This window comes from Bos taurus, chromosome 17, assembly GCF_002263795.3.
Source record: "Bos taurus isolate L1 Dominette 01449 registration number 42190680 breed Hereford chromosome 17, ARS-UCD2.0, whole genome shotgun sequence".
NCBI lineage: Eukaryota > Metazoa > Chordata > Mammalia > Artiodactyla > Bovidae > Bos > Bos taurus.
This window is the reverse complement of record NC_037344.1, coordinates 43342947-43403894: the sequence shown is the minus strand read 5'-3', so window position 1 is coordinate 43403894 and position 60948 is coordinate 43342947. Positions and strand designations below refer to the sequence as shown.

Genomic DNA, 60948 nt, shown 5'->3' with positions numbered 1-60948 from the left:
TGTTTTTTAACAAGCTCATTCTCTTATACATTCTAACACTATGCAAATGTGTTCTTGGAATAGAATAGTTAAATCTTCGGGTTTTTAAACTTTGCCTCTCATCGATTTATTTACTGCTTGTTATTTTGGATATGAAAGCAGAACTTAGCAAGTCAAATACTGTTGGCAGAATACTCAGGTCTATAGCAAACAAACTGCCCCAAACATAAATCCACGCTACAGTCTGCCAAAGTTCAGCTTCTGTACCAACTGAAACAGAAGTCCCACTAGGAGATGCAAAGGGGCTGATTGGCTGGGGCAGGGTGGGCAGGGTACATAAAAGGCAGCTGTGGACATCTGGGGAGGTCAGCCTCATCATCCAGCTACAGTTAGAGCTCTGGGCTGCCCTGACAGTGTATCTTCATCATGAGTGGGTGCCCCTTTTTAGGAAAGAGCTTTGGGTGAGTATTTACCTCTATCCTGAGTATGGTTAAGCTCTTAGGAAGGTCAGATAGGAAAAGTAATTTCAGAATTTCAAGAGCAAAGGTGAAAACTGTCAGCCTTCTTCCACTGTTTAATCATCTACTTTGAAAAGTTAGGAATAAGAGAATTCTCGTCGCTCCTGTTATTCGGTACTGTGCTTTCTCAAGCTCTATTTTTTCCCCTTTTACTTCTTTCACCTGAAGATATGCTTTTAAACCACTCTCTGCACAAGGCAGTGAAGAAGACAAATCACAGGCCGGTGTGAACAGAGCCAGTAAAGGAGGACTTATCTATGGGAACTACCTGCAAGTAAGTGGCAGGGTCCTTACAAGAATTATCTTTCATTTTTGGGCCTTAAACTCAGTTACATGACATTTTCATGTTTGGGGATTGTTTTGTGTTTGTTTTTGCAGTTGGGCTTCCCTGGTAGCTCAGCTGGTAAAGAATCTGCCTGCAATGCAGTAGACCCTGGTTGGTAGCTCAGCTGGTAAAGAATCTGCCTGCAATGCAGTAGACCCTGGTTCGATTCCTGAGTCAGGCAGATCCCCTAGAGAAGGGATAGGCTCCCCACTCCAGTATTCTTGGGCTTCCCTGGTGGCTCAGCTGGTTAAGAATCTGCCTGCAATGTGGGAGACCTGGGTTTGATCCCTCTGTTGGGAAGAGCCCCTGGAGAAGGGAACGACTACCCACTCCAGTATTCTTGCTTGGAGAATTTCATGGACCGTATAGTCCATGGGGTCGTAAAGATTCTCAGTCACCCAATAGTTTTATGGATCTAAAGATATCTCTTTTTATACAAATGTATGCTTTTTTGAGCATATATTTTTATTAGAAAATTCTAAGACTTGTATGTAAAGATTCACCTGCCCAACAAACGTACAATAATGGCAGAGAAAGCATAGATAACTGGCTGGCATTGCACGACCTGTTCACGTGAGACCTGATTACTAGATCCCAGCCTAGAATTGCAAATGTAGCCAGACAATTTCTCTTTTAAATTCTTTATTGTAAAGTGGAAATGTTGAAGGCATATGTTTAGATGAAAGAAGGGTGTTAAAAAGAGGTATTTGAACATTATTTTATCTTTTTTTTTTTGCCACTTGGCATGTGGGAACTTAGTTCCCTGACCAGGGGTTGAACCCTCACCTCTTGCAGGGGAAGCATGGAGTCCCAACCCTGGACCACTAGGGAAATTGCTGGAGATTATTTTTAAGATGTGAAATGATTAGAATCCTTGATGACTTTGTTGATGGGTTTCTAAGGATGAGCTGATAGGCAATGTTAAGACCTTCTTAGAACTGACTCTTTAGGAGAATAAAAGAACAGCAGACACATAGTAGGCTAAGCAAGTTATAGAGCTTTTATGGCACTGGCTTCAAGAGATGGAAGGGATGTGATTTCTCAGTGAGGGTAATAGTATGTATTAGTAAAAATTCCTGGGCTTCCCCAGTGGCACAGTGATAAAGAATCCACCTGCCAATGCAGGAGACTCTAGAGACTCAGGTTCGAACCCTGGGTTGGAAAGATCCTTTGGAGGAGGGCATGGGAAACCACTCCAGTATTCTTGCCTGGAGAATCCCACGGACAGAGGAGCCTGGTGGGCTACAGTCCATTTGGTGGCAAAGAGTCAGACATGACAGCACACACACATACACAGATATAATTTCTTCTGAAAAGAATAAAACTCATAAATTCAACTCACTCCTTGTGAAGAGACATTAATTGTTTAAAAGAAAGTAGATTGGTTCCTGAGTATTTGGGAGTATTCCTGAGTATTTTTTTTTTTATAGTATCATATTCTATTTATTAAAGTTGGTAAAAATCAAGTTTTGCAATTTCAATATCAGTCTTTTTGTAATCTTTTTTTCCAGTTTTACTGAGATATAATTGACATATAACTTCACATAAGTTTAAGGTGCCCACATGTTGATTTGATTACACTTACATATGGCATAGTGATTACTAACAGAGCATTAACTAATGCCTGCATCATGTCACATAATCACCTTTCTTGTTTGTTTGTTTTTTTTTTTTTGTGGTAAGAACACTTAAGATCTAGTATATGGTGCATTGTCATTAACTACAATCACTATGGTGTACATTAGATCCTAACTGTAACTTATTCATCATGTAAATAGAAGTTTCTACAAAATCAGTTTTTCTATTTTTTTTGTTTGAAGTTGGAAAAAGTTTTGAATGCACAGGAGCTTCAAAGTGAAATGAAAGGAAATAAAATCCACGATGAACATCTTTTTATCATAACTCATCAAGGTAAGTCACACACAGGGTTGAACAGTAACTATTCATAGTAGTTTCCCATTAGTAATGGGGAGAGTTACAATGCTTTTAACTGTAGAATGGTGAAAGAGTAAAGGATCACATTTGCTAGGGTGCTTGCAAAGACTTTGCTATCAGATAAATTATCATAGGTCCTCCTTCTGGGATTTACTACAGTCTTCTTTCTGTTACCTCACTACTTATCAGGTAGGACTTTGTCCTTAATCCAAAGAGACTTTTTATCTCTTGGAATTCACAAAGAATCTGAAAGTTAAGATGTCACTACTTGTCAACTCAGAGCTATTTTCAAGAAATAGATCACTCACATTTACTGTAACTGTACATGTCCTACAGAAATTTGGTACTAAACAGGAATATAAATTTTATCTAAAATGTGTATTCATTCTCTCCAGACTTCTAACTTCTGGGTAGTGGTTTTTTAACGTAGGAGTCCATGACTTTGGAAGTTGAGGAAGTCTCAGAACTCTTTGACTTGTGTGAAAGATTTCACAAATATGTGTCTTACAGAAGTCTGTTACCCCAAAACATTCAGATTTACTCTAAATCCTTTGTATCTAATACTGTCCTCTGGTTGATCATGGCTCCATCTCTCATGCTGATCAGCGCTGCATTTCTAGATGTTTCTTTGTCTTATCCATTCTTTCTGTCTTTCAAATGATTGTTTTCTTCACTGACTGGCTAATATAACCAACTCCTTTGAGGAAAAAAAAAAAAAGGAAAATAATTGGCTTAATGTGTTACTTCTTCTGTTTTTTATGGTGACATTCTGTTGGTGGCTTATACCAAGACAAAATCAATGAGGGCAGAATGACAGCAGGTGAGCATACATCTAGAATCAGAAATCTATTTCGAATCCCATCTCTACCATTAAAGATGATGCAACCTCAGTCTGGTTTCTGGACTAGTAATTCTCTTCATTTCCCCATCTGTACAATGGGAAGAATGATTACATCTTCTCATTCACAGAGCTCCTGTGAGGATGACATGAGATAAGGTGTGTTACACATTTAGTTCAAGGTACAGCATGCAGTGAGCTCATAGTAAATGGTAGCTTGCATCATTTGATGGAGAAACTTTCCTTCCATTAGAACACAAGGTAAGCAGGTCATGGGACCTGCTACCCAGAGTTAAACTTGAAAAATTGATAAATAAACTGATCAAAAAATATTTGATTTGCTCTTTTTGTCTAAAGATGGAAATTAGATTTCTAAAGTCTCCTTAGCTCTAATTTAAAGGTATAATTTTATTCCTTTCATTAGTACAGAAGCACAGCCTTTGTCCAAACAGAATGCATGAGCAATCATTAAAATGATTCATTTCCATGTTCCCCTAATGACTACATTTGCTATTTAATTTATCTATTTATAAAATAATCACCCAGTGTTTATCTTATCTCAAACATTATGCCAGGAGCTGAGGGAAACTGATGAATATGACAGAGTTTCAGCCTGTTCATAACTTGTCCTCCCTGTAAAGTCTGCGGCTAAGTCGTTTCAGTCGTGTCTGACTCTGTGCGACCCCATAGACGGCAGCCCACCAGGCTCCCCCATCCCTGGGATTCTCCAGGCAAGAACACTGGAGTGGGTTGCCATTTCTTTCTCCAAAGCATGAAAGTGAAAAGTGAAAGGGAAGTCGCTCAGTCGTATCTGACTCTTAGTGACCCCATGGACGGCGGCCTACCAGGCTCCCCCGTCCATGGGATTTTTCAAGCAAGAGTACTGGAGTGGGGTGCCATTGCCTTCTCCACTGTAAAGTCTAAATCTCTAGAAACAAACATGTCATCATACTCATTAGGTTGCGCGCATGATGCTTAGTCGCTCAGTGGCGTCCAACTTTTGCAACCTTATGGACTGTAGCCCACCAGGCTCCTCTGTCCATGAGATTATCCAGGCAAGAATACTGGAATGGGTAGCCAGTTCCTTCTCCACAGAAACTTCCCGACCCAGGGATCGAACCCTTATTGCAGGGATCAAACTTCTGTATTGTAGGCAGATTCTTTTCTGTCTGAGCCACCAGGGAAGCCCATTCATTACGTTAATGAATTATTAATATCTCACTTTATAGATATTCAGTATTACTTCTGCTTCTCCACACACCTCCAGCTTCCACATGGGAAGATAAGATTATTTGCTGTATCCCAAAAAGACATTTACAGTATTTAGTTGAAAGAAATCAGTTCAAAAATAACATAAAGCATATAGATAACATACCTGACATATTAAAACATTCATTAAAAGGAGGCTATTTTAACTTGATCACTAATACTTGTTTGTTAGCATAGCATAGGGCTATGTTGGCATTTATAGACTTTTAAGTTACATTTTTATTTCTCTTTCAATGTGTTAGCCTTGTCTTTCATATAATTATGGTCAAAAGGCTCCCGACTGATGATGATCTTCTCCTTGCAGCTTATGAACTCTGGTTTAAGCAGATCCTGTGGGAATTAGATTCTGTTCGTGAGATCTTTCAGAATGGCCATGTGAGTTGCTATGTCACAGTATTCCTTTCATACTTTTCTTTGAGAGTGTAGAAAATATTATTAATGGGAAAAGTTTAACACCAAATGGTGGAATTAGTATTTAAGGGGGAAAAAAGTTTCTAGTGTAGAGAGTTTGGTCATGTTCTTCCAGCGTAATTATCACCATGCCCTTGCTTTAAGATGCCTTTCAAATTTTATTTTCAAGTCCTTTGTTTAGAAATCAATTTTTTCCCCTGCAAAAAGTTGTTACAAATGACAGTGGATTGCCAGGACAGCTAATGTAGATTCTTTAATCAATAGCTACCAGAATTGTATTTCTAATGAATGTTTGCTATGAGAAGATAGGAGCAATGATGAAGGAGGTGACACAGGAGGAGAGGTGGAGATGGGGAAAGAGAATAGACAAGACGAAGAGGATGAGCCAGAAGAGGATGAGGAGGAACAGAGTGGGAGGAGGAAGAGTCAGAATCCTGGTGATGTTCCCTCAGTCTCCCTCCCAGCCCACTTCTTGCACACATACCTTCCTTCATCCTTGGAGGACACAGGACACAGCCTTGTGTTCTCCAGCTCAGAGCCCGTGTGCCAAGGGGGCTGGGAAGGAGAGAACATCCATTCTCTGTGAACATCATCCCCATCCATTTCCATGGCAACTCCTGCCCTTGAGACAGAACAGAGGAACCCAAGTGTCTGCTTAATTCTTACCCACAAGTTTCCACGTTCTCCTAAACTTTATTCCTCAGAGCAAAACTAAGAGAGACATTTGCTTTGAAATCAGTGGGAGTTGTGTTCCAGAATTTACTTAAATTGTCCTTCCATAGAATTTTTCTAGTTTTAAAGAAAAAAAAAAAAAAGATTTGAATGTTGCAGACACTTCTTGCAAACAATTCAGAGTTGCCATTAGTTTAGAATCTACCTAAGGCACATTTTAATGCAAATGTTCCTCTTTAAAGTAGAGATAACATCCACAGGAGTGCATTGTTTAGTGTCTCCCAGAATTGAGGATTGATTACTCAGTGTCTTGTCTCCTAACACCCAGGTGAGGGATGAGAGGAACATGCTGAAGGTGATCACCCGAATGCACCGAGTGGTGGTGATCCTCAAACTCTTGGTCCAGCAGTTTTCCGTCCTGGAGACCATGACAGCCTTGGACTTCAATGACTTCAGGTGCGCGCGCGGCTTTGCCAGCATACAGGGGTTACCCTTCCCTTCTGATGGGCTGGAGAGAACGTGCCTGCTGTTTTGCGTGGCGTTAAGGAGTCAGTCTTGCTGACAGTCTGTCACTGTGAGCACTTGGGAGCCGTCATCCCGAAGCATTTGAGTAGCTATTGAAAATATTTCATCTCTTCCTTTCACATATGAACATAACAGGATCCATTAAATTCAATTCATCATGTGTACCCTAGTTTTATCCCAAAAGGATTTTAGACAGCTTAGCAAAATGGCTTAAAAGGCTGATATAATACACATTCTAAATTTAAATGATTAAAAACCAAAAATACAAGAGAAATAGGAATGATATGTAAAGAAGCATGTAACCAAAACTGACAGTATAAATTATGGATTGAACTATAAATTTTATTTTTTATGTGTTTTAAATTTTTATTTTATATTAGACTACAGTTAATTAACAATGTTGTGTTAGTTTCAGGTGTTCAGCAAAGTGATTCAGTTATACATGTACATGTATCTATTCTTTTTCAGATTCTTTTCCCACTTAGGTTATTATGGAATGTTTAGCAGTCAAACTATAAATTTTATAAGAAAACCTTTTCATAACTAAGATTTGAGAAGAAATTTTAAGAGCATGGGGTGCAGAAGCAGTATCCTCTACATGGTTGGTAATCAAATGAAAAGAAGTAGAATTCCTTTTTAGTATATACTTAACAAATTGAAGTCTTAGTACCAGTTATAGGGAGAACATTTATAGGGATGTGAGGGTTGTGCCTGGTGGGAGTAATCACATTTTGTGATGCCCTCTTTTGTGCTAGGCAACATTCCATTCATTTCACTTGTGGAGTCTCACAGTGCTGAACTTTGAGAATTGAACTTTAAGGAGAAACTGAAGAAAATTTACAAAGGAACTTTTAGCACTATTGAATAAGAAGTATTGCTCAATGTTCATCTGTCTTTACCTTAGGAAAAAACTTAGTATACACACATGCATGTACATCTATGCATGTGTATATATAAGCACACATGTGAACGCACATACACAGATATAAACACACATTGGTACACTATGACCCTTCACAAACTATACAAACATCGGCCTGCAGAGACGATGATGGCTAGGAGCTCGTTGTCCTGATTGGATCAAGTCCAAGTCATGGGTTCAGCCCTGGGCTGTTGTGTGTCTGTGCCTGGTGACACCTGCAGAGTCACATGACCACCGCCTCCCCCCTCCCCAAGAAGGCAGTGTTACAGTGATTTACAATGTGCACCTTCCCCTGCTCTTCTCTCCCGGGACCTGTTCTCAAAGAGAGTACTTATCCCCGGCGTCCGGCTTCCAGAGTCTGCAGTTCCGCCTGTTAGAAAACAAGATAGGGGTTCTGCAGAGCTTGAGGGTCCCTTACAACAGAAGACACTACCGCGACAACTTCAGAGGGAAAGACAACGAGCTTCTGCTGAAGTCCGAGCAAGAAAGGACGCTTCTGCAGCTGGTTGAGGTGCGTGCGCAGACGTAACGTTTCGCTCAGCACGTGTAGTTCACTGAGCTTCTGCGAGATCCGGACTTCAAAACTCCTGTCGAAATTGGGTTGCATTTGTTGTAAATAAGAGAAGAATGAACTTATAAAAATACTTCAACTGGTAAATTCCACTAATTAAAATATTAAGAACTCTCTTGAGAACTTCAGAGATATTTCTATAGTCAATGATATGTTAACATTTAATAACCTCTATATCTTATTAAAACAACCCTTTTAAACATTGCTGCTAAGCAACTAGCATTGGGTTAGCTGATTTTTAAACTGGGTATGGTTATTTATTTAATGAGCTTTACTTTAAAATATTCCATAATTGAAAAGTTCCACAAGTTGAGTATGTTTCTTAATTAAACTACATCACTAAGGTTCATCACTAAAGTTCTGTCCTTCAGGATTTCCCCCAGTCATATCTAGTTCTCTGTGGGTCTGTACATGGTCCTGAGGAATTATTAGTTTCTGCGCAAGAAAATTATTAAATAGGATTGTACAGTCTTGACTTCTTGGACAAAGGCTTTTACTTTGCAAATTAAACTTTTATTTTAGCAAATTATGCTCTGCTCACTAATCCCCTGGGCATTATAAATACAGATTTAGGTTAATAAATATTAATGCCACTTAATGGCTATAGAAAAAGAATCACAAAGTTAAATTCAAAACCAAGAATAAGCTATATGAGAGCTCATAGAGATGCATGGACTCGTTTTTATTTCTAGATTAAAAATCCTGTGGAATCTGGAAATAATTGAGTAGCTAGCTGATTTCAATGTTGCTAAGTACACAGTGTTCTTGCATTTAGATCAAATCAAATTATATATGATATGATTCCTTCAGCTCCTAAGACATAAACTATTTTGAGAATAAACCAGTATACCTCATTAAAACAACATATACATATGTTCATAGATCTATAGAACAAAACTGGAATATCTGTAATAATTTAATAGAAAGTAAATTTTTAATATGATTGCCTTCTAGATTAGGAGAAAAAAACACTGCTGTTTTATAAATGAAGAAATTGAAGGGGAGAGGGGATATAGCTCAGTGGTAGAGCATTTGACTGCAGATATTGAAAGGAAAGAGAAACGTTTACATACAAAAAGATTAATGATATACTGACATTTTCCTCAAAACCAGGAAAATTTTATATTTCAAGTTCACAAATGTTTGTTACAAAACATTTGACATATTTTAAATTTTACAATGTATTCACTTGAAAAATATTTACTTCAGGCATGGCTGGAAAGAACCCCAGGTTTAGAGCCGCATGGATTTAACTTCTGGGGAAAGCTTGAAAAGAACATTGTCAAAGGTTTGGAAGAAGAATTCACAAAGATTCAGGTATTTGTGAAACCATAAGTAAACATAAGTTTACTATAGGAGAAGTTTTGGGAATTTTATTTTAATTTTATTTTCTCTTAGTCTTTCATTTTCCTTATATTCTTTTTCTTTTACACGTGCATCTGCTTGGAATATATTACACAAGTGATTTAATTTTATTGATGCATAATAAAAAATAAGTGAAGGAGTTTATTGTAGGCAAGATTTTGAGGAGATGAGACTAATAGAGATTTTTCATTTTTATTGAAAGTTTCATGTTATGATTGCTTCTAGACAGAAGTGGGCTCACAAAGGACCAGTCAACCAATACATTAAGTCACGTAACTTCCCCTTCACTCATGTATGCTGAGTTCCTCCTATTGGCTGAGTTCTTCCTCAGACCATGGCAAACTTCCCTCAGTTAAAACAATACTGTTGATTCCTCAGTTTCTCTCATGTTATGGGCCTTCATCCTTTCTTCATGACCAAATTTTTGGAAGAGTTGTTTCAATTCTACATCTTGAGAGGCTATGTGCACCGTGCAGTGTTGTCACAGTCACGGGTCAAATTCCCCTTCCCTTCTTGGTGACCCTGTAACATACCCTTCTGCTACCTGGTTCATTTGCTTCCCTCCCTTCATGGGCAAAATGTAAAATATGAGTATTTACCTCATAGAGATATTGTGAACGTTACATTGGATTCATATTTGCAGGGTATTTAGAACAGCAGTGAGTGTAATTATTTCTTTTTCTCCATCTAATTCTCACCGTGGTTCAGTCTGCCTTCCTGTTGTTCACAAGTGACCCCCGTATGTAAATCCAATGGCCGTTTTATCTTCATTTTATTTCATTTCCTACTGGCTTTAATACTAATCACTACCTACACTTTCTTGAACATTCTCCCCACCCAACCCCGCTCCGCCATGGTTTTGGTATCAACATTTTGTTCTCACCTAGCTTTCTGACCCTTACTTCTCCAGCTCTTTCATGGGTTCATGTTTCTTTCTGAAACCAGTAACTGATGGAGATTCACAATGCATGGGCTCAGGTCCCTTGTATCCTCTTTTTCCTCTTCCACCAGGTGAACTCATTTATACCTGCTGCTGCAGCATCTGCTTAGACACCAGTAATTCTCAACTGTTTATCTCTAGCTTATTTGGCTCTTTGAATTTCATAATCCATTCTCCTTTCCCAGATAACTCTTTCCCAGTCTTCAGGTCTTGTTTCAAGGAAAACTTCAGCAGGAGGGTCTTTATTGAACTCTCTGCTACTATAAGTTGTGATGGTATGACATTGCTCCTTTATTTCACTGCCCGTGGTTGCAATTATTTAAAATTCTTTTTCAAAAAATTGAGGTATAGTTGTCTTACAATGTTGTATTAGTTTCTGCTATAAAACAAAGTGAATCAGCCATATGTATACATACATGCCCTCTGTCTTGAGACTCCAACCTCTCCATCCCAACCCTCTAAGTCATCACAGAGCACCAATCTGAGCTCCCTGTGCTATACAGCAGCTGCCCACTAGCTATCTATTTTATAGTAGTATATATATAGGGCTTCCCAGGTGACACAGTGGTGAAGAATCCACCTGCCACTGCAGGAGATGCAAGAGCAGTGGGTTTGATCCCTGGGTCAGGAAGATTCCCTGGAGGAGAAAATGGCAACCCACTCCAGTATTCTTGCCTGGAAAATCCCATGGACAGAGGCTACAGTCCATGGGGTCACAAAAGAGTCAGACATGACTGAGTGACTGAACACAAACATGCATAGTGTATATATAATCCCAATCTCCCAATTTATCTCACTCTTTTGCCCTCTGTTTCCAACCCTCCATGTCCACACATTTGTTCTCTACATATTCATCTCTATTCCTGCCCTGCACTGTTTATAACAGCAAAGATCTGGCAACAACCTAAATGTCTATCAACAGAAGAATGGATGAAGATGCGGTACATTTATAAAATAGAGTATTACTCAGCCATAAAAAATGAACGCAATTAGGTCATTTGTAGAGAAGTGGATGCACCTAGAGCCTGTCATACAGAGTGAAGTAAGTCAGAAAGAGGAAAAATAAAGTATGTTGATGCATATATGTGGAGAAATGGTTCAGATGAACCTAGTTGTATGGTTGTAATTTAACAAGTTTTCAGTGTTTTAGTCCCACCAGATAGAGATCAGGGGACTCGGTTTTTGCTCACAATTTTTTCTCTATCACTAGCCTGACATTTACTGAATAAATGAATAGTCCATTGGCCATAGAAGGCACACACATTCTGACCACATGATATGCTTGATCTGGTAAATGGAAGTCAGCTGGAGTAACTGATTTTTGCTCCAAGTAATTGAATTCTAAGTAGAGCATGTGTTGAAGGCAGGAAAATGCAAATTTCCTTAAACAAATCAATAAATATCAAGTGAATAAAAATATAACAGTGAAAAATATCTAAGGAATTGTATTTATAGAATATTGCTCTGAAGATAGAATTTCAGTAGAATTAGTAGTTTCTCTGACTAGGAATTCTTAACTTTTCCTAACTGGAATTAATTTACTCCCTGTATTAAATAATTGTCTAAAATTAGACATTATTGACCCCTCATAGTCACTCCAGTTTTGCCCGAATTCATTTATCATGACATTTATGAAAAGAGTATTTGAGTTTAACAAATCATTTAAACTTAAACAAAAGGGTAGAACCAGTGGGCATGAGGCTTCCCTAATTTTCCAAGCTTATAGTCTTAGATGATACACTGCATATCCTGGGGGACACCTTTTCTGCACCTGGGCTAGTCTATTTCTCACAAGCAGTATTTTCTAAAATAAGAATTTATTTTCTTTTGGGAATATTAATGCAGCTTTTCTCCCAAAGGCTAAGGAAGAGTCAGAGGAAAAGGAGGAACAAATGGCTGAATTTCAGAAGCAGAAAGAGGTATTACTGTCCTTATTTGATGAGAAACGTCATGAGCATCTCCTTAGTAAAGGTAGGCATTTCTATTCAGAGGATCCTTTCCCTGGAACATAAGACTGTGAGCTCAAAATACCAAACCCTACTTCGGGGGGATAAAATGGACATTGATATTTCCATTCATAGAAGTAAGGAATTTTAAAATTTATCTTGCAAGTTATCTTTATCAATTTTTTCTTTTTTTGAAAGTGAAAAATATATTTAACTAACTTTATAATTCTATAATTTAGTTGCATTATTTTCAAAGAGATATTCATAAATGATACAGGAACTAAATATTTAGAGGGGAAAAGCTCACGTCCTTTTGTCTGTGGCTGTTTATTGCATGATTTCTGTCTATTTAAAAGTTTTGAGAATTTAAAGTGTGTGTGTATATACATGTATGTATTATTTTGTTTTTTAAAATCTAATACTAAAATAATGTTTTAAATGATAGTTTTCCAAATTCAAGTTAAGGGATTAAATATTTAACTAACATTCACATTATTTTCTAAAAACATGAACAATTACTTAAGGTGATGATGCCAAATTAACATGAGTGCCTTAAATTACCTATTAAATTAAAACTTGTTCCATGTCTTGCAGGAGAAAGACGGCTATCGTACAAAGCACTTCAGGGGGCCTTGATGATATATTTTTACAGGTAAAAACAAATCAAAAGAAGAGAATTTGAAGCAAAAAATTGAGGAGTAGATATAGATAATGTATCAAGTATAAAGCTTATACATTGCTTTAAAAACTAATTAGTTTAAAAACTAATCATAGTTTTTAAAAAGTCATTTAGATTTGGGGGAAAGCTTAGAAAATAATTGTGAAGTTTCATGAGGTTTTTCTTTATTTTAAATAGTAAGAGTCCAATGTTATCCCTGTCACGGGTTAAACACAGACACACACACGCACACACACACGCACACACACACGCACACACGCACACACGCACACACACACACACAAATTAATCAAATATCCTTTTCATTAAATTCTGTGACATTGTGTCCTAAGGACCCGAAGTTGAATCTGTCTCAGAATCTTAGCCATGAAATAGGTTCTGTCATTTAACGACATTGTTATTCCTGTTTTATAAAATGAAAAACAATGAAGTAGAAGCACCATATAAATTGCTGTGCTCTTTGCTCTGCAATTTCAAGTCTAATTGTTGTCACCGCCCACCATGTCTGAGGCCCATCTGTGTTTCATAAATTGAATGTGTCAGAGCAAAAGATGCCCCGCTGGTATAAAGCAAAAAAAAAAAAAATCTATGTTTACTGCGTGTCTTACTTGAATTCATTTAGTTTTTTAATCCTCTTTCACCTATTTTTCAGAATAGCAGCAGCATAAAAAACAGTTTTGACTGTTTTCCTCAATTCTTAGTGAATATATGCCATTCAAGCTTATGTATCCTCTGCAGAAAATACACCGAGTTGACGAAAACTGAAAAATATATATATAAGTAAAATTACATAGATATAAATTAAAAAATATATAAATATACATATATAATTTTATTTTGTGTATATATTTATTTAATATATATTTATTATGTATATATGTATTAGAGGAAACTTTAACAGGCAGTCTTTGTTTTCACAGTTTAATATCCTTGCCTGGAAGAAGTAGCTGGCTATTATTGGCTAGAAAACCTTAGATGTTGTCTGTGTCTGACTTTTATGAGAATGGGGGTGAGGTGTGACTCTGGTTATTTTATGTACTTCAAGAAATGTTCTAGAATCTTTAAACACACACTGAAAGATGAATTGTGTTATCCCCTAAGCCTGGGAGAGTTATCTAAGCTGTCACAGCTCCCCAGAGGCAAAGGGGATGTTGGTTTGGGGCCCAAGAGATTGTAGAGTATGTGTTCTTTCTGACACACTGGACTTGGCTGGACATGTTTATGGTCCAGATGATGATGGTGGTTTTGTTCCCTAGGGAAGAGCCCAGATTCCAGGTCCCTTTCCAGCTGCTGACTTTCCTCATGGATGTGGACTCACTCATGACCAAGTGGAGATGTAAGCCCTTCCCCCCAACCTGACCCACAACCCTGCTCCCCTTCAAGCCCCCAATACCCCTCTGCCCTCCATTTGTGTGTGTGTGTGTGCTGGGGGGGATGGGCTAGTTTGTGAAAAAACAGCTCAGAAATTTCTCTGAGGGCCACCCACCCAGTGCACATGGCAGGCAGTTTTCAGGGCTCATATGTCCTCTGGGGGCCCAGGAAAATGTTGTGTTTGATCAGCAGGAAGAAAAGTGGTCACTCAGTCGTGTCTGACTCTTTGCGATCCCATGGACTATAGTCTACCAGGTTCCTCAGTCCATGGAATTTTCAAGAGGACTGGAGTGGGTTGCCATTCCTTCTCCAGGGGATCTTCCCAACCCAGGGATCGAACCCGGGTCTCCTGCATTGCAGGCAGACGCTTTACCGTCTGAGCCACCAGGAATCATCAGAAGGAAAAAGTAAACTTTAGGTCAAAGAAAATGTTTTAATTTATAATAGTAATGTATTCATCTTTGTGTCAATACAACTTGAAAATATAACGTCAGTAGTTTTGTTTTAATGGAGGAAGGGCCCCACGAAGGCGGTAGGAACAAGGGCTCATAAAAGTCACAGTGTGCCCACACCCCCCGCCCTGGCATCCAAGAGCTAATCCTAGGGAAGAATGGATGCACCGCGCAGCCTGGACCAGGCGGAGCACCAGGCAACCTCCCCTTGTGCCGCATAGGCTCACAGGCGAACCTCGCATATGGAATGATAAAGGGGAGCCTTTTTTCAGAGGCAATAATCGTTCCGACCCCTCTGCCTCAGCGCCCTGGAGCTAATGTGTGTGTTCACCTAGATAACCACGTGTGCCTGGTGCACAGGATGCTCGGCAGCAAGGCGGGCACTGGCGGGTCCTCTGGGTACCAGTACCTGCGCTCCACCGTGAGGTAAGCCGGCGTCACCTTCACCTCCGCGGGGCCACCAGCACCTGTTTGTCCACGGAGATGTGCTTTATCTAGGCAAGTCACTTACACTTGCTCCTGTCTGAACTGCTGGCAACACATTTATCCTTAAATTAAGGAATTCCTACAGGAGCTTTTGGAGATCATTGCAAACATCCTTATTTCTGGAAGGTCATCAGTTGGATCCTGGGATGAGATTGGACGCGGTACCAATATTTGCATCACCTGTGAGGGAGGGAACCAAGTTAACCCAAGGAGAAGTGTTTTCAACTCAGGGTACAGCAAAGTGACCCAGAAATTCTCTGTAATTCACCTATTTTCATCCCTAATCTTACCACCTGATTGACTAAATTATAAAATGCACAGTTTCAGTTTTCATTATTTTTATACATCTTCATTTTCCCAAGAATAAAAGTTAGATTGAATGATTCTAAAAATTTATTAGTTTGAATTTTTATAATCATTACACACTTTCTCCTTTCCTGGAAATAAATTCTGTGAGCATGAAACCATAAATGATCACAGAAAATGAGCACACCCATCAGTGGCGATGGGAATAGTGAACGCAAACCACCTTCCTAGTGTGTCACTTTCTCATTAAATCATCACAAAAGCCTGGTGAGAGGAAGGGATTGTGGTTTTTATTTGATGAAGTTGGAAACCAAAACACTAAGCTTTGGACAGCTTGACCAAGGTCACATGAGTTGCAAATGACAGCAAAATATGAACCCAAATTTGATTTTAAAGACAAATGTTCTTCTGCAGGTGAAATGCAAGTGAAAATAGTTGGCTAACAAACACAAAAGCAATTTTAAAGTGAAAACCACTCTTATAGACATTTATTATATAATCTAAGATGGTGTTTCAATATATCAATACACTCATGTCTGTTACTTGGCAGCTACTTTACAGGTGGGAAATATTTTCCAATGAACAACTGGGAATTTTATTTGCTTTCAATTCATTATTTTGCATCCCACCCTTTAAAAATCAGAAATAGGAACACATCTTTATCTTCATGAAAGTAGCATGACAGTAATAACTCTAGGTTTTGTTCTGGCCCAGTCTGGTCTGGATCGCTGAAACATGTAATATTGTTTTATGGACATAAATTTTGGATATGGAATAAAAATGAAGCAATCTTAATACTAACACTACTTGATATATACAACACGTAACATATATAATATGATAGAATATAGAAATTTATTTATGGCAAAATATCATTATTTGAAACTTTAAAAAATCTTTTGTATCAATAATTCTAAAACATCTGTATATATGTGTTTTTCCAGTGACAGGTACAAAGTATTTGTAGATTTATTTAATCTCTCAACATATCTGGTTCCCCGACACTGGATTCCGAAGATGAACCCAGTCATTCATAAGTTCCTTTACACGGCTGAATACTGTGACAGCTCTTACTTCAGCAGTGATGAATCAGATTAAAATCATCTGCAAAAATCTATGAATTTGCTTTCTCAGTCTGCATTTAAAATTTTTTCTATGAATTTTCATGACTATACAGAGTCCTAATGTAATATATGTACTTACATATATATACATATATAGCATATATTAAACATATAGTACTGTAGCACTGATTCAAACCTAGAAATAATTTTATCACCTCATGTTTGTGATAACAGACTAAACATTAAGATAAGAAATTCAGTTAAATTATAACATTGTACATAGTGTATTTTCCTGTTAAAAACAATGTCCTAGTACTTATCTTAATGTAGCCATGTAATGCAATGGTTATCTCATTTCAAACATTGTAAGCTTGTAAACTTCAGCTGTTTCAAATATTTTATGGAATAAAATGTGTCATTCTGTACAAAGAGGTGTTCAGTCAAACATTTTGCAAGTATTAAGATTGTTTGTTGACATATATTGTTTTGGAAACATTGATTGCATCTGTTAGGACTCTTGGTGACCAAGGACAGAAATCTATCTGAAACTTAACGGGGTTCACTGGGCAGTTACTCCAGGAGATCCTGTATGTGACAAAAGCTTGGGAAGCTTGGAGCCCCCAGGGATGGATGTGGGCCCTGGAGACCTCAGTTCTTGGCACCTGGGGGAACCCTGTCTCATCTCTCTTTCTCAGTAGGGGTTGGCCTTGCTCTTCCCTGTTGTGGACCAGTTCTGTCCTCAGGCTGCATCCATGCTTCAGCACCTCTAGACTCTCAGAGGGAAAAGTGCTCTTCCCAGCCCCAAGGCTCATGGTCTGGGAGGCAGAGCACACCCTAAGGCATGGCAGAATTGAGGTGACCATAGGTATTCTTTCCAGAAGACAGGAGACACATAAACTAAGAAATGACCAAGTTCATTTGTCATGAAAAGTGTGAGACCCAGAGTTTAGATCAGACAGGAGTTCCTTTCTTCTCTTTCTAGCATGGCCTGGCAATACTTAGTGGAATGTCTATTATGAAAATATTATAAAAAATTTTGGGATGTAGAATAACCTTGACCTCGGGTGATCGTCTCTGTAAGAAGCAGGTTCTTGGTGGAACTGAACTATTCTTTGGTCTCAATTGCAACTTTTTCTTATAAGAATCATACTGCCTAGTTTATCTCTAAATTACATATAATTGCTTTTGCCTATATGTGTGTGTGTATACATATGTAGTACCTGATGGTGGTTAAGCTGAAAAATCCAAAGACAAATAGCATGGTGGCCGGTGGTAGTCCCTTAAGTTTGACAGTAAATGCATCTATTAATTACCTATTTTGATATAACAAGGTTAATCCCTAGTTTCCTATCTGTTTAATGGGGATAAAGTTTACAATTTTTGCTTTTTCTCATGAAGTAATGAAGAAATATGTTAGTGGATGTTCTGTCACCAAGATGCCTTGGAAGTTTGAAATAAATGTTATTTGTCAAGACTTATTCTTTTAATAAGTAATCTTATTTAATTATTTTTATCTTGTTTCTTGGTGTGCTAGGTTATACAGCTGTAAGGGTTTTTTTCAAATGATGTATCACTAATTCTTATGTAAATGTCAAAACCACTTATGTACCATGTGTGTGTACTCAGTCGTGTCCGACTCTGTGCGACACCACAGACTGAACCCCGCCAGCCTCCTCTGTTCACGGAATTTTCCAGGCAAGGACACTGGAGTAGGTTGCCATTTCCTACTCCAAAACCACTTATAATGCCCCATTTAAACTTGCTTCTAGTGTCTACAATGCACTTTTAATAATTCTTAAATAAATCATGAAATCAAGGCTGCCCAATTTAGTATTCACTCTGAGATCCCAGTGAAATCACATCCAGGAACATCTTGATGTTTTTCATTATGACTTCTACTAAATACATGACGATTTCATTGCTCTGCTCTTGGCCTCACTGGGTGAATGCCCAGCAGCTTGTCAGAGCTGGACCACAGCATACACCCACGTGGAATAGCAACTGGTGAGGCTGAGAAGCCAGTGAAAGAGTTAAAGCTTAGGCAGGCAGTCCAAGACCCTTTAAGGAGGAGGTGAACAGTCTTGCTCATGTTGTCCTTAAGCCTTGTGCAACAATGTATCTTGCCTGAGCTACATGTTTAGGTCTGGAACTAAGATCACACAGCACAGTGTCTTACTCATGGAAATGCTTTTCTTAGGCTCTATGTTAATGATTATAATTGTAACAGATCTTGCCTGGGAACCTGTTTCTCAAGACTTGTACCCCTGGTTGCACAGCAACAGTGTATCTTGCCTGGAGGCACTGCAGGGAACCCTTCTCCCTGGCTAATCTTGTGCCTAAATTATCTCAGGATGTATGCCTTGGCAAAGGGTCTGGTGAACTCTTGCAACCTTGAGGTATTCTTTTTATGTATTCTCAGCAACCCACTCCAGTGTTCTTGCCTGGAGAATCCCAGGGACGGGGGAGCCTTGGTGGCTACTGTCTAGGGGATCACACAGAGTCCGACACGACTGAAGTGACTTAGCAGCAGCAGCAGCAGGTAGTTGAAAAGTATATAAGGTCCCGCTTAAACCAGTGAGGCAGGTACTCTCCTGCCCCCTTCCATTGCCTCTTGCTGGAAGCTTGCTTTATCCCAGTTCAGTTCAGTCACTCAGTTGTGTCCGACTCTTGGCGACCCCATGAATCGCAGCATGCCAGGCCTCCCTGTCCACCACCAACTCCCGGAGTTCACTCAGACTCACAAAATCTACACAAAGCTCTGAGTGACTGAGACTGTCTTTGGTTCCAGAGTTAAATCTTCTCCATCGTAGACCACGAATCCAGCAGCACCATTTACTGTGAGCTATCAACAGGAAGTGGCTTCTTTGGGAAATCTCTTTTAAAAGAGTTGATGTGTGATCTTTAGGCATGAAGAGACCCTTAAAAGGCTAAAATGGGGGCAGGTGGGGGATAGTGGTGGTGGTGAAATAACATGATTGTGGTGTCTTTTAGAACTGTCAACCCAGGAACACAGAGTAGATGGATTAGCATCCCGTCCACCACAAACAACTGGGGGACTGATGAAACAGTTTCCCATCCTCAGGTGATTCCTGGTCTGGGGACCACACGTGAGAAGCCTTGGATTAAAGGACACGGACTTAGTGGGTCAACTCCTGGGCAGTGGGGGTGAGAGATGCTGAAGAATATGCACTGAGGGAAGGATGGAGAGAGGAGATGGAGAAGTGGCAGGTGATCAGGTGATGGATCAGGTACAGCCGAACTGGTAGAACACTCAAGATTTCCCTCAATTTCATTGATTCGGTCAATATATAATGCTCATGATGTTACCAAAAACAGAGACTCTAAGAGGTGTGGGGAGTTTTTTTGTGTGTGTGTGTGTTTTTTTTTTTCTCGAAGGAGGGACAGGAGATGGTTTGCAGACATTGCAGTTAAGGTGTCTATGTGCATGCATGCTAAATCACTCCAGTCATGGCTGACTCTTTGCAACCCCATGGAGTATAGCCCACCAGGCTCCTCTGTACATGGGATTCTCCAGGCAAGAATAGTGGAGTGGGTTGCCATGGCCTCCTCCAGGGGATCTTCCTGACCTAGGGATTGAACCCATGTCTTTATGTCTCCTCCATTGACAGGAGGGTTCTTTACCACTAGCACCATCTGGGAAGCCCAACATGTCTATAGAGAAAATTAAAAAATCAATATATGGATTCAGAGCTGAGGAAAGTCCTGTGTGAATATAAAACACATTAACACTGTGTTCACAAAATCTAAGTCATACACAAGGACAGAGTCTTCTTAACTCAGAGTCAAATATAGGTTGTTTCATTATTAATTTTATAAAAATCCACAAGAGCTGAAAAGAATGCATCATTCAGTAATTAAAACTATCATTTGTAAAAGAGTATCAGAAAATCATTTACATTTTACAAGAATTAGTACATCATCACAAACTAGGACAATCAAGACATATTCCTTTCTGGTACATTACAATATTAATCAAATAAAATATCAATTTTCATTCTGAAGCATTTCTAAACCTGAGTCAACACATATTCATTTGAAATTGCTTCTGGCTGGTGTAAGGAAAAGAAATAGTGTCCTGTTGTGGATTTTCTTTTTCTAATAAGGAGACTGATAAAGGCCAACCATGAGAGAAAAAAAGAGGATGTCTCAATTGTTTTCAGTGGTTGTTGCTACCTTTACAATTTGCTTCTATTGAGCTTGGAAAGTGACCGTGAATCTTAGAGAGGAAATGCTTAAATATGTAGTATTTGATGCAGCTGTATTAACTCCTATGATACGATTGTACTTATATTCAGTCAGAAGAGCAGCTTCATGCTCTGAGGTTCTCATACAGCCACACTGACTTAGCAAGAGAGGAGATGACCTCAAGAACCAGGGACGAGCTGAAAGCCCAAAGGATGCACAGAGAAGTGGCTAGGATGGGAGTCTGCGAAAAACAAGCAGAAAACTGGAAAAACACGGGCTGGGGAAGTCACATTTTGGCTAATACAGTCTCAAATTACTGAGACTGAATTTTGAAAGGAGTGGTGCCTCCACACGACAAAGGAGCAGACAGGTGAGGTACTGACATGGACAAAGCCTTAGAGACAACTGGAGTCAAATGAATGGTTATAAAATAGAAATAGAAGGTAAAAAATGGGACTTCTTTAGCCAGGGAAGCCAGACCATGAGGAAGATTTAAAGTTTCACAGTTGAGAGTAAGAGAAAATGTGAGAAAATATAGGCAGGCCCACTGCTCCTCAATCCAGGGAGAACCAAGGAGGAAATCAAATGTGCTGGAGGGACGTCCCTGGTGGTCCTGTGGTTGAGACTTGGTGTTCCCAAAGCAGGGGCTTCAGGTTTGACCCCTGGTGCCAGAGCTACGGTTCTGCATGCCATGAGGCCAAAAAACCAAAACATAAAACAGAAATAATATTGTAACAAACTCAATGAAGACTTTAAAAATGGTCCACATTAAAAAAAAAATGCACTGAAATCCTACTGATAGTGAAAATTCACAAATAACAATTTGTCTCTCATGCAAGGTTACTTGAGGTTTTCCCATTACATGGTTGCCATATGGGTTACTTAGTTTCAATCAATTGTTTGTCTTAAAAAGTGATTGTCTTTTCAGTTCTTTCTACATGACCTCTGCACAGGTCAAGGGGTGAGCACCATTTTGGGGGGTAAAGCAACTGGCATTTCACAACTCTTATGAAATTCCCTCTGGGAGGCTGGGAACACCCATGTGACAGGCACACGCAGTTCTAGTTGGGCTGTTCTTGTGTGTAGGGGCAGCTGAGGCCGGTGACTGTATCCCAGAAAGGAAAAGGACTGTTTATCCTCTCTTTAATCCTGTTTGAAATATGTCATTAAAAATAAACAAACAACAAATAGAAACAACAATCAAACAAAACCAGATAATAGCTGCTTCAGAATGAAGAGACCTAAAACACTTCCTAATCTGACCTTCCTCCCAGGAGGAAACTGTTCCCAGTCTGCCTCCCAGGCCTTCGTGCTGGTCTTCTTCCTTCTGGCGTGGGCACTTCACCTCTCTCTAAGAGAATTTTCATAGCTTAGTTTCAACATGACCAGGTCCTAGAACCTGTCTTTGTGGGAAGTTGCAAAAGCATAATGATGAAACGCCAAGAATGAAGTGTCAGATCTCATTATGAACCTTCAGTTTCGTATTCGACTCTCAATCTGGCAAACATGTTACACGAATACAGCCGAAACAGAATCTGCAATACCTAAGAAAAAAAGGAAATCATTGGTACTACTCTATTTTTTCTTTACATGTTGTTTTTTTAACTAACATGAATGAGTTTATTATGCACCACTATGATTTAACCCTTCATCACTAATTTTTTAAATTTATTTTTAATTGAAGGATAATTGCTATACAATATTGTGCTGGTTTCTTCCACACATCAACATGAATCAGTATAGGTCTACATATGTCGCTTCCCTCTTGACCATTCCTCCCACCTCCCACTGCTCTGGGTTTTTACAGAGTCCCGGTTTGAGTTCCCTGATGATACAGCAAATTCCCATTGACTATCTATTTTACATATGGTAGTGTATATCTTTCCATGCCACTCTCTCCATTTAAAAAATATGCAACGCTCCACTAATTCGCATGTCATCCTTGCACAGGGGCCATGCTAGTTTTCTCTGTATCGTTCCAATTTTAGTAAATGTGCTGCTCACACTACATGTCTTTTAAATATTAAAACAGTTTTGATTTGGGTTCAGAAAGTTAATATCTACCAAGAAAACAGCTTACTGGTTCTAGTTATCTGTCCATATAAACATGGCAACCTCAAAAGTAGATATCAGCAGAGATTCTTAATGTTTTTATTTCAAGAAACTATTACAAAAACTCAAAACAACTTATTAACTGAACAGATGAATGTATCTGAAATATGGAATGCACTCTATATACTTTAGAGGCAATACAATAATTTATAGGATTATTTTAAATATAACTTAAAACCTTTAAATTCTAAGACTTGAACTTTAACAAAATTTCAATCACTCACAAGTGTGCTATGCTTCCTTAGTATGAAAGAGCACAGATCACAATGCCATGGTGGAAGCGATGAAACATCCTATTTAAAGACTGGATTTGTCTGTGATTAGCTGTGTCTCTAAATTTCTTGGGGCCACAGAATTGCTACCTGCCTTCGTGGTTGTTCATGAGAGTAATGTGATCATATCAGGGATTTAACTTTCAGGAAATACTTTCGGAAAGGATATAATGACTAACCAGGCAGGGTGTGCAGACTTAATTGGGGAACAGAAAGAAATGATTCCAACCACCCTTTGTAGCTGGGGGCTGGGAGAAGTGGGGGCAGGGAACAGAGTCGTGATTGAGGTGAAGATGAACCAGTGTTTGAATCATGTTCCTGCAACTCTCCTTCTAGAACTTTAACAGCAGCCACCCCTCAGCCCTGATGCAGGCACGGCACTCCACAGTCAGAGATAAACTGGAGGTGGCAAGGGTTCAGGAACCACATCAGCCTTCTACCTGCAAAGCCCCTCAGGGATGCTGAAAGGAGAGGCGTGGGCTGGGGTCTGGTGCTCGGGCTGCAACACTCCAGTTACCAGTTAGTGGAACAATGGAGATGTTGTGACTAGGTTGAATCAACATATAAGCTCTCAGGGACTTCCCTGGTGGTCCAGTGGTTAAGAATATGCCCTTGCAATGCAGAGGGTTTTGGTTCAATCCCTGGTTGGGGAGCCAAGATCCCATAGGCTGTGGAGCAACTGAGCATGCATGTCTCAACTACTGAGCCAGTCTGCTCTGGAGCCCGTGCTCTGCAAGTGGAGAAGCCACCCCGTGCTACAGCAAGACAAAGCCCGCAGGCTGAATAGAAGACCCAGCACAGCCAAAGTAACATACATATATATATATATCTACACATATATATATAAAAGAAGAAGCAAAAAATATATATGCTCTCAAAATTTTCCATAACTCTCTCTCTTTTTTTTTAAACTCAGAATTTATTGTAAGAACTTCAGTAAACTGTTCCTCAGCTAAAAACTCTATTTGGTCCTATTCAAGAGGATTGGCTTAAATTAGCATATTTGTTTCATTGCTCTAATTTCTTTGTGGAAATACTGCATTTTGAACTAGAGAACTGTGCTCCAGCTACGGGCAATAGACCACTGTTTCATATTTGAACCACTTCAGTAGCAATGCCAAATCAATTATAAAAACATCTAAAAATGACTCATCATTTTATCATAAATACCACAGCCTGGGGCATACCACAACTTTTAAAAAGTTGTATATTTGTTAGAACTAATGAGAAATTAAATAACTGCTCTCATACATAATATAGTTTGGATCAACTCAATTCAGAAAACTTGCTGATTTTCCAGATCAAAAGTTTTAGAATAGGGTTTGAATATAGATTTTTAGAATACATTTAAAATACTTAAATAGCTACTTTAATTTGTTGTTCTTTAACAAAAATGTTATTATTCAACAAAAGAGTGTGTCTGGTATTTTCTTAAGCCTCTCAATTCCAGGGAACAGAATTTTTTGCTAGAATTTTATAGGTGGCAAGAGGTATATTAAATCTGAAACAACACTAATGCTCAGATTTTCACTCAGTTTGATACAAAGAAAAAGTGATTCTTGATGATCCTAAGGTAGGCATTATAATACATTAAATAATGGACAGTCATATAGTTATAAAAGGCGAATTTGGAAATTTTTGGAGAAGTTCAGCTTCTTAAGTGGGTTTTTGGAAGTAGTTAACTTTGGTAAATTATTGCTATATCTTATAATGTTCTGCTCATTACATTGGTTTTTACTACAGTCCCTCTTAAAAATGAATATGTGCAGTAGTGTCTTGTTTAAAAAAATACTATTTTATTTTTATCAATTAGTTGAAGGATGACCATTATTACTTTAACAGTGGTTTGAAAACCCTGGATGCACACATTATAATTTTAATCTATTCAGTCTCTTTCTTGACATTGAGCCAGGAATTTTCAATATCAGTTCAAGACTCACCACAAACATTTCCTCCCATTTTCACACGGACATAGCCATCGATGCCCCATGAAGTTCCCCAGGAGTTCCGTACAATCCAGTATGGGATACTTCCTACAAAATATAAATCAGACCCTGGAGAACATAGCTGTGGTGAAAGAATGTTCATTTAAAGCTCAGGTGGCACAGTAGTAAAGAAGCTGCTTGCCAATGCAGGAAATGTAGGAGAAGTGGGTTCGATCCCTGAATAAGGAAGATCCCCTGGAGAAGGAAATGGCAACCCACTCCAGTATTCTTGCCTGGGAAATCTCATGCACAGAGGAGCCTGGTGGGCTATAGTCCATGGGGTCTCAAAGAGTCAGACATGACTGAACACTTCCTGAAAAGTAGAGTGGTTTTAAGAAAACAAATAAACAAACAAAAACTAACCAAATGCTAACAAACTAGCCAAGTAAACTGGGCTGTACGAGTGTCACACTGCAATCAATGGAAAAGGGGTTTGAATTCATTTTGCTTGTTACATTTACTGCATAAAATGAAAACACACATATATACACATTTCCAAGCAATTTGAAAAAAGGAAAGGAAAAGAACTGTTAGATTAGTATGATGAAGTAATAAGTACTTCTCTTTTCCTAGGAATTATCCTAAACACTGCAGATGGAGAATGTCCAATATTTAGATCAAGAATTTAGTGTCAGTTTAACATGGCATCTACCAAAAATTGACCAGGGGATCTGCAGGGCATGTATACCTGGAAGTTTAGGGCAAAGTTGTAAAGCTCATGAGAACTTAGATGTAAGAGGACCAAGGTTCAGCATTTTAAAGGATGGAATCACGTGTCAAGCTGGAGTTGAAGCTGCAGAGCAATCAGTCACGTCTCACCAGCACTCACCCGTTTTATCAAAGCCCGTTACAAGGACGGCGTGATTTGCTTCTCCACTGGAGCAGTGGTGCTGTATAATGCCTCCCAGGTAGTCTTGCCAGCTCATGGCATCTACCACCACTATCAGAGGTCCCAAGGCCAAAAGTGCTTCTGCCATTTTGTCTTCTTGGCCACTATCAAAAGAAAAAAACAATTTGGTTAAGAAGTTTAGTTTCCCAGGTAAAAATATTTTACAAAAGTGATGTATTTCATCTGTATATGGCAAGGAGTAGGTTTGGTGGCAATTATCAAGTTCTAAACAATGGAGGCTGTAAGAAGCCTGGAAGACTGGCAGTCCAGGAGCGCTATGTGCTCCAGGATACCAGGATCTGGGTTCTTCTTATATGAGGCTTCCGTTCCCAAGATCACTTCCCGATCCAAGAAGGCTGCTAGAGTGCCAGCCATTTCACTCATATTTCAGACAGTAAGAAGTAGAAAGGGGAGGTGCGACGTCCCTGTCGAGATCCCAGAAGTGATCACACATTCTGCACACATCTGCATGGGTCTCATTGGCTAGATGTCAGTCCTACAGCCAAGGTTAGTTTTAAGGAAGATGGGAAATTAAATTTTATAGCTGGTTGACAAAGTACCACGCTAAAATATATGGATTCTCTTAATAAGGAGAGTGGAAAGCCTGGATGTGGTGATATCTCATCACCTCTGCCACACCAAGTAAAAATCAAGAGGACAGACAGCCTAGGTTAGTAAATATCAAATAAAGAAAACTACAGAAAAGAGTTACCCAAAAATGTTGGGGGGCGGGGAGTGTAGTTATAGGGCAGGAGGGATGTTAAGATGCCAGGAGAACTAGGGCCAAACTGGGAAGACAGCAGGGCACGCAGTTCTGCTTTCCCACCTGGACCCGAATTGATAAAGTCTGATGTTATATAACATGCAGCCTTCATCAATCTTAAAAGTACATAATTAAACCATTAATTGTATTTTTAAAGGTCAGCTTTGTGGGTGCAGGACACTGAAACCAAGTTACTGCTATTTCGGCCCATTAAGATAGCGTTTGATAGTTTATTGCTGTAGCAAAGCATGGTGGATTAGTGGCTAGAAAGAGTAGATAAGCCCTCATCCTGCCAGCTGGAGACCAGTTTCTATCAAGGGGATATTGTGTCCAAAGATGAGGGAAAAATATGAGTGCCTACCAATGGGATTTGCTGAAATAGAAACCACAAATTCATTCTAAACAATCACTCACATTATCTGTTAAGGAGACAATGTTTTTGGAGATTTACAAGCAGGCATTTCTAATTTTTGCTGCTGTAAAAATAATTGGTTTTCATTAGAGTCAAAATTATAAAATTCTGGAGGAGAACATGATAGGGTATGGGCTTTGAGGTTCCACAGAGTTGGTTCAAATTCCAGTTTCATGCCACAGCCACCGCACCCACCTTCAGAATCAACATAAAGATACAATTATAGGCATAGATTTCATAGCCTGCCTAACCCACAAATTATACCCCAGGTTTATAATCAGCATTGTGTCCTTCCCTTGTTTCTAAGTTATCTAATAAACTAGTTTTCTTCAGCACAGGTTTTAGTGTATAATGTCTATTTTATTTAAATTTGCGGAATGTTTTCTAATGCAACTGTGACAAACACAATAATCTCCATATTAACCAGAAGACAACTGCCTCCACCTTTTAGAGATAACAAAAGCTATCCAGTAAATTATTCCAGTAAAATCAAAGATCATTTTACAGAGATGGTGTGAGGGAAGGAGAAGGATGAAAGAGAGAAGTTTGAGGGAATTGCAGAAGGTGGTGAACACTATGGGGTCATGCAAACAGTTTAGTTATGATGTCTGCTTGAGGGAGGACCAGAAAAAAGATTTCATAGTTGCTGGAAAACAGGAAATAGGAGGGCATCTGTGGTCTAGACCAGCAGGGAAAGGCTCCAGGGAAAGGCTCCATTTAGCCCCAGAACTGTTGTCCTTCATTTTTCAGAAAGGTGTGGGCCAGAAACAAGTTACAATATATTCCAAAAAATATCTTTATTTCCATTTTAGCCCAATATGGAACTACTATCATATTATCAAACCTTATTCCATGAGCTTACGATTACTTTCATAGATCAGTAAGAGACAAATCCTGCAGTCTTTAAGAATTCTCCTAAATGTTACTGTCATAAAGATTTGCTGATTAGGGTGAGTCTTACCTGTTACAGACCCTTGATGAGCACATGGATTTACACTTCATCTTCCCTATGGCATCCTAGTTTTTCTGTCCATGGTTATACGTGATAGGTTCTTTCCCTTTTTATTTATTTAGTCATGTTAATATTCTAGTTTGGCTTCTGAAATGTTTTTCCTGAGGTCTGATGAGCAAAAATGCAGGATGCAGCCTGTGTGTGAATGATCATTCTGCTTTAAGGCTAGATTATGCTTTTTGGATTCAGAAGGATTTATATGTAAGTATGTATTTTCCGAGTTAGCAGACAATTTTGTGAACTTTTTGGCTGATAGCTATGATCTGGGCTCGTGTTGTCTGGGCATACTAAAAAACTAAGAGAGCATGATGATAAAAATAGAAGTCAGGGGAAACTCCTGGGAGATGATGTACACCAACACGGGGCGGGGGGCATCATTTTTGACATGCATATTCTGCCCATCTGTGGAGGTCCCGGTAGGACTGAGGGCCAGGTGACCCCAGGACTAACTTGTTTCCTGAGGATACTCGGCTCTCCAGTTCTGCTTCACACCCTAGTCCTCCCAGCTTCCTGGGATTACTTTCTGTGCATCTGTCTTACGTGGACCTGCTGTTCTCTGCTTCTGTCTCAGACTTTCCAACTTCCTGCCTAGCAATGCCATTCTTTCAGTCTTTCAGGGTAAAAATCCTAGAGTCCTCCCTGACATTCTCCTCTCTCACCCTCACAAATATCCCTCAATATGCCCTATGCGGCTTTATTCTCCATCCCATCTAAGATGTCTAAGATCATTCTTCCAACACCGCCCCAAGATCATCCCCTGATGACCTCTGTCACCTCACCCCCTACAGTCTAGTGTGTCTCTCCACGACATGACACAACACGACAGGACAGGACAGTCACAGTGGCTTCCTCACTGCTCTTCAGCTATGCCAGACCTGGGTCTGCCACAGGGCCTTTGCACATACGATCCCTTCTGCCAGGAGCTGTGTTTCCCCAGGTACCTGCAGGGTTAAGTCTTCACTAAATGTTACATCCTCCAGGAACTCCTTCCTGAGACTGCAACCCCCTGCCCCTGTTGTTTTCTCTTCACCTCATGGCTGTTTAGTTCTCTTTAAAGCTATTTCATCTAGCAGACCATTCATATTTTTATTTCTTTGGTTTACTGCTTGTCTCTATCACTAAAATATAGTTCAGAGGGCAGAGCTTTCGTCCACTGTGTTCACTGCCAAATCCCCAGAACCCGAAACAGGGTTCAGTAAATATCTGAATGAATGAATAAATCAAAGGAAGGTATTCTTGCAGAGAGAGTCTAATGTGGTTAGCTTGGTGCCCTGTTCTTAGAGTTTAATATTCTGTGCGATGGGGGCTGGGTTTTCACAGCAGCCTCTGCCTTCTGATCCAAGGACAGATGAATCTTGCAGTCACCTTCGCTTTGTCTCTCTCTCTAAAGTAGACTGATGCCCATTATTCTTTTATTTCTTCCTAACTTTCTTAATCTGCTCCTTGTGACAAGGGAGGCCTTGAGTTCTCTCTGATCACACTGTGAACCTCAGGAGGTTCCTGTGCACACGCTCACCTTAGACTCTCCAGGAGCTGGCAACATAGGGGCTCACTTGCTCATTTAGAAAGTATGTGGTCTTCACCCTCAAGGGAGGTGGGGACCACTGTGCTCAGGGGCCCTGCCCGTTTATCACGATTCTGTGCATCCTGCCCTTGGGGACTGAGCTGTCAGGTGACAGCTGCTCTGGCAGCCAGGAACTGAGGGGACGGTCAGCTCGTCCTCAGACACATGGCTGCTGGTGTGGGTTCCACTTTGTTCAAGGATCCAGAGTCACTCCTGATTTCTTTCCGATTCCATGGGGACATGCCATCTAGACCCAGAGATGCTTTTATATTCAGTAAGTAGTAGACCAGTCTGTTACCTTAGCCAAATTTAATTTTTTTTTTTTTTTGCTTTCTCTGTTTCAAAACCCTGTGGAAAGCTTCCTTTATACTTCTAAAAAATAAGCAAGGAGTTGGATGGCTCTGTTTCTCATCCCTGAGCACCTCTTTTGCACTAAATGAAATGGTCATAATAGTTCTTTAGCTGGCTTTGAGTGCCATGTGTTTTTAAAGCATTTTTAAATGATTGCTTCCCCTGAACCCACCCCAAGTCATCACGCCCTTCCCATTCCCACACAAGTCCCTTCCTCACCCACCCCCGCATCCCATCACGCCTGCAGGATGAGCTTGTCATCTGCCTCGTTATATACTCTGTCCACTTGCCTCTAATAGGAAAACTTCATTTTATATTTTTCTTACAGTCGATGACTTGAACAATGTAGGGAAGAGAGAGGGGGTTCAAAAAAACTTCTTGGTAAGTAAGACTGCTTGACATTAGCTTCAGACTCTACAGAAAGCAAGTTTTTATTATTATTATTAATTCAAGAGTAAGACTGAAATGTGCTAAGGGTAATTGTGACACTGAAACTTGGTAGGAGGTGCTAAGTATCAATTATACCTTAAAATGAATTTAAATGTGTTGATTTAATTGCATTATTTCTGTTGGTAGAGACATGGAAAAAAAGTGGATAATATTTAACAAACAACATCCATAGACCTCCATGGTGACTGCCAATGCATCTTTCTAATAAAAGTGTTAGTCGTTCAGTTGTGTCTGACTCTGTGTGACCCTATGGACTGCAGCCCACCAAACTCCTCTGTCCATGGAATTCTCTAGGCAAGAATACTGGAGTGGGTGGCCATTCCCTTTTCCAGGGCATCTTCCCGACCCAGAGGTGGAACCCTGGTCTCCTGTTTTGCATGCAGATTCTTTATCTGAGCCACCAGGAAATCAAGTGTATTTTAAAACAATTAAAACTATGCAGTAAAGCTGCCAAGCAACTTATTAATTCCAAGTAGTCAATAGATAATAACTTAAGAAACATAGAGAAAACCACAAGAGAAGGAGACATTTACCTGAAGTCATACGCAGAATAACCTTTGATTGAAGATCCAGAATGTGAGTCGGAAAAGTAACGGCAGAGGCCATTCTGGGCTTGAAATGGGTATTCCGAATCTCTCACCAGCTTGACTTGCAGCTGAAAGAAAATAATCATCCAACGTAATCTATGTCACATGATTGTGTCAAAGATCAAACAGAACTTACTACAAAGAGTCTAAGATTCCACTTGGTCACAGGTCATTATTGGGTATTCTTTGAGTTATGAAAATCTGAGTTTAAAACTTTAAGTGTTTTTTATTGACAGCCTAGGTAATTAAATTCTGTTTGTCTTTGTCTTTTGCTCCTGTTTTCTCTATATCTCCTGTTCCTGGAACTTCCACTGATTTGATAATAAAGTCTGGTCATCTTTCTCCTGAAGGTTCAAGAGCATAAACATCTTCCTTCTGCAGCTCTGGCTCCGGGTTATCAAGCCTTTGAGGTCACGCATTATGCTCACAAGCATCCTTCCATCCACTCTCTGTGCCATTCATCTGGCAGTGACTCCACACACAGCAAACAAAGAAGAGAGGGATGCTCAACTTTGGGAACTCTGTTTGACAGCTTTTCACAGTACACAGCAGCACCTTCATCGCTGGCTTCACACCACTGATGCTGGACCAGGACAGTGTCAGAGGGTGTGTGCTGGGGGAGGTGGGAGGTGGGGAGAGAACCAGGGTGCTGCCCATCTCAGCTACTGACTTGCAACAGGGTCTCACCTCCCAGGGCTCAGTTCTGCATCTACACAGAGGCCCCCAACCAGCTGACCTCTAATTCCCATTTAACCTGGGCATTCAGATCAGATCAGATCAGATCAGTCACTCAGTCATGTCCGACTCTTTGTGATCCCATGAATCGCAGCATGCCAGGCCTCCCTGTCCATCACCAACTCCCGGAGTTCACTCAGACTCATGTCCATTGAGTCAGTGATGCCATCCAGCCATCTCGTCCTCTGTCGTCCCCTTCTCCTCCTGCCCCCAATCCCTCCCAGCATCAGAGGCTTTTCCAATGAGTCAACTCTTTGCATGAGGTGGCCAAAGTACTGGAGTTTCAGCTTTAGCATCATTCCTTCCAAAGAAATCTCAGGGCTGATCTCCTTCAGAATGGACTGGTTGGATCTCCTTGCAGTCCAAGGGACTTTCAAGAGTCTTCTCCAACACCACAGTTCAAAAGCATCAATTCTTCGGCGCACAGCCTTCTTCACAGTCCAACTCTCACATCCATAAATGACCACAGGAAAAACCATAGCCTTGACTAGACGAACCTTTGTTGGTAAAGTAATGTCTCTGCTTTTCAATATGCTATCTAGGTTGGTCATAACTTTCCTTCCAAGGAGGAAGCATCTTTTAATTTCATGGCTGCAGTCATCATCTGTAGTGATTTTGGAGCCCAGAAAAATAAAGTCTGACACTGTTTCTACTGTTTCCCCATCTATTTCCCATGAAGTGATGGGACCGGATGCCATGATCTTTGTTTTCTGAATGTTGAGCTTTACACCAACTTTTTCACTCTCCACTTTCACTTTCATCAAGAGGCTTTTTAGTTCCTCTTCACTTTCTGCCATAAGGGTGGTGTCATCTGCATATCTGAGGTGACTGATATTTGTCCCCGCAATCTTGATTCCAGCTTGTGTTTCTTCCAGTCCAGCGTTTCTCATGATGTACTCTGCATATAAGTTAAATAAGCAGGGTGACAGTATACAGCCTTGAAGAACTCCTTTTCCTATTTGGAACCAGTCTGTTGTTCCATGTCCAGTTCTAACTGTTGCTTCCTGACCTGTATACAGGTTTCTCAAGAGGCAGATCAGGTGGTCTGGTATTCCCATCTCTTTCAGAATTTTCCACAGTTTATTGTGATCCACACAGTCAAAGGCTTTGGCATAGTCAATAAAGCAGAAATAGATGTTTTTCTGGAACTCTCTTGCTTTTTCTATGATCCAGCGGATGTTGACAATTTGATCTCTGGTTCCTCTGCCTTTTCTAAAACCAGTTTGAACATCAGGAAGCTCATGGCTCATGTATTGCTGGAGCCTGGCTTGGAGAATTTTAAGCATTACTTTACTAGCGTGTGAGATGAGTGCAATTGTGCGGTAGTTTGAGCATTCTTTGGCATTGCGTTTCTTTGGGATTGGAATGAAAACTGACCTTTTCCAGTCCTGTGGCCACTGCTGAGTTTTCCAAATTTGCTGGCATATTGAGTGCAACACTTTCACAGCATCATCTTTCAGGATGTGAAAGAGTTCAACTGGAATTTCATCACCTCCACTAGCTTTGTTCATAGTGATGCTTTCTAAGGCCCACTTGACTTCACATTCCAGGATGTCTGGCTCTAGGTCAGTGATCACACCATCGTGATTATCTGGGTCGTGAAGATCTTTTTTGTACAGTTCTTCTGTGTATGCTTGCCATCTCTTCTTAATATCTTCTGCTTCTATTAGGTCCATACCATTTCTGTCCTTTATCGAGCTCATCTTTGCATGAAATATTCCTTTGGTATCTCTGATTTTCTTGAAGAGATCCCTAGTCTTTCCCATTCAGAAGTTCTATGGAAATGAATAATCATACGCTGTCATCTTTAAAAAAAGATGGGTCATCTGCAAAAAAAGCAATTACCAAGTAATATTAGGGAATAAACATAAATATTTTTCTGAATACAGATGGCAGGTAAGATTTTTCACACTTTGGTTTCTGCTGCTGCTGCTGCTGCTAAGTTGCTTTAGTCGTGTCGGACTCTGTGCAACCCCATCGACGGAAGCCCACCAGGCTCCTGTGTCCCTGGGATTCTCCAGGCAAGAACACTGGAGTGGGTTGCCATTTCCTTCTCCAATGCATGAAAGTGAAAAGTGAAAGTGAAGTTGCTCAGTCGTGTCCAACTCTTAGCGACCTCAGGGACTGCAGCACCAGGCTCCTCCATCCATGGGATTTTCCAGGCAAGAGTACTGGAGTGGGGTGCCACTGCCTTCTGCGATGGCTGACCTACACAGAAGCAATTCTTATTTTTTGGGGTGGAGGGCTTAAATAACTGACATTTATTTTCACACAGTTGTGGACACTGGAAGTTCAAGGTCAAGGGGCCAGCAGGGTCAGTGTCTGGTGAGAACTTTCTCTTTGAGGTGCAGATGGCCACCTTCTCAACGTGTCCTCACACGGGAGACAGAGACCTTGCCCTCTTCATTCTCTTCTTCTGTCACAGTCCTATCAAATTAGGGCCCCAGGCTGATGATCTCGTGTGTGCATGCTCAGCTGTTTCAGTCGTGTCCAACTCTGCGATGCTATGGACCATGGCCTGCCAGGTTCCTCTCTCTATGGGATTCTCCAGGCAAGAATACTGGAGTAGGTTGTTATTTCCTCCTCCAGCGGATTTTCCCAACCTATGTATTGAACCCACATCTGTGTCTCCTGAATTGCAGGAGGATTCTTTACTGCTAAGCCATCAAGGAAGCCCCTTATGACCTCATTTAACCTCAATAACCTCCTAAAGACCCCTTTTCTAGATATACATAGTCAGATATATGGGAAATCTTTGGATTAATTCAAGCTCTGGTTAGCTACATTTTCAAACTTGAAAATATTATTTAGTAAATGACAGACTGAACGCACAGTAAACAAGCAGCTTAAAAGACTGCAGAGCCACTCACCTTATTGAGCCAGTACAAAGCGCTGAGCGGGGATCCTCCGTTGCAGCCGTAGTTGCTATAAGAACAGTCTATCACCTGCTGAACACTCAGCACCTCCAAGGGCTGCCCTTTTATCGCACACACAGACTCCACTGCACCCACCACGCTGAAAGCCCAGCATCCACCACACTGAGATAGAATGATGATAGAAACAGAGATAGAATGATATTTGTTATCTAACAATGTGCAAATCACGTCCATTGACATCTCTGACAACACAAATGATGAAATCATGTGAGCAGAATCTGGAGGCCTACAGAATGTAAATGTCAATCCTGCTGATTTTCAATTAAATTCTCTTAGAAGCATCAAAATATACTATTTATTAAAGGTAAATTGGTAGTATCACTATTGCAAGTTAGACATTGCAAAATAAAAGTGAACTTTAGAGATTAGGAAAACACTTGGACTGACGTTCTTTTTAAAAAAACAAGTCAGCACAAACATAGGTAACTGACTTGTAGTTGCCAAGGGGGGAGGGGCTGGGGGAGGGGTGGACAGGGAACTTGGGATTAACAGATGCAAACTATTACTTATAGGATGGATAAACAACAAGTTCCTCCTGTACAGTACATGGAGCTATATTCAATATCCTGTGATTAAACCATCATGGAAAAAATATGAAAAAGTGTGTGTGTGCTTCTCCCCTGACACTCTGCTCTGCCCTCCAACACCTCCCCTCCAAGGGCAGAAGGCAGGGAAAAGGTGAGCAGAGCAGGGGTGCATGGTACATATTTGTTCTCATTAACAGATAAGCACAGGACCTGGATGAATGACTTGTTAGCCCATCAGGATTATGAACGCACAGGTAATGTCCTAATTATAGGAACCCACAGTAATCGTTCCTCATTGAAATACTCGCTAACAATCTTTCTGACTCTGGGTCTCTTAACTTGCTTTTATTGGCTAAACTAAATGGCAACCCACTCCAGTGTTCTTGCCTGGAGAATCCCAGGGATGGGGAGCCTTGTGGGCTGCCGTCTATGGGGTTGCACAGAGTCGGACACGACTGATGCGACTTAGCAGCAGTAGCAGCAGAACAAAGGAATGAAAGGAATGGAATCAAGAATTTCACATAAGAAAGAAGAATCGCAGGAAAGGTAGAGATGAGAGTGGGACTTGAAACTGGGTGGAACCATCTTAATCCTGGGACCAGGTGCTGCGGGCGGAGAAGGCAATGGCAACCCACTCCAGTACTCTTGCCTGGAAAATTCCATGGATGGAGGAGCCTGGTGGGCTGCAGTCCGTGGGGTCTCGAAGAGTCAGACACGACTGAGTGACTTCACTTTCGCTTTTCACTTTCATGCATTGGAGAAGGAAATGGCAACCTACTCCAGTGTTCTTGCCTGGAGAATCCCAGGGACGGGGGAGCCTGGTGGGCTGCCGTCTATGGGGTCACACAGAGTCGGACATGACTGAAGTAACTTAGCAGCAGCAGCAGCAGCAGCAGGTGCTGAAGGAAAGAGAGGAAGGGCAGCTGGTGGTCCTTGTGGAGTGAAGTTCTGAGGGATCTCATGTGGCCTACATCTCTAGCTCCAGGGCATGTGGAGAGTACAGCATTCACTAAGGGATGCTACTGCAGGCTCTGCACTCCTTGAGAAAGGTAAATGCAGGTTGCTTCAGGTCACCCACCTACTGCTGCTCCAAGAGGGTGGTGGCTGCTCCAAAACATCTTTCCTTTAGTACAAAGATTCCTAAATGAAAGTTCTACTTTAAGACACCGTAAGCGCTTCCTGGATAGATTGGGTTTCAGACTGCATCACTCTTCATTAAAACCCAGTAATAAAGCACATGATATGGTGGTAATTTCTATCCACAACCACAAATACAGAATCTGAGAAACAAAAAGGATCTCATCTTAATGCGATGGTCACTGGGGAACTGTTGGATCCAAAATGCTGGTCTTACAAGAGGACACTGAATGACCTGTTGAGGTTCCCACTGCAGACACACTGAGACCACATCCCTGTAGGGATCAACTTTTCCTGGTGAGCTGCCATCCCTGTGCCTGGCAGGGGTGCAGGGCACACGCACCTGTTCTCGAATGTGTGCCGGCAAGATGGCTCACTGTGGGCCATGAGCACCCCACCAACATCTGGGGTTCTGCTTTCCCTCTGATTCCAGATATCTTCACAGGCACACTCAGGACTTCTGCAAGGTAAATGGCTGCATTTTTTAAATTTATCTTTTCATTGAGTATAGTTGATTTACATATAGTATTAATTTCTGCTGTATAGCAAAGTGAGTCAGTTATACATAAACACACACATTCTTTTTTCATATTCTTTTCCATTCTGGTTTATCACAGGATATTGAACATAGTTTCCTGTGTTGTACAGTAGGACTTAGTTGTTTATCCATTTTATATGCAGTAGTTTGCATGTGCTAATGCCAAACTCTCACTACATCCGCTTATACCCCTCCTCCCTGGCAAGAGGAAGTCTGTTCTGTGTGTTTTGAGTCTGTTTCTGTTTTGTAGATAAGTTCGTGTCATATCTTAGATTCCACATATAAGTGATATCACATGGTGGTTAATGGTTGCATTTACTTCAGGACTTACACATTTCTTTACCATTTAACACCGGTAAAACTGTGCTGTTACTTTTACTACTTTCTTGTTCTTTTTCTTTTTTTTTAATGTGTCATGAATTTTTTAGTGCGAAGTCTTAACCTCATTTCTCCTACAATCCCTTTAATTTCCATTTTATGATTTTGCACAGTTGGTAATTTCCAGGAATGTCTATGTCATATCAAAGCAGATCTGACAGCTTTTTTAAGGACCACAGATAAAACGTGTGTGATTGTGCAGGGGAGAGCTGGGGGCAGGGCTGGGGGCAGGGTCTCTGAGGGAGCTCAAGGGATAGACCCAAGGGTTCAGGGAGGGACCAGGCACCTGATTTCAAGTTGTTTCCCTTCGGAGCTACTTAACTTGGTCAAGTTCACCTTCTTGAGCCTTCCACCCTCTGTTCTGCAGAGTCCTGGGAACTGTGACACTGGGCAGCAGCCCCAAGTCTGTGTGCTGAGTGGGGGCCAGGCAGGCAGGGAGGGACACCCGCAGAGCTCAGCCCCCGAGTGAAGCTGGGCCTAACAGCGCCTCCCTCTCCAGGGTTGGGGGTGGTCTCCTGTTCTCATCATTTTGTGATGATTGAGGTGTGAATTTACCTACTGAAAGGATGGTTCCATCACAAGTTTGATTGAACTTGATCCCAAAAGTGACTCCCATCCTAAAGTGATTAAAGAGAAAAAAGAAAAAACAAAAAACCTAAGACATACCGTCTTCTGGTTTCTCACTTGGGTGACGACGTGCTTATCCCTCCAGTCAAATCTTAACGGCAAAGACAGGTTGGAGATGGATGTGTACTCTTCTGCCGGAAATCGGGGAAACCTGGAAGGGCTGCTTCTTAAATAAATAGCTGAGAACACATACAAGATGAAAGGACAACCAACATTATATTACAGGGATTCCTTTCAGAGGGATGTTTCAACAGAAACAGTGGAGCTTCTGATAAAGTCTGCCTTTTATTATTTCCCATAATTGGAATGGAGTAGACAAAAGCTATAAAAGATGAGAATTCTTCCAATAGGGCTGGGTTGTCACATGAAATGGTTTGACAGAAGCAGGCCAATAAAAAATGAGTATAATTGACATCATCTGTTTTATCATAACCAGGGGGGTCTTGAACAGAAATAGCATATAAAACTGGAAGAGGGATGAGTTGCTATTCCTCAGAGCCACAGGAAAATGCCTGAATTGGTAGTATTTAGTTCTTAAGTGATTATTAGAAGAAAGTGGCCATGAACTTATTTCTCCAACTGTCAGCACCAGGTACTTGCTTGACACTTTTAAGCATTTAATTACTGTTAACTATTACTCAGTTTACTAACTTCACAACTGAAGATTCTCAAAAATTAAGGAAAAAAATTAAAATCAGGAAACTAATCAGCTAATAACCCCAGAGCCCATACCTTTAAACTCTTCAGGAAACAAATATGAAAACTGGTTTATTCCATAGACGGCAGTGGAGTTTTCATAAGGAAATAAAGAATTCAAGTATCGCTGTCTATTAAGACTTTCCTAGAAGAAGAAGAAAAAAAAAAAACATACTAATTTCTATCACCTATGTTAACTTTCTGGAGCAATGTGCATATAACTGACTTAGAAATAGTTTTCAGATGCAAAAGTAAAAGCTTTATTTATTTCCTGTGGATCGCAATGAAAGGTTATCTAAGATAATAGATTAGATTTATAAATGTTTTGCATTAAAAGTACTATCTGACTTCAGGAATAATTTCTGAGGCTGGGAAAGGAATGTCTTATCCATTTATAATTCCTCTTTACCAAGCATTTTGAAAGCACTAAATATGCTTATTTAACATAGTGGAAAAAAGAAAATAAATTGCAAATAAATACCAGACACTAGTAGGAATTGTAACCAGTAAGTACTTATGTGATCTTTATCTTTGTCTTAGCACAATGAATGAAGCATGAAAAAAGGAATAAATAACTAATGGATAAATCAGTGTAGTTCTATCTGGGCTTTACAGAGATCTCTATTTCATTTGGGTAAAAGGCTTTGGGAAAGAGATTCAATCCTGGAAATGTCCCAAGAAGATGGCTTGGTTTGTCTGTCTGAAGAGAAAATTAGATCCTTGTTTACAGATTCCTCCACTTTGAATTTTTTGATAAGTATGTTAGGCTCATATTTTACACAAACAAGCTTCAATTTGCTAGTACTAACCAACTCTGAAAAGCAGAGACATTACTTTGCCAACAAAGGTCCGTCTAGTCAAGGCTATGGTTTTTCCTGTGGTCATGTATGGATGTGAGAGTTGGACTGTGAAGAAAGCTGAGTGCTGAAGAACTGATGCTTTTGAACTGTGGTGTTGGAGAAGACTTGAGAGTCCCTTGTACTGCAAGGAGATCCAACCAGTCCATTCTAAAGGAGATCAGCCCTGGGTGTTCATTGGAAGGAATGATGCTAAAGCTGAAACTCAAGTACTTTGGGCACCTCATGCGAAGAGTTGACTCACTGGAAAAGACTCTGATGCTGGGAGGGATTGGGGGCAGGAGGAAGAGGGGATGACAGAGGATGAGATGGCTGGATGGCATCACCTGACTCAGTGGACGTGAGTTTGAGTGAACTCTTAGAGATGGTGATGGACAGGGAGGCCTGGCGTGCTGTGATTCATGGGGTCACAAAGAGTCGGACACGACTGAGCGACTGAACCGAACTTAACTGAACCAACCCTGTGGAGTAAATACAACTTCAGGAGACCACCATTCATTAAGTCTCTATCTTCAGCTACTCTAAACTTGCTTGTTCACTTATATGCTTATTGTGTGTCTGTCTCATAAACCTATAAGCAAAATGAGGGCCAGGCTGGTCTTATTTATCACTGTTTTCGCCTCACTGAGCACATGCCTGGCACACAACAGATGCTTAATTAGCACTTTTTGTTGAATAATGCATAATTATATTTTATATACATCATGCCCTTGATAGCTCTAAGCTATGTTTTTTACATATGTATATATAATTATTTTTCAGACTGTTTTCCATTATGGGTTATTACAAGATAATGGATATAGTTCCCTGTGCTATACAAACTTTTTGGTTATCAATTTTATATAGTGTATATCATTAATTCAAAATTCCTAATTTATACCTCCCCCAACCCCATTCCCTTTGGAAACCATAAATTTGGTTCCTATGTCCGTGAGTCTATTTCTGGCTTATATATAAGTTCATTTGTACCATTTTTTAGGTTTCACAAATAAGTGATATGGGTATTTGTCTTTCAATGTCCAACTTTCTTCACTTAGTATGATAATCTCTAGGGTCATTCTTGTTGCTACAAATGGCATAAGCTGTTTATTTTTAAGCAAATTATTCCTGGGATTTATCATGATTGTATTTTCCTTACTGAGCATACGTGGAAAGATTGCTAATCTATGAAATTATCAACAGTTATCGAGTTTCAGGCATTCAAAAGATAATCTTGATGAAGCAAGGCTTTGAATTTAATTTGGGAAGAAGATGTATACATCTAAAAATAGAACTGAACTACAAAGTGAGTGTGTGACAAATATAAGCCAGTGACTGTAAACTGCTGAGCATTTCAGAGGGTTCCTTGGTCCTAAAGGCATCTCCTGGACTTCACTGTGAGTTGGAGGGATGATGGAGGTCCTGAGGGTGTAGGGCCTTTATGGATGCACAGGAAAGTGCATGGCAGCCACAAGGGTGGGCCTCACAAACAGACTGCAGCGAGGAGGCCCAGGTTCCCACAACCTGGCCCACGACCAAGCACTCAGGTGTCCTACTAGGGGAAGGGGGTCCCCTGAAGGTTGGTTTGTGATTAATGCATCCCCACGGCTTCCTGACTCTGCCCTGGCCTGCAAGGTGTCCAGGGCACATCCCCCAGGCCCTTTTCCCCCCTTCTCTCAGCTTAGAGCTTTGCTCTAGTCAGATGCTCTCCCTGAGCCCCTCCCTGCACTTTCTCAGTCCTGACTCCTGTGATAAAGAAAAAAGAAAAAAGAGAAGACACATAAAGTCGCCACTATTGAGAATGAAAGAAGGGCCACAAAGATGCTTCAGGCACTAGAAGAATCATATTTTGAGCACTTGAGGCCAACAAGTTTGATAACCTATGCAAAATGGACAACTCCCAAGAAAGACGTATATCACCAAATCTGGATACAACAAAAATAGAGAATTTGAACAACTTTTTATCAACTAAAGTCATTAAATTCCTAACTGAAAATCATCCCACAAAGAAAACCCCAGGCCCGGATGGCTTCACTGGTGAATTCCATATAACTAAAAAAGAAATGCCAATACCAACTGTACACACACATTCATGAGAACCCCTTGCAACTGGTTATATAAGGCCTGATTCCAAAACCAGACAAGAAACACCTCATGGCAAGAGAAGTATACACCAATAGCCCTCATGACTGTAGATGTAAAATCCTTAAAAAAAAAAAAAATCAGCAAATCAAATTCAAAAATTTATAAGACAATAGATCATGACCAAGTGAGGTTCATTAAAAGAGACTACATTGGTTTAGTATCTGAATATCAATCAACATAATACACCCTACTCATGGAATAAAAATAGGAAAACCATATGATATTTTCAATAGATGTGGAAAAAGCACTTGGCATAATTCATAGTCCTTTCATAAGGACTCTCAGCAGTGAATGAAAGGAAACTTGATCAACCTGACGGGAGGAATTGATGAAATGCCTACTTTGACCAGAGGCCAACTTCTAACAGAATCCATTTGGGTCTTATTCCCCACTGAATCAATCAGAAAACCTAGACCATTTCATTATCAAGTACAAATTGGCACCTGCCACAGGTGCTTGCCATCTCCCTCTACAAGGATTAAATCATGTGCCTTTGCAGCTGCTGACCTTCAATACCCGCTGAAATAAGTTGTGTGTGAAGATCAGAAATGATATGCCCTGTTCTCAAGGAAAAGTTGGCAGGACAGTTCTTCGACAGGTATCTTCAGGAGCCGATTTTATGAGCCCAATTCTTGCATCTCCTACATGATGACATCTGCTCCTCATGATTAGCAGAAACCTTCTGCAAAAAAAATATGTGCTTGATTGCATGTACTCCCTTTTCACTAAAATTACATACATACTGAACTCCCCTGCTACCTCTTTGGAGCAGTTTCTCAGAGCTATCTAAGATGCAGTCTCCTATACTATAGTTCTCATTTTGCCCCAAACAAAACTTAACTTGCGACTCTTATATTGTTTTTTTTGTTTTTTGTTTTTTTTAAGTCAGCACATTATATATGTGTCAGTCGTGTCTGACTCTTTGCGACCCCATGGACTGTAGCCTACCAGGGTCCTCTGTCCATGGGATTCTCCAGGCAAGAATACTGGAGTGGGTTGCCATTTCCTTCTCCAGGGGATCTTCCCAACCCAGGGATCAAACCCAGGTCTCCCGCATTGTGGGCAGACACTTTACCATCTGAGCCACCAGGGAAGCCCACATTATATATAGTAAATATTAAAGTACTAGATAAATAGATGGACAGATGAACAAATGAATGAATAAATTTTGAGCCAAGATTTCAAGTTTCTGGTATATTTTAATTTTGGCAGTATATGCATTAAGCTAGAACCATTAGAAATTACCACCTGAACAAGAGTCTCTTACATCAATTTCACCCTCTTAATGTTTCAGTTAGATGAAAATTGTGGTTTAAAGAGTTCTGGATAAAGTTTATTTGGAGGAAATAATCCAGATCTTCAGGGGCTGTTAATAGCAAAAGTCTGTGGCTCATTCTTTAGGATCATTCATCGTAAAATGATCTATTTAAAGAAACATGCCTCCAAGTATGCATAATTTAATTTTTTTTAAAACTGGCACATGTATCATTAACATAAGCATTTTAAACGTGAAGCTTCTGAAATTGTAGGCAAAATCACATGTCCACTGGCATATAAACATTATTCTGAAGTGAGTACATACAACTATCATTGGTTCCTTTAATGGGTTTGTAGCCCCAAAGTGGTCAGGAGACCAGCTGCTCTTGGTCAAATAGGGAGCATGAGTAAAGGTCAGTGCACAGCTGGGTTCCAGCCTGAGGAACAGGCCAAAACAAGAGCAGGGGCTTCCTGAGCACCAGAAACTTCTAAGGAGTGAAAAGGTGGGGGCTGGGTGCTGTTTCCCCCTTTCCCGGTCAGTTATCCTGAGAGGCATCCCATAATCATCCTAGGAGGGGCCTGGTCTTCACCCAACAGTGACTGAATGACAGTTTGTGAGCAAGGATCACAGATGCCACCTAACTTCTACTCATGGAATATTCGAATTTAGGAAAACAGGTAAGGCAGGGATGACAAAATCTTTCACCATGAACCTAAGATTGTGAAAAAATTATCAATCAATTAGACCCTTTCTCCAACTGTGTTAACAGTTGCAGTTCCCTGAATATCTTTCCATGCTATGCTTCAGGAGCCACTGTTCATCAATGCATTTGTAGACATGAGACCTCTTTGGTCTCCCTAAATAAGATATAAAGAGCCCAAAACTACAGCTCCTGGCCCTCCATATTTGTTTACTTTTCACCCTAAAACCTATTGGTTCTCCCCAGCACAACACAGAGAATACTTTATAACTCTATTTTAATTTTTAAACCTTTTTTAAAAATTTAACTTGATTATGGAGCCAGGGAATTTTCTAGAATCTGTAATTTACCCCAGATAGGTTAGCAGAGAATTTCAACTTAACCAACTCCTAATCTGACATAATTTTAAGGAGTAAAGTTTTCCAGAGTTATACTGAGCATCAGTCACAACACACGTTAGTCTCTCTTGTCGGGGCAGAGGGAGGCTTCCTAATGCTCAAGCAAGGCCCCTTCTACCTGCTCATGTCGTCTGCCCCATGTTCAAACAGCCATTGAGGTTCAAACACAGTTTCCACCAAGTGTGGAAAGGAGTCACCAACATCTCATGAAGTTAAGTCCCACGAGGGGCAATTGCTTTGGAAATTTTTCAGGCTCTCTCCACTCAAGATTTTTAAAATGTGCTGAGAATCTTTATCACTCTGCCCTCCTCCACCTAAAACAGAAATTCTATCTTCCAACAAGCACTCTTGTACTTCTGACACGAGCTAGCTGTATTTCCTAGCTGCCATTGTCTGGGTAGGGCCTCTAGTATGAGTAACTATATAATATGAACAAATGCACATTTATTTATAAATTATACAAATAACACATATTTAGGATATATTCATTACTCTGGCCTCCTTGTGATTCCAATCCCCAAATATATTTTTGAGGAAGATGGCAGTGCTTTTATTTCTTCAGTCAATGAACACATCACCAGGATAGGTAGGACTGATTATTTTCTCCCAAAGAGATTTACTTCACCATCACACGTCACTAAGCTCAGGGCAGGAAGAGAATACAGCACAAAACCTTTGTTCTCAAGCGATTATACCAGTGCTTCTGGTTTTGAAAGCTAGAGCAGTAAGTAGGAGATAAAAAATATCTATCCTGGTTTGGGCAAAAATACAAATAAGACTCAGGTGAGGTTGGCACTTCCCACCCACTGCAGCCCCAGGGGACCAGCAGAAGGGGTAGAAGGGAACACAGCCTCAGAATCCCTGGCAAACCTCAAGAAAATACCAGGAAAAAGAATAAATACACCTCCAATAAGCAGCAGGATTACTGACTTCATACTTCCTGATTAGGAATGAATGAACTTTGACAGCAAAATTAAACCATGATAATGACCTCTCACAATTTAAAACTATTAGGTAGTATCGGATATTATTAATAGAACACACTGAGGTCCACTCTAAATCATTCTCTCTTGCATCTTCCTTGGTTTCAGGAAAAACCTTATTGATACTCAGCTAACTGGTGTGCTCCTGAGTTTTAACGCTGGGGTGCCATCTGAGATTATGAAGCCTTTTCAAAATAATCTGAAAAGGAAATTAAACACTACACCCTTCTCCAAATCAGTCTCCACCAAGTTAGGTGAACTTGTAGGGTGTGCGCTAGTTCAAGGAGCCCGGGTTCAGGAAAATCATAAATGGGCAGGATTCCCTGAGCTCTGGATAAAATTCTTATTTGAGGAGGAGGTGATCAGTGTCCCCCTCCGGAAAACGGCCAGGCTTCTTCCAACTACTTCTGGTTCCAGTCCCTGAAATGCACAGAATGGGGAGGCTGAGAGAACGCCCGGGGGCTGTGCCTTTCAATTAGGACCACCTTAGACATAATCAGCGGGCAACCTGGGACGTATCATATAAACCTTCAGGCACGCATCCTTCCTGGAGGACCCATCTGTGGGTCAGCTTGTCCTGGGAAACCCTGGGACGAGTCCGGGTCTGGAACCCAGGCGCGTCACCGGACTGAGTTTAGGCGACCCCCTGGGGATGGCGCTCGAGTGCCACCCCCCTCGCCCCCACCCCTGGAAAGGACGGCGCAGGTATTCTCTGGGGGTGCTCGCGTGGCCCCTCCAGCCCGCGGACAGGGGGGCGTGCTCGCGGTGGAGCTCAGGGGCCCCCTCGCCCAGCCCGGGAACCAGACAGGGTAAGCGACCCCCGCGGGTGGCACTCGCGTGGCCCCTCAGCCCCAGGACAGGACGGGACTTGAGATTCTCCAACCCCCCACCCCGCTCTAGTGTGGCGCTCAGGTGCCCCAGCCCCACTTCTCGCCCCGGGAAAGGTCGTTTCAGGTAACCGCCGGGATTGGCCAGTGTGGAACCTCGGACCAGCCCAGCCTAGCCCCGGGCTGGAAAATACTGGAGACTCCAGGGTGTGGAGCTCAAGTGCTCCGCCCTCCGCCCCGGGACCGGAAGGGGCCAGCGACCCCGGGGGTGGGAGTGGGTGGGGCTCGCGCGGCCCCTGCGCCCCGCCCAGCCCGGGACTGGAAGCGCGGGAAGGGATCCGCCGGCGTGCGCGGTACCCGGAAGGCGGCGGCGGGGTGGCGGCCGAACGGCGGGGTCAGCGCGGCGCAGGAGCCCCAGCAGTAGAAGCAGCAGCAGCAGCAGAGCAGCCAGAGGCGCCGCAGCTCCATCCCGCGCTTCCTCTTCGGTTTCGAGCTCCTCCCTGCAGGCGGGTCCGGGGCGGGGCGCGGGGCTGAGACGGCGACGCCCCCTCGGTCCTGGCGGCTCTGAGCCCGGATGTCGGGTAGGCTGCAAACTGTAGGGTTCACGCTATTTTCAGTACGAGCACCTGCCCAGGACCGCGTGCCCTGGGGTAGTTTCACTTCTGCTAGAGAAGAGCCTCTTCACACGGAAGTGTGACAGTGCAGACAGCTGTGTGACCTGCACTTGCTGCGTCAAGTGGAAGTTTTATCTTTTTTCTTTTCCGTCTCAGATGGAAGCATGCAGGCGACAGTGGAATCCAAAGGACCTTAATTCTGTTTCTCTTTGTGATGGGCCCTGACTTTAGGAACCCAATTCCAAAATGCTTGTGAATTTACACAGACATTCTTCCAGCAGGTGTTTATAATTGCGTATCAGAACACACAGATGTGAAAATAATACACCACGTTTTGATGATTTAGCCAGTTCAAACTTTGGAAATCAGTTTCTGAAGGTAGCACTTCTTACATTTGGGTTGAAATTTAAATAAAGTATTTCAAACGCTTTGTAAGATGCCCAGCGCGTTTTAAGCGCTTGGTTTATCAGTTATTTTGTTTTTAAGGTAGCTTTCCCCCTCTTATTATCATTACACTGCTTTCCCCCTGTTCAGCTTAGTTCATAGTAACCCATCCTTCATGTTTTCTTCTCTCTTTTATTTATCTCTTCAAGTCATTTCACTTCATATCAACTTAATCCTAGAGAATGGACCATAGACGCAACAGAAGTAATGTTCAAATCAGTTAACATCCCAATCTGGCAGCATTTCAGGTTAAGGATTTTCTGGTGAAGGTGGAAGGTCCCCTTTAAGGATGAAGGTGGCTCTTTTGCTCTTTTTTTTTTTTTTGCCCATTTCTATGCCTTCAAACCTTAAAAACCTAATTGTAGGAATGAGATCCCTAGGCATCGAAACTAACTCCTGACTTATGCTCTCCTGAATGTACACCATGCCTAGCCTGACCTGTTGATTCTTCTAGATAAAAAGAGGTAAGAATGAAGAATTCATCAGCTAAAGAGTGGCTCCGTTTCTACCCAGAACAGCCCCCTTGGCTGGTGGATCACACAGGCAAGATAACATCTGAAGAGTCAGCCAGCCTGCAGCTATGGAGGACCACGTAGAACCCACCCTCCTGCTTCCCTGACTCACTGAGACTCTGCTCCTATTCCGTTTTTCCCTTGAAAATGTACCATCACTGCTCAAAATCTTTGGAGTTCGTCTCAAGACATGAATCTACCTTCTCCCCAAATTGCCGGCTTTTCTGATTAAAGCACCTTTCCTTTCTGTTCACACTTGCCTCTTGGCTTTTAAGCCGCGAGCAGCTGCGACCTGAGTTCAGTAGTAACAAGAAGACCAGGCCACTTGTAACATGCATTGTCATCGGTGTCCTGATGGCTTTTGGAAGGGCACAGATTTGTTTCTCAAAGTGCACATTGAATGCAAATTGTAATGCAGGAGTTCGGGAGTGGGTCCCGATTCTGCTTTTCTAACCATTTCCTGGGCCTGCTGCTGGTGGCATCAGGGTTCACGTTTGGAACAGCAAGCAGTGTACCAAACTTGCTGCTGTTTCTCTGCTCCCCTAACTCAGGAGGGACATGGGGAGAAGGCTGGGGTATCTTCCCCAGGGAAAATTCATACTTTCCTGGTCATTCTATCTCTGTTCATTTCCTTGCGCAGTGAATAGAACTAAAACAGAGCAGGGCACTTTGGTTCTTGTTCCTCATGACCTCTGTCTGCCTTTGTCTGTGAAGAAACTTTAGCCAAAGAAGAAGTTTAATCAGAGAAGTGGGAAAATGCAGACCCAAAGGAAAACAGCCTGACAGGACAAAGCAATAATAATTCAGTCAGTAAGCAAAGTCAAGGACGTTTTGTTCCTTCTCAAGGGCTTTAGATAATATTCTAAGCCATGGCCTGTGAGCTGCTTATAGATATTGAAACCCCCACCAGGTGAGAGAAGTTAACTGCGTGATGACCAGACTGTAGCCATGACAGTAGCTGCCACAGTTCTGAGAACTGGCCTGAAGAAATGGAAACAAACTGACCCTGAACCTAAAGATTAACTGTACCTAAAACAAACAAGATGACACTGGTCAGACCTCCAATGACCAACTTCAAGGTGATGGGTCAGAGCTAACTGTGCTGTTTCTGCATTTACCCCCCTCCCTCCATCTATAAAATTTCTTGCCCCCTGACTGTCAGTATATATGTGTGGGGGGGCAGGGTGGGGGGTGGGGTGGCCTTTGGACAGGCATGTGCCCTCCCCAAAGGTTGCCAGAATCCAAAAGCAAAGTTTCCTTTTCACCAACCTAGCCTCCTTAATCAGAGAAGGCAATGGCACCCCACTCCAGTACTCTTGCCTGGAAAATCCCATGGACAGAGGAACCTGGAGGGCTGCAGTCCATGGGGTCGCTGAGGTTCAGACACAACTGAGCAACTTCACTTTCACTTTGCATTTTCATACATTGGAGAAGGAAATGGCAACCCACTCCACTGTTCTTGCCTGGACAATCCCAGGGACAGTGGAGCCTGGTGCTCTGCCGTCTATGGGGTCGCACAGAGTTGGACATGACTGAAGTGACTTAGCAGCTTAGCAGCAGTAGCAGCCTCCTTAATGGCTTTTGAACAGTGAGCAGCTGGACCACTTTTGGTTACAGTAGTGAGTAATATTGTCTTCTCTGGCTTAAGGCCAGCTACGTGATTTGCAGGGTCCCGTGTAAACAGAATGTTAGTAAGGACTTTAGGATGGCAACAGTAGAACATTAAAACAAGGATGAATCTCTCTCATACAGGGTCCTATGTGGCTACCCACGCCACACAGGCAGCTTACTGGGTCTTTCTGCTATAATCTTTTCTAAACGACTTTTAGGAGTCTTCTGAATTGATGTCATGGTCAGCCCTCCTAGACTTTTTAGACTCACTCTCTGATTTACATCTTTAGTTTTTACCTAGTATAGTGAGTCATGCTATTCTCTGATGGAAAATTGTTAATAAAGATAATGTATATACACAATGGAGTATTACTCAGCCATTAAAAAGAATACATTTGAATCAGTTCTAATGAGGTGGGTGAAACTGGAGCCTATTATACAGAGTGAAGTAAGCCAGAAAGAAAAACATTAATACAGTATGCTAATGCATATATATGGAATTTAGAAAGATGGTAACAATAACCCTGTGTACGAGACAGCAAAAGAGAAACTGATGTATAGAACAGTCTTATGGACTCTGGGAAAGGGAAAGGGTGGAAAGATTTGGGAGAATGGCATTGAAACATGTATAATATCATGTATGAAATGAGTCACCAGTCCAGGTTTGATGCATGATACTGGATGCTTGGGGCTGGTGCACTGGGACGACCCAGAGGGATGGTGTGGGGAGGGAGGAGGGAGGAGAGTTCAGGATGGGGAACACATGTATACCTGTGGCGGATTCATTTTGATATTTGGCAAAACTAATACAATATTGTAAAGTTTAAAAATAAAATTAAAAAGAAAAAAAAGATAATGTATATTAATAAAGATAATGTATTAAAAGTAAAGACATGAAAAATTTTTTCTATTCATATATGACGAGATGATTGCTCTCTGAATGTAGGTGGTTAAGATTTAATTTAAACGGTGAATTTACAGGTCAGTGTTCATATCATCCCTGGCAGTTCTGCATCTAGACCTTCCTTGTAAGACACTCAACCTAATATATATACAGCGAGTCCCCTATATAGGAACCTTCAAGTGGCAAACTTTCAAAGACATGAACATAGGTTCACATGTTCAATCACAGAGACTAGTTCGCATGTCTAGTGTACATTATTGCCTTCATGCGTTGTGCTTTTGTGTCCCTCACTACAGTACTGTATAGAGTACAGTAGGACTGTATCTTTATTTAAAGTTCAGGATGTCCAGAAGCAAGTGTGAAAGCAATGGTGACGTAGCTGGCACCGCTAAGAATAGATCCAGGACACAGGAAATGGCAGGGGAATCTTCTTTATCTGAGGAGGCACTGTTAGCTTTTTAGGACCTGAATGTAGAATGGTGCACAAAGGTTGCAGCAGCCATTCAGAATTCAGTCCAGTGCTACTGTGTCATCTATGACGAGAAAAGAAGAGCTACTACCCAGACATTACTGGGTCATTTTTTTCAAGAGGGTGAGAGAGTCAGTTCCTAGGCAGGTTGATAAGAAGTCCGGGGTTCCGGAGGGGGATGGGGAGGAGAAGAAAGGGGTCTGGGGCTCTCAAGGAGGAGATAGGGTCTGGAATTCTCAAGGAGGAAAGGGCAAACATTTTTTCCCCTATATTCCTTAATAAGGATAATAAAACAATAATGTATCCTGCTTGAGGGCATGTTTCTCCTTCCTGAAAACCTGACTAACCCTGTTATCTTAAAATGTATATTGTGGGAGTGCGTCTAGTAAAATCTTTACAAACTTGAGACATTCTTTTGATTTATTGTGATCAATTAAAAAAGTGTATAACTCTCTTGCTAGCACTAGCAAGGGGGGGCACTCTCCATCTCTCTTCTGATGTCTGTGTCAGAAGCTTTCTCTGTTCCTTTTTGTACTTTAATAAAACTGCTACACAGAAGCTCTTGAGTGATCAAGGCTGGTCCCTGGTCCTGAAGCTAAATCTTCTTCTTGGGAGGTCAAGAATCTGACACTGTTGACTGTAAGCTATCAAGGGTAGATAGAATTGAATCCATCAAGGAACCAGACCTGTGGCATCAACATCAGGAGTGAGTGACTTTGCAGCTTGCCCTCTGTTGCTGATGACTCTTCATCTTTATGATTTCCCACCTCCTCTCCCTCCTCTGGTCAGTAACTCTTCTTGCCTGTTCACTCAGTGCCAGCCCCTGTATGCCAGCTGTTGTACTGTGTGTGTGTGTGTGTGTGTGTGTGTGTGTGTTACTCCCTCAGTCATGTCCGACTCTTTGCGACCCATGGACCCACCAGGCTCCTTTGTCCATGGAACTCTCCAGGCGAGAATACTGGAGTGGTTTGCCATTCCCTTCTCCAGGGGATCTTCCCAACCCAGGGATTGAATCCAGGTCTCCTGCATTGCAGGCAGATTTCTTACCATCCGAGCTACCTGGGAAGCTCTGTTGTAGTGTACTACTGTACTTTTCAAGATACTGTAATGTAGGGATTAAAAATGTTTTCTTTATTTTTTGTGTCTTTTTAATGTATTATTTGTGTGAAAAGTTTTATAAACCTTGTTTACAGTAAAGCACTATATAGCCAATTGTATTAGCAGTGGCCACAGGACTGGAAAAGGTCAGTTTTCATTCCAATCCCAAAGAAAGGCAATGCCAAAGAATGCTCAAACTACCACACAATTGCACTCATCTCACATGCTAGTAAAGTAATGCTCAAAATTCTCCAAACCAGGCTTCAGCAATATGTGAACTGTGAACTTCCTGATGTTCAAGCTGGCTTTAGAAAAGGCAGAGGAACCAGAGATCAAATTGCCAACATCCACTGGATCATGGAAAAAACAGGAGAATTCCAGAAAAACATCTATTTCTGCTTTAATGACTATGCCAAAGCCTTTCACTGTGTGGATCACAATAAACTGTGGAAAATTCTGAAAGAGATGGGAATACCAGACCACCTGATCTGCCTCTTGAGAAATTTGTATGCAGGTCAGGAAGCAACAGTTAGAACAGGACATGGAACAACAGACTGGTTCCAAATAGGAAAAGGAGTTTGTCAAGGCTGTATATTGTCACCCTGTTTATTTAACTTATAAGAGTACATCATGAGAAACGCTGGGCTGGAAGAAGCACAAGCTGGAATCAAGATTGCGGGGACAAATATCAGGCACCTCAGATATGCAGATGACACCAGCCTTATGGCAGAAAGTGAAGAGGAACTAAAAAGCCTCTTGATGAAGGTGAAAGTGGAGAGTGAAAAAGTTGTCTGAAAGCTCAACATTCAGAAAATGAAGATCATGGCATCTGGTCCCATCACTTCATGGGAAATAGATGGGGAAACAGTGGAAACAGTGTCAGACTTTATTTTTCTGGGCTCCAAAATCACTACAGATGGTGACTGCAGCCATGAAATTAAAAGACGCTTCCTTCTTGGAAGGAAAGTTATGACCAACCTAGATAGCATATTGAAAAGCACAGACATTACTTTACCAACAAAGGTTCGTCTAGTCAAGGCTATGGTTTTTCCTGTGGTCATGTACAGACGTGAGAGTTGGACTGTGAAGAAGGCTGAGCGCCAAAGAATTGATGCTTTTGAACTGTGGTGTTGGAGAAGACTCTTGAGAGTCCCTTGGACTGCAAGGAGATCCAACCAGTCCATTCTAAAGGAGATCAGCCCTGGGATTTCTTTGGAATGAATGATGCTAAAGCTGAAACTCCAGTACTTTGGCCACCTCATGGGAAGAGTTGACTCATTGGAAAAGACTCTGATGCTGGGAGGGATTGGGAGCAGGAGGAGAAGGGGACGACAGAGGATGAGATGGCTGGATGGCATCACTGACTCAATGGACATGAGTCTCAGTGAACTCCAGGAGTTGGTGATGGACAGGGAGGCCTGGCGTGCTGCGATTCATGGGGTCGCAAAGAGTTGGACATGACTGAGTGACTGATATGATCTGATCTGATTAGTTGGGTACCTAGGCTAACTTTGTTGGACTTATGAACAAATTGAACAAACATGTTCTTGGAAGGGAACTTGTTCATATCTAGGGGAGTTACTGTGTGTGTGTATGTGTACATATCTGCAACATCTTGCCAAAAAAAAAAAAAAACAACAAACCCTCAAACGAACTTTTGGTCAATCTAATATAAACAGAAGTTTGCATTCAGATCATAGCTACTGTTTATTGACAACCTACTGAGTCAGAACATTTAAATAAAATAGCCACCTTACCCCAGGAATATTGGTATTGGGGGGGAGGGGAACATTTAAACTAAATCTACTTCCTAAGCTCACATCAACAAATACATGTTGAGCACCTGTTAAGTACCAGACATGGTTCTGGTTGATGAGGATCTGTTAGTAAATAAATGATGAAAGTGATAAAATTCCCTGCCCTCATGGAGTTGGTGTCAAGTTAGGAAAGATACACATGAAAACCAGTAAAATGTGTTACAAGGCAATGAAATGGGATACAGAGAGTCAGAAGTGTGAGCAGGTGGGGCTGCAATTTTCAGTAAGATGTTTGGGATGAACCTCCCTGAGGAAAAGACTAAGGAGTGACAGTGAGATGCTCTTGATTCTGGGGAAAGAGAAGCAGATGGAAGGAATGGTCAGTGCCCATCCTTGAGGTGGGACTGTGACTGCACTTTCCCAAAACATCAAAGACAGCATAAGAGGAGAGGAAAGAAAGTGGGAGAGAGTAGAGGATGAGGGGGGCAAGAAACTCTCAGACTGTATGTCTCTGAAGGTTAAAGGGGAATCAGTTATTTATCAAATGGTTTTTGGGAAAGTGATTGAAAAAGCTTTTATCTTGAAAATGGAAGTTTGCATGTTCAGTTCAGTTCAGATGCTCAGTTGTGTCCAACTCTTTGTGACCCCATGGACTGTGTGTGCCAGGCTTCCCTGTTCATCACCAACTCCCAAGCTTGCTCAGACTCATGTCCATTGAGTCAGTGATGCCACCCAACTATCTTATCCTCTGTTGTCCCCTTCTCTTCCTGCGTTCAATCTTTCCCAGCATCAGGGTCTTTTCCAGTGAGTCAGTTTTTTGTATCAGGTGGCCAAAGTATTGGAGTTTCAGCTTTAGCATCAGTCCTCCCAATGAATATTTAGGACTGATTTCCTTTAGAAATGACTTCTTGGATCTCCTTGCAGTCCAAGGGACTCTCAAGAGTGTTCTCCAACACTACAGTTCAAAAGCATCAATTCTTCAGCCCTCAGCTTTCTTTATAGTCCAACTCTCACATCCATACCTGACTGCTGGAAAAACCGTAGCTTTGACTAGACGGACCTTAGTTGGTAAAGTAATGTCTCTGCTTTTTAATATGCTATCTAGGTTTGCCATAGCTTTGCTTCCAAGGAGCAAGTGTCTTTTAGTTTCACAGCTGAGTTCACCATCTGCAGTAATTTTGGAGCCCAAGAAAATAAAGTCTCCCACTGTTTTCACTGTTTACACAAGTATTTGCCATGAAATGATGGGAGTGGATGCCATGATCTTAGTTTTTTGAATGTTGAATTTTAAGCCAAATTTTCACTCTCCTCTTTCACTTTCATCAAGAGCCTCTTTAGTTCTTCTTTGTTTTCTACCATAAGGGTGGTGTTATCTGCATATCTGAAGTTATTCATATTTATCCCAGCAATCTTGATTCCAACTTGTGCTTCATTCAACCCAGCATCTCGCATGATATACTCTGCATATAAGTTAAGCAGGGTGACAGTATACAGCCTTGACGTACTCCTTTCCCAATTTGGAATCAGTCTGTCGCTCCATGTCTGGTTCTAACTGTTGCTTCTTGATCTGCATGCAGATTTCTCACAGGGCAGGTAAGGGGGTCTGGTATTCCCATCTCTTTAAGAATTTTCCACAGTTTGTTGTGATCCACACAGGCAAAGGCTTGCTAGTTTTTAGAATCAGTTCAGTTCAGTCGCTCAGTCATGTCTGACTCTTTGTGACCCCATGAATTGCAGCACTCCAGGCCTCCCTGTCCATCACTAACTCCCGGAGTTTACTCAAACTCATGTCCATCGAGTCAGTCATGCCATCCAGCCAACTCATCCTCTGTCGTCCCCTTCTCCTCCTGCCCCCAATCCCTCCAAGCATCAGAGTCTTTTCCAATGAGAACTCTTCACATGAGGTGGCCAAAGTATTGGAATTTCAGCTTCAGCATCAGTCCTTCCAATGAAAACCCAGGACTGATCTCCTTTAGAATGGACTGGTTGGATCTCCTTGCAGTCCAAGGGACTCTCAAGAGTCTTCTCCAACACCACAGTTCAAAAGCATCAGGCGCTCAGCCTTCTTCACAGTCCAACTCTCACATCCATACTTCATCTATGTGGGAGGTAATTTTTCTCATTAACTTTGCATAATACCAAATGGCACTTCCTTCACTTCTGTGTTAGTTGTTGCTACACAACAGTGACCCCAAACTTAGTAGCTGAAAGTGCTAACCTTTATGATCTCATACAGTCTCTGTGGAGCAAGCAGCTAAGCGGGACCTAGCTGGGTGGTTTGGGCTCAGGCTCTCTCATGCGGTTGCAGATGTCAATGAGGAAGCCTGCCATATGACTAAGCAAAGGATGTTGTCACCTTCAAGCCTTCACATTACAGCCACCCTGACAGTGAGCCCTAAGGAAACACAGGATGGACAGAGATTGCCTACCATCCAGCAGTTAGTCCTGCAGCCAACCTACATTGAAGCACCCCAGGGTGACTCAGGCTGAGAAAACACAGGACACTGGCCCCAGACTACTGAGGTATACATCAGAGGAAAGATTCAGTGAGCCCAGACTCTTGCATCCTCCCAAACATAGAAAAGCTCTGAATTCCTTAACTTGACATATCTGGTTTTCTCTGATAACAGTAATCTTTTGAAGTTCCTACTACCTGGTGTTTGTTGTGAAAGCTCCTATATACCCTGGCTTCTCCCTTGCCTCTTTGAAGAGGTCCCTCAGAGTGATCTGAGAGGGCTGTCCCAGGCTGACATCATCAGGATGTCTGCCAAATAAAACATAATTCTCAACTTTTTGGTTGTGCCTTTTTTCCCCAGTGGACACAGACAAGCTGTTGAGAGCAGTTGAGGTTGTCTGAAAGCTTCACAGGGCTGGGGTTGAGATTTCAAGCTCACATCACTGTTGGTAGGAGTTCTCAGGCTTTTGGACAAAAGCCTCAGGTCTCCACCACCTGGGCTCTTCCCAGGGCTCCATGGGACCTGCAAGCTGTTTTCCTCCAGAGTGAGGATTGGAGGTGTGGGGAGAACAGGCAAGGGAGTGACTGAGATGAGGCAGCAATGTCTCCTGGGACTTGACCTTGAAGTTGCACAGCGTGCTGCTGCCCAGGGTTACATAGACCAAGCCTGGTCTGGGGCGGGGGGTGGGGAGGGAGAGGATACAGGCTGTAAACACCAGGAGCTGGGCCCACTGGTGTGTCTGGGAAACCAACTGCCAAGGCCTCATCTGGATACAAGTGGTCCTACAGCCCACGTGGTCATCTGTGTGTGTATGACAATAATCCAGTTCTTTGCTTCACAAATGCTTCTCAAGTTCTGTGATAGTCAAATCATTATTTATTATTTCTACTATCTTGTCATAAACCTTCTGGGATTTCTTTCTTTAGCTTATAATCATTTTACTTTATTTTAAAATGATTTTTCTATGCAGCACAATTTACAATAGCTGAGACATCGAGGAAACCAAATATCCATTGACAGAGGAATGGATAAAGAAGCTGTGGTAACACAAATACAATGGAATATTACTCAGCCATAACAAAGAAGGAAATAACACCATTTGGAACAACATGGATGGGCCTGGAGATTACTTAGCTAAGTGAAGTAAGCTATGCTATGCTACGTCACTTCAGTCGTCTCCAACTCTGTGCAACCCCATAGACGGCAGCCCACCAGGCTCCCCCGTCCCTGGGATTCTCCAGGCAAGAATACTGGAGTAGGCTGCCATTTCCTTCTCCAATGCATGAAAGTGAAAAGTGAAAGTGAAGTCACTCAGTCATGTCCAACTCTTCGAGACCCCATGGACTGCAGCCTATCAGGCTCCTCCGTCCATGGGATTTTCCAAGCAAGAGTACTGGAGTGGGGTGCCATTAAATATCATAGGATATCACTTATATGTGGAATCTAAAATATAACACAGATGAACGTATCCACGAAAGAGAAGCAGGTTCATAGACACAGAGAACAGGCTTGTGGTTGCCAAGGGGGAGGAGTGTTGGGGGGGGAGATGGATTGAGAGATTGGCATTAGCATATGCAAGCTATTATGTATAGGATGGACAAACAACAAGGTCCTCTGTGTAGCACAGGGAACTATAGAAGGAAAAATATGGAAAAAAAATCCATAACTGAATCTAAATCAGCTAAATTTCAATTAAAAATAAAAATAAATAAAATGACTTTCCTATGGAGTTGTTTCATTTGCTTTTATTTTTTCTTAATAAACACCCATGTTTTTGATTTTCTAAGCATTGTTCTAGTACTTTACAAGTATTACCTTTATTGAATCCTCATGCAAACCCTTGTAGGAGATGGTATTATCCTTATTTCTGCTGTGTACGTGGGAAACAGACACAGAAAAGTTGAGGTACTTGCTCGAGGTTGTGCATCTGAAAACTGGTCCATGTGAATCAGCGGAGTCTGGCTCTCATCTCTGCTATGCAGCCTTTCCAATCCTTTATCCTCATTTTTGAATGCTTTATTAAATTCTGAACATTCTTAAGAGATGCATTACAGTACTCATTGAATGAGTACTGTGATGTGTGAGATTTTGTAAACTTTAATCAGCTAAAGTTTGTCAAGCATAAACTGAGGGAGCTCCTAGTTTTAAACGGGGAAATGTTTCAATGGATATTAATTTTATAAGAGATTAGTACTTTAGTGATGTTTTTCATCATATGGGGAATTGTGTAACATCTAACCTCATGATTTCAGGATTTCAGATAATGAATATACTGATGAAAAGGATGCTTACCCCCTACCTCTGATCCTTACAACATCTCTGCAAGGTAGGAATTCCCATCCTCCCTCCACAGATGAAAAAACTGACTTGCATAGTGAGAAAAAAATTATTTAAGATCCTAGGTAGTCAGTAGTTGTTATGAGGTGTAAACTAAGCTCTTACTTCAGAGCCCATATTGCCCTCAGTTATTTCAAGGAACATTTGTGGTTGTTTCTTCTCCTTAGTTTTATTTTGTGTTGACTTTTCTTTATTATTAATATTTTTGTAGTCTACTACAAGTTTTCTATGTTTTGATATGATTACAGGACAATATGACACACGATAGTGTATTCGAGTCCTTGTATCACCCCTGGGTTGAAGAGCTGCTTTTCTCCTATTTAACTTTTCTCTTCCCAGTTAAGGAGGGGATTCTATTCCTCCAGGCAATTAATTAGCTAATGTCTGGATTGAAATATTTTATTTTCTTCGGTCTTGAATTTTGCACTGAAAGATTTATTAATGCCACAAAATCCTCCCCCACCATGCATCCCCTAATGTTGTTGTTGCTAACTGGGTTCATACAGTCATCAAAGTTGTATTGACGTCCTGCATTAGCTACATTTCATAGAAGTGAAGTCGCTCAGTTGTGTCTGACTCTTTGCGACCCCATGGCCTGTAGCCCACTAGGCTCCTCCATCCATGGAATTTTCTAGGCAAGAGTAGTGGGTTGCCATTTCCTTCTCCAGGGTATCTTCCCAACCCAGGGATTGAATCCCGGTCTCCCGCACTGCAAGCAGATGCTTTACTATCTGAGCCACCAGGGAATCGGAGCTACATAAATCCTGAATGAGAAAAGACATTACGAAAATCTCTAGGTACCAGACTTTCAAATTTCCTTTCAGGCCAGAGAAGAGAGATGCTCTCTGAACAGTTACTGCTGATGGGTAGGATCTGTAGGCTTTAGAAGTAGTTCATTCCATTTTCTCATCCACAGGGAAACTGCAACGGGGGGCTGCCAAAAATGTGGTAAAACAAAGGACAAGGTGGTAACTCCACCCACCAGCTTATAACCAGGAGGGAAAATGTCATTAGTGAGAAGCCCTAGTGTATATCTCCTTTCTCCAAACAATTAACGAAATAAAATATCCTTAGAAACAACTGAAACCACAAATGGTTTCCATAGAAACTTCAATCCATTTCTGTGTGGCTGACATTTGAGTGAATGTGAGCAGAGAAAAGCTTTAGCTTTGCTGCACTGCATGTGCTATGGTGACAGCTAATGGGTTTATCTTAAAACCATTATTAACTGCTCATAGCAAAATAGTACCAGTTCTCTTCTCACAGACTTAAGGTGATTCCGTGTGTGCTGTGCTGTGCTGAGTCAATTCAGTCAGGTCCGACTCTCTGCAACCCTATGGACTGTAGCCTGCCAGGCTCCTCTGTCCATGGGATTCTCCAGGCAAGAGTACCAGAGTGGGTTGCCATGCCTTCCTCCAGGGGATCTTCCCGACCCAGGGATCAAACCCGCATCTCTTAAATCTTCTGCATTGCAGGCAGGTTCTTTACCACTACTGCCACCTAGGAAGCTCTGGATGATTCCATAGTCTTAAGAATTTTAGAAAAACCTAGGACTTATAGGTATCAACAATACATTTCACATGACAGAAGTACTTTGCAAGAGCCTAAAACTCCCTTTCTCTTTCATGTAACCATTTTAAATATCAGAAATGTGTCCTTTTCATAATCTAAGAAAAGTAATTCTAGTATCCTTTATTCTCCGCATGTCATTAGTACTAATGTACTTTATGTTTTAATACTTCTCCATTCCCTGGAGTTAGATGGAGCCTGAAACAATTACATACCTTTTGACTTTTATTGCCTGTGCAAAAATTACAGTGCTGCAAAGATAAGATGTGAGAAAAAAGGAAGACTTACAGGGAGGGACAAACATTAAAAAAATAAAAAATACTGTCCTCAGGTGGAATTTGCATAAATGAGGGTGGCTCTTACTGACCATAAATCTAGCCTTACACTCAACAATCACAGAAAAATCTATAGTCCAGGAAGTATACGAAAAAGAGAACTACTCCCAGCCGAACTACCGAAGCAGTTAACTGCAGAATGACACAGTTTCATGGCTTTGAATGATTCAGTTCAGTTCAGTCACTCAGTCGTGTGTGACTCTTTGCGACTCCATGAATCGCAGCATGCCAGGCCTCCCTGTCCATGACCAACTCCCGGAGTTCACTGAGACTCATGTCCATCGAGTCAGTGATGCCATCCAGCCATCTCATCCTCTGTCATCCCCTTCTCCTCCTGCCCCCACTCCCTCCTAGCATCAGAGTCTTTTCCAATGAATCAACTCTTCGCATGAAGTGGCCAAAATATTGGAGTTTCAGCTTCAACATCAGTCTTTCCAATGAACACCCAGGACTGATTTCCTTTGGAATGGACTGGTTGGATCTCCTTGCAGTCCAAGAGACTCTCAAGAGTCTTCTCCAACACCACAGTTCAAAAGCATCAATTCTTCAGCACTCAGCTTTCTTCACAGTCCAACTCTCACATCCATACATGACCACTGGAAAAACTAAGCCTTGACTAGATGGAACTTTGTTGGCAAAGTAATGTCTCTGCTTTTCAATATGCCATCTAGGTTGGTCATAACTTTCCTTTCAAGGAGAAAGTGTCTTTTAATTTCATGGCTGCAGTCACCATCTGCAGTGATTTTGGAGCCCCCCCAAATAAAGTCTGACACTGTTTCCACTGTTTCCCCATCTATTTCCCATGAAGTGATGGCACCGGATGCCATGATCTTAGTTTTCTGAATGTTGAGCTTTCAGCCAACTTTTTCACTCTCCTCTTTCACTTTCATCAAGAGGCTTTTTAGTTCCTCTTCACTTTCTGCCATAAGGGTGGTGTCATCTGC

General features: G+C 41.4%; 2 protein-coding genes and 1 non-coding gene across 3 annotated transcripts; 1 reads left to right on the top strand and 2 right to left on the bottom strand.

Annotated features, from left to right (window-relative positions):
• Positions 1 to 341: 341 nt before the first annotated feature.
• TDO2 (tryptophan 2,3-dioxygenase) lies at positions 342 to 17003 on the top strand. Its single transcript, NM_001046313.1, is given in 12 exon segments — positions 342 to 440; positions 666 to 771; positions 2643 to 2733; positions 5169 to 5239; positions 6276 to 6403; positions 7719 to 7905; positions 9175 to 9282; positions 12130 to 12241; positions 12811 to 12868; positions 14152 to 14231; positions 15054 to 15144; positions 16455 to 17003. Coding segments are annotated over 12 exon segments (1221 nt in total). The 5' UTR covers positions 342 to 405; the 3' UTR covers positions 16609 to 17003.
• A 3368-nt stretch (positions 17004 to 20371) lies between these two features.
• On the bottom strand, positions 20372 to 46402 carry CTSO (cathepsin O). The gene is made up of 8 exons (XM_002694425.6): positions 46256 to 46402; positions 38788 to 38896; positions 38095 to 38234; positions 34783 to 34950; positions 31124 to 31245; positions 25979 to 26142; positions 25105 to 25197; positions 20372 to 22324 (listed from the first exon to the last, which is right to left on the bottom strand). Exons 1-8 carry the CDS (start codon positions 46364 to 46366, stop codon positions 22290 to 22292), a joined length of 942 nt encoding a protein of 313 aa, XP_002694471.5. The 5' UTR covers positions 46367 to 46402; the 3' UTR covers positions 20372 to 22289.
• LOC112442123 (U6 spliceosomal RNA) lies at positions 22686 to 22789 on the bottom strand. The gene has a single exon (XR_003030130.1). It is a non-coding gene; the product is annotated as a U6 spliceosomal RNA (small nuclear RNA).
• Positions 46403 to 60948: the final 14546 nt, after the last annotated feature.

Bases quoted from the DNA above. Each gene is read 5' to 3' on its own strand.
- CTSO (XM_002694425.6), bottom strand. From the start codon at position 46,366: ATGGAGCTGCGGCGCCTCTGGCTGCTCTGCTGCTGCTGCTGCTTCTAC. The intron at 38,897-46,255 runs GTACCGCGCACG...TTCTTCTTCTAG, and splicing joins ACCCCGCCGCCGCCTTCCGG to GAAAGTCTTAATAGACAGCG. The intron at 25,198-25,978 runs GTGAGTGCTGGT...TATATTTTGTAG, and splicing joins AACGGGCTTTGATAAAACGG to GAAGTATCCCATACTGGATT.